The 72,089-nt window shown below is 38.3% G+C and overlaps 1 protein-coding gene across 2 annotated transcripts; it reads right to left on the bottom strand.

Annotated features, from left to right (window-relative positions):
* Window positions 1–20,927: 20,927 nt before the first annotated feature.
* PEX2 (peroxisomal biogenesis factor 2) lies at window positions 20,928–37,237 on the bottom strand. 2 transcript variants are annotated; one of them, XM_059994794.1, is made up of 4 exons: window positions 36,694–37,237; window positions 34,366–34,396; window positions 22,491–22,584; window positions 20,928–22,330 (listed from the first exon to the last, which is right to left on the bottom strand). In XM_059994794.1, the coding sequence occupies exons 3-4, from the start codon at window positions 22,564–22,566 to the stop codon at window positions 21,396–21,398; spliced, it is 1,011 nt and encodes a 336-aa protein (XP_059850777.1). In that variant the 5' UTR covers window positions 22,567–22,584; window positions 34,366–34,396; window positions 36,694–37,237; the 3' UTR covers window positions 20,928–21,395. The 2 variants fall into 2 exon arrangements, with proteins under 2 accessions (XP_059850777.1, XP_059850778.1); XM_059994795.1 differs by lacking the exon at window positions 34,366–34,396.
* Window positions 37,238–72,089: the final 34,852 nt, after the last annotated feature.

A 72,089-nucleotide genomic window follows, 5' to 3' on the forward strand; every position in this document is an offset into this window, starting at 1 on the left:
CTCCCTCAAGGGATATACATAACAATATCTTTGAGCTGTTTTGCAGATACTGAAATCCCTACCAGGTGGAGAGGTGAACTGTATGCTGCCCACAAGCCAGTAGACCACAGACCGCTTGGAACCAGAAGGTTGATGATGCCAACTCCCACTTACCTCAGCACCAAACAAATGTCCATGAGCTGATCACGCCCTCCTCTTTGAACCATTACTATAAAACTCCTCACTACCACCTCCAGGTGGGGACACAGTTTTGAGGGCATTACCTCTGTGGTACCCTTTGCCTGGCAAAGCAATAAAGCTATTCTTTTCTATTTCACCCAAAACTCTGTCTCCAAGATTCAATTCTGTACCTGTATTCTGAGGCTGAATTTTGGCATCAATATCAGTTCTACAACTGCATAGAGTCATCCCTTGGTATCCCTAGGGCATTGGTTCCAGCACTTTGATTTTGCCCTGGTGAGACCCGTCCTGGACTTCTGATCTATAGAACTGTGAGATAATAGACTTATGTATGTTGTTTAGGCCACTAAGTTTGTGATCATTTGTTACAACAGCAATTAAAAAAAAAAAAAAAAAACAAATTCAGGGGCCATTATTGAAATAGAGATTTTATAGTAATTTTCTGACAAAAAAGTGGGGATTTTAGAGAAAACATATGAAATATTTAGGAGGATATTGATAAAGACGTCTCAGGTTTCCAAAAATGCATGGATAATTTATTTTTCAAAGGTCACACTCTTTCACAAAATTACACAGGGGTGAAGGATCTCATATTACATGCTTAAATAGAAATTATGTAATAAAATATGAAATGTCAGTTTGACAATTAGTCCTAAAAATGTTTTTATAAGCTAAAATGAATAATATTTTATATCAAAAACCCACCACAAATGACTTTGTAATTAAAGAAAAACTTTTTTTTTTAATGAAATGGGGTGAATATCCATTGCAGAATATACAGTTTGTTCCCTATAATCTTAGATTCTGTAGGATTGACAAAATTAAAATGATTGACCTCTTGGCTACAATTTAAATCTAGAAAGGGTCTAGAAAAGGCTTGGTCTTCGCCCTGGAGCTTAGTCCAGCTCATATGGCAGTCTTGAAAATTGCTCAAGAAAAAGAAAGAAAAAAAACTACCTCTTTGTACCTTTTATGATTTCATAGTAAAGATAATTTTCAATCATCCTGTTTCCATTCTAGTCCTACATGCCCCACTGGTCTGGGAAAAGTTTTCCTGACAGAAGGATGAAAACAAAAGGGAATTTGCCTGCATTTTGCTGATGTGCAGGCAAGATCTTTCCCAGAATTTCCTTTTGGCAAAAGCAGATCTTTCAATTTACATAAAAGTGACTGTGTTTTTCCTTTTACTTCTACCCTTTTGATTTACATTCTTCCTTATTGACTCACTTCTTCCTGGCATGTTAAAAATCACTCCTCAAATTCTAGAATGACTAAGAGTACTTTCTGGCTCTTCTTCAGGCAATGCTTCTTCATGACCACACTCTCTAATTCCAGCCGTTTCACCCCCATGACTGGCCTGAAGAATGGGGCTCAATCTGGGGAGGTCCCTGTGCACCTCTTCTCTCTGAAAGTGGGGGAAGTAAAAACATATTTATGACACAAGACCCTGTATGGTATTTTAGTGCCTAAAATATTTTGAAATAGTATTATTTTTATATAAAAAAGCAAATGTATTAAAGTTTTGGTATACAAGATAGTAAAATGTCAATTTTTAGGAATAATGAATAGGGAAGTTTTGAGGAAGACTTAGAAACAAAATAAATTCAGTAATTTTTTTGTTTTTTAAACTGATAAAGGAAAGCAGAAATTAATAATAAAAGGATCATAGGTTTGGGAACTAGGTAGAGCTACCTTTGATGTGAACTCAAATTTTGTAACATATTAACTCTGTGACCTTGGACTTAATAATATTTAACCTTTCTGAGGTTCAGGTTTATGTCTTCTGTTGTTCCCATCTGTAAATGGGGATGGTGACACCTACCCCATTCAAGGCAGTTGTTGTAAGGATTCAAACACACTAATTCCTAACACATTGCCATCCTGTATGCTTGTTGAGGGTGGGAATAGTGTCTTCTCATTTTGTTTTTCCCATGCTAAAGACATTAGCCATCTGGTAGACACACAAAAGATGTACATTGAATGGCTGAACAAGGGCAGCAATGTGAATAATCCAGAATAACAGATCATTGGAATGAATGTATTCCTAGTGGGGAAACTTACCTGTGGCTTTCCAAGGAATGAGATTTACATGATTCATGGATAGCCAATATTTGCAATTAGACTGCATTCCATGGGAACATATAGGTTGAACAGAAAGCTACCCAAGAACTTGCTGAGCAATTAAGGGACAACTGGCCTGGGACTAAAAACCCTAACAAAAATAAATAGAAGTCAATAACAATGCCAGTCCCTTTATATGCATTCTTTTCTTTTTTTAAGCACTAGAATCAATGGATCTAGGCTGTCATCCATTTACTATCGTGCTGCATTGGGAGCTTATCTTGCACCATGGAACTCTTCTTTTGGAATATCCAAAGACAGGGAGTATATTTGGTAGGGCAGTTTGGTAGTTTGGGGATTTTGATTTTTTTTTTCTCCATGAAATCCCTGATCCCAGAGTCTGGAGAAACCTAAAAGCTAGAACTGAGCAAAGATTAATTGGAATGGTGGCTTCAATTTATTCTGTCTCGTTCCCACTGTTCTTACAACAGGTTATTAACTTATTTGGAACTCTGTAGTGAGAACATCTTTGAGCTAAAACTTGGGATCATTTTTAAGAAATAAAGATGGTAACTAAGAGTAAGAAAAATGACATTACCAGTGATCAGGAAAAGACTTATCTTGAAAATAATATTATAGATTATTACTAGCATTATTTTTAATGTACTTTTTACAGCCAATATGTCTTGCATTCAACCCAAAATGACTCATAAATATTTTAAGGCCATATGGTTTGAGAAGAGTCAATCAAATTTAAACAAAGCACTTGTTTTAAAATGGCATATTTAAATGTTCAGCTAAAAGAATGAGCTTCCTTTAGCCTTAGAATAGCATCGTGCTTTCTTTAGTGAAGCCAGTTGCACCAGGGAGTGAATATGAATCACTCTTAATTTCATTAGTCTATTTATATTACTGCCCATTATCTGAATCATCAAAATATGATGATGATCAGGCTTTTGCTTTTAAGGAGCGTGATTTTTCTTCTTCTTTGTTTTGCAATAGTTCAAAAAATTCATATTGTATCTTACTTGTGAGTGCCTACTATGAGTGGGAAAAGTAATTAAAGACTTGTGATGGCAAAAAATTTCTTAACCTGATGGCATAAACCCCATGGATTTAAGTGATTTAAAGGACTTAGCTTGTTATTTTGTAGCGGTAAATATGATGAAGAAGAGAATTGGATTTTTAACAGAAAACAAAATAAACTTGTTTATATCTAATTAAATTGATTCATTAGCTATGTTATAATAACTAACACACTAAGGAAAGCATTGTTAAATAATTAAATACAGAGGCAGTCAATGTTACAATATTGCATTGTTTTAATCAAAGTGTCAGCTCCAATAATGTAGATGGCCCTGGGTTGTGGACCTAGGACAAATAAAGCTGAAAGGATTTAAGCGGCAGAGATGTTGGAAAAGCAGAGAAGTAAATAATAAAGAGACGGTTCAGTGCTCAGGGCTGAGCTAGTGTTCTGGTACCAGGTCCAAAAATTTGGCAAGATAGGAGGAAAGGGAAGAGTGGAGGCTTATAACTTTTATTATTAAAATAAAATTTTCCTTGGAGATCAACATCCATTGGTTGAAATCTTAGTTCCACAGATTGCTTACAGCCTGACCTCAGGGTCATATCAGAGCTAGTTTTCTCATTTGCAAAAGGAGATAACACTTGCCTCTGATGGTGGTTTCATGTGTTCCCACCATTAGGTGTTATCTTTGGACTGATCTCTCTTCTCTAGGAACTTACATTTGAGTAGATGAGAGAATGTGTACTCAAGTAACGACAGTAGAGTGTGATGGATACAGTGTGTCTGCAAAGTCCTCAAGTGACAGAAAGATTGCTTGGACAGGTGAGAGCAACCTGCACAGAGAAGGAGACATTTAATGCTATATATCATTACTGATTATCCAAGGTCGGCACTTGTCTTAGTCTGCTTGGGCTGCCACAATAAAACACCATCACTGGGTGGCTTAAACAACAGAACTTTATTTTCCTACAGTTCTGGAGGCTAGAAGTTCGAGATCAGGGTGCCAGCATGGTCAGGTTCTGGTGAAAGCTTCTCTTTCTGGCAGACCCACTGCCTTCTCCCTGCGTGTTCATGTGGTCTTGGTCATGCTGAAGGAGAAAACAGTCCGCCGTCTCTTCCTCTTCTTATAAGGTCACCAGACCTATAGGATTGGGGTCCCACTCTTATGACCTCATTTAACCTTAATTTCCTCCTAAAATCTCTGTCTCCAAATACGGTCACATTGGAGGTTAGGGCATCAGCATATGAATTGGGCTGGGGGTGGGTGCAGGAGAACACAATTCAATCCACAGCAGTATGTAGTTAGAAGCAGGCGCCAAGGCTGTAAAGACTAAGGGATGATGGATACAGAATCTACACAGAGAGGCTGTGCAAAAGGAATTCACAGGCAGGTCGTCTAGTCCACTAGCAATTCTTCACCAGAGTTGAAGTTCTTCACGATAAGGTAACAGTTTTTCTCAGATTAGGACATTTTGCATATTTGCAACTTTTTAGGGCAAAAAGCAGTCTCTAATGTCAGGCTTCTGGTGCAGCTCAGTGGGAGCACATGATTGAAGAAATGATGCTGATATAGAAAGAGATGATGGAGAAAGGGGAAGAACCACTGTCCCCTCCATCTTTGATTCTTACATGGGGCCGGATACACTAACAGATGTTCAATACATGTCAGTTTAATTAACTTGGTAGGAAAATCCAAATACATAAAAACCAACTTGTGTTTTTGACCCAGTGATAACAGAAAGTGCCTTCTTTTCAGAAAAAGAAAATTGCTGCCTAATATTTCAGGAAAGGTGAGGTATTTGTTAAAATATCTGAAGTACAATGCTTTTTCTACAGAAGCTCATCCTTGCTGAACTCAGTGAAGAGTGGGTGTAAATAGAGCGGGTGTAAATGTCCTTTCCACTGTCTCTTCTGTGTGCACAGGAGGACTGCATTGTGCCCCACTCCTTCAAGTTTGATTGGGATCACGTGACCCAGGGCTGGCCCATGGGATGTGGGCAGCTGTGATGCAAGCTGCTTCCAGGCCTGGAACTTAAATATTCCTTGTGTGGCCCTCAACCTCTCTCTTCAGTGTTGGTTACACCCTGACTTGGAGACCACATGATGTACATTGTGAAGCTGTCAGATAGAGGAGGCTCAACTAACCTGAACTGGCTTTATACCAGTGAGAAGGAAATGTTTTATTGTGTTAAAGCCACTTAGATACCAAATATAGGTTAGCTTATCCTGACTAATACATTACCCTTCCCATGTGTGAGGAAATGTGTTTTCTGTTCTGCTTAGTTCTATTTTATGTTAGTTTTCAAAAACGCTGGTCCCAACGAATTAAACTGACTTAATGACCCCTACTGGGTCCTGATATGTAGTTTGAAAAACACTCTTTTAAAGAATACTAGCGTTCAGATAAGGCAATGCGATGCTCACCATTAAAACAAGTGGGTTGAATTACATTCTTAAAGACTTTGGCCCTATGGTTCAGACTGATCACAATTAGATGGTTTCATTGTCTTCTTAGGTAGGTAAAATCCTACCCCAGTCTTCTCATTGATTGCTAATGATGGGAACCAACTCTAGAGACGCACATTTTCCAAAATGAGGCAAATAATATTAAAACATCATAAATGTTAATTACACACTCCATAGAAAGGACAAAGTAAATAAGATATGAATTTTGAAATGATTTTGTGGGTTTTTTTTCTTCTTGATCTGTGATGGCTCAGACTGCCTTCTTGGGTTTCATTTTCAATCACCATCTTCAATCTAGGATTCCCAAACTTTTACTCATATCTATGGCTTCCTGGAGTAGTCTGCCTGTGGGACATCCCCAGGAGTTGCTACAAGTCCAACTGCTCTTCCTCCTGGAGGCTTAAATCCTCCGGGATAAACGTGAAGCCAGTTAGGTGTTGACTTTTTAATTTACTCCAATAATTAAGCTCTACGAAAAGTTGCCCATTCACTGGGGAACCAAATCTTTTCTCCCTGTGCTCATGGCATCCCCAACCATGAAACTGTTCCATGAAACTTTGAAACTGTTCTCCAACAGAAGAATGTTGTCAGGGTAGCACCCTCACCCCCTTTTGTTTGTTTTTGTTTCTTTGTTTAAAGTAATATGTTGGTCAAGCAAGACAGTAGTGGGCTTGGAGACAGCAGATCTCTATCACTTCTGAAAAATGTAGGAAGTCTGGATACCCTGGTGTATCCTAGGCTTAGATATGACTCAGCTCACCCTCCTATCTGTGGGTTTCAAATGATTTTAAACCCTAAGGAGATTTTTTGGTCTATCCTAGCTCTACTTGAACTGTTAGGAAAGTTTGATGACAAGGAGCCAAGTAAGATTTCTGCTCTTAAGAACCTTTATTTAATTTTTTTTTTCATTAGACCATCTTAATATTCCAACATAACAAACATATGCAGAGCAAATTTAAAACAGATTCTGACCTAACTTCTTCACAGGTTAAAATCCTCTGATGTTACTTAGTTTGGTGGGAAAATGGTTAGTAAATGTTTTTGCCAACATAGTTAAAAGCATGTGGTCACAGCCTTATGTGAAGATTCCACATTCTGTGGATTTGTAGACTACAAATAGAAATGTAAGAAAGTACATAAAAATCACGAAGTGCTAGATAACAAGCAAAGGTACAAATAATTAATACTCAACTATGATGTTGCCATTTACAACAAGACAGAGTCTACTGAGAGTAAAAGTGATACATGTATGTTGGACATTTAAAAACAGAAAGACAGAAATTATGGTAAAATTTAAAGTGCCATTCTGAGAGGACTTATTTTAGTTACCATAAATTAATCCCTACTACTAGTTCCTTTATGGATTATGAACAGTGATTATTGTTTAAGGTCACTGATAACTGGGATGAACTAGAAGTAAAGATAATTAGGTTATTATAGCCATGATGGCTGTTGACATTTGGGAAGAAGTAGAAAGCACCAGTTATAAAGCAGTGGGAACCATCTGAAGCACACAGCCATAGATGTCCATGATATTTCCATTATGGAGAGCCAATTGGGGACAGAAAGATTTCAAATATTTTGAAACCTCTGCCAAATGAATTAGATATTCTTCCATTTACATAAATAGAAAACCATCAAAAAAGGTGTTAAAGCAGTATAAGGCCCTATTAATTTGAAATTTAGATAGCAAGCCTCATGGTAAAATATTGGATGGCTGGACTAGAGGCTGTTAAGTCAGAGGTAGCAACCTAAACTTAGGCAGGAAAAGTAGAAATGGAGAGTCGTGAGAAGAAAGGATATATAAGGGAATGCAAATGTAGAAGTACCAGGACTAGGTGACCAACTGAGTGTGAAAGTGAAGGAGAAGTGGAAATTAAGAAAAGAGCCCAAGATTCCTTTCATGGTGACTGGGTAGATGGTGATACAATTAAAAGAACATAGTAAACAGATATACACTACTATATATAAAATAGGGAAACAACTAGGACCTACTGTATAGCACAGGGAACTCTACTCAATACTCTGTAATAACCTATAATGGAAAAGAATCTGAAAAAGTATGTATATATATACTTATATATAGATATATATAAAACTTTGAATCACTTTGCTGTACACATGAAACACTGTAAATCAACTATACTTCAATTAGTAAAAGAAAGAACATAGTAAAGAAGTGGGTTTGGGGATAATGATGATCAGTTCAGTTTTGAACCGGTTGAGTTAAAATTTCAGGTTAAACCAAATTCAGGTTAAACCAAAGACGATGGTCTTTGAAAACCAGGTCAAAGAATTCAACTTTGATATAGTAATTAGACAAGCTCTATTGAAGACCTAAATTGTGGAATAATAAAAATGGTATTAAAGTATACTTTATTGTATATACAGATACAAGTTTTAAGAAAAAAATAGATTAAGAAAAATCTATCTTTGAGAAGCTGCTGATGTAGGCATGGTGATAGCAATAGAAGAATTTAGGAAAGAACCACAGAGGGGAGATTTGACATCATGTCATGTAAGGAACACAGATTCCCTGACATATACAACATCGGTGCCTGAATAAGGTCACTTCTCCAGATAAAGTAAGTCCTGCAGGTGGAAAGTTTGGCAAGAGTACTTAATCGGGGTGGGAGGGTGCCTTCATGAAAATTATAAAAGACATCCTCTCCTGTGGTTGTCTACAGCCCCATGTTGGAGCTCAACACCTAGCATGGAGAGTGTGGCCTGAATTTCAGCTCCCACTCACCCTTTTGACCTAACTTCCCTTTGCAGTGTGGGTGTTGTGCCAGAGGGAGGGTAAGCCTAGATAAGAGAAAAGGAAGGGAGCCATGTTTTGTTTTTACTTTAAGTAGATAAAAGACTCTCTTGGGGAAGGAAGATTAGACTTTTTCAAAGGGCTTTACTGGGCAGAATTATGACCAGCACATAACTATTTCAAAATGGCAGGTAAATGTTTAAAGTAAATAAAACTGCTCAAAAGCATGACTGACTTTCTTGGGAGACAGTGAACTCAGTCATTGGAAGTAATAAAATGGACTCTGGATTCTTAATTGATAAATATTTTACAGAGGAATTCTTCAAGAAAATTCTTTCAAGCCTGTGATTTGATGATTACTTGAGTGTTATGACCAATAAATCTGTGACCACAGAGGCGAGCTGACTGGCTGGAATGGAGGAGACAGAACTTGGGTTGGCTCCTGTAAGAAGAATATTTTCTCAAATACAAAGATTTGGGGAAAAAAATAGAAGAGCCCCCTCCCTGCTCCCACTTACCTTTTAATATTTACATAGCTGTATAATGTTTGCTCAGTTGACTATGATTTAACAGAGCAGCTTTGTCGTAAAAGTCCTACTTGGATTGATAGATTATTCTAGTAGAAGTTGATATGGATGAAATCTTGATTTGACTTCAGCCAAATTATGTGTCTGCATCCCCCAGATTTTCTAATGTAGGTAATTGGATAGCTAGTGTTTGTTGGTTTCTGTTTCTGCATTCAATTGCTTTGAATTGGTATACTTCACATCTAGGACACCCACTTTATTTCAAAAGGGGGGTCTTCAGTAAGACCCAGCTATAAATAAGTGTACAGGTATCAAGTATCTGTATTTAACTGAAGTAAGAAAGAATAATAAATATCAAAAACCTTGTTTTCATTGAATATTAATTGACCAACTAAATTAAGGAAAAGAAACTTATTTTCAAAAAAAAAATTGTAAGCTTATAAAAATCAAGTTTTTTTTCAGACTTCAGCAGTGAAGAAAGTTGAAAGAAAATGGAGAAAGGAAAACAGCTCACTAAGAAGGAAGAAGAGGAACCTGAACCAGCAGGTTAGTTTCACAGTTCATATTGCTTCTGTCTTTTCAAAGGATAAATAGAAGGTCAGGAAGATAAAAATCCAGTTTTCTGGTTCAGGGGGTTCTTGCACATCTCGGAACATAGTCTACCTTCCAATTCACAGCTCTCATTGGAGATTAGAAACAGGTTCTAACAGATCAGTGTACCTAAGAGTTAATAGCTTTAGTAAAGTAGAACATTGGGTCTACCAATTATGTAAACCAATACCTACCTATAATGACAGCAGTGTAATCAGAATTGTCAGAAATGGAGGAAAATAAACTTTTAAAAGATCAGAGGTACTCAGCGAAACAAATAACTTATCACTTAAAAAAAATGGATTCTCATTTAATTTATGGGAAATCCGTTCATCAAGATGAAAATAATAAGCAGCAGCAGCAACCACCACCCAGTGCCTTTAAAAAAAAAAAATCAGTTGTTGTCAGCTTGATCTAACCAGCTAGCTAACTAAAATATTATTTCCATTTAAGTAGCTTTACTAAGTGACCAGAAATGTGCATCTTTATGATAAACCAACTATTATTGGATTTAGCGTACTATCATTGCTACCTAATTGAAAGTAATTTATGTCAAAGTGGAGAAGAAAATTTAAATAATATTTACTCTTATGTGGCAATATTTCATAGTCTATTGCCATTTGGCAGGAGCATAGTCTAAAACCAGGTTCAGTATTGTAAGGTACTATTGTATCGGTTATCTATTGCTGCATAACAAATTACCATTTGAAGATGGGGGCCTTGTTTCCTAGTTCCCATTGCTGCAAATGTTTGAGGTATCAAAAGGGTGCTGACTCTTTAAGTACTCATTGCATCAGACCATTGCTGTGTTCTCTGTAAAGACCAGAAGAAGGCCTCTCTCTCCACTCTGACCAGGTTTTGTCCTTCAGGCCCCAGAGCAACATTGTTTATGTCTGTGCCTGACAAGGATCTTCCAAAGGACACTTCCTTTATCTTCCATTGGCAGCCCCTCGATCACAGGATGTGTTGGTTAATTTTATTTGTCAACTTGGCTGGCACCATGGTTCCCAGATATTTGGTCAAACATTACCCTGGTGTTTCTATGAAGCCGTTTTGGATGAGATTAACATTTGAATTGGTAGACTCTTGAGTAAAGCAGACTGCCCTTCCTAATGTGGGTGGGCCTCATCCGGTCCGTTGAAGGTCTGAATAGAACTAAAAGATCAGCCTACCCAGAACAAGACAGAATTCTTCAGCCTGCTGGCCTTCAAATCAGAACAGCAGCATTGGCTATCCTGGGTCAACAGCATGCCTGGGTTTTGAATTTTCTACCCTCTATGACTGTGAAAGCCAATTCTTTATAATAAATCTCTTCATATATATATATAAATACATATTTATGTCTATATCCATATTTATGTATACACATCCTATTTGGTCTGTTTCTCTGCATAACCTTGACTAATACATGGGTCATATTTATTTAACGCGGGTGGGCAGCACACTGTGCCATTCTCTCCTTCCTGTCTTGGTACCAAAGTATAAATCCTCTCCCTCCTCTTCTTGGTCTTAGTCAATACTCCTCAAGTGACTTGATATGCACATCTCTAAAGTTTATTCCATTTTGGACTGCTTTCCTAGGATAGATTCTGAGAAGTGGAATTCTTGGGTCAAAAGCTATGAGTTATTTAAGGCTCTTCATTCATACTGGCAAATTGCTTTCCTCAAATATATCATTATTTGGGACTTCGTCAATAATGAATAGTCACATCTGTATAGCATATTGTTATTCTAATTAGCATTTCTTTGATTGCTGGCCAAGATGAACATATTTTTATGTTTTTTAGCCATTATTATTTCCTTTTATGAGAATTGTCTTTTCATGTCTTTTTATTCATTCTTTTAAGGATGAGGATCAAGGACCTTAACCCTTTATTTCATATAATTTGAAAATATTTTTCTCATTTTGTTGCTTGCCTTTACATTTTTGTGAATTTCTTTTCTTTTTGTAAAAGAAATATATATTTATTGTAGAAAATTTGGAAAATACAGAAAATCACATAGAAGGAAGTAAAAATTACTCCAATTCCCCTGGAGATAGCTATTACCAATATTTTTCTACAAATTCTTCTAGTCTTTTGTTGTGAATATAGATAAATATATATACATAAATATTTCATTTTTAGGAAAATATAATATTTCACATTTTGCATGTAAGATTTTCAGTTTTTACTCTAGAATATATAGTGAACACCTTGCCATGTTATTAAATATTCTTTTATAGCATGATTTATTTGACCTATTTCCTGTTGGAAATTTTTGGTTGTCAGCAATTTTTACCATAGGAAATAGGAATGAACGTCCTGGTAAATAAATCTCTCCAACTATCAGTAGTATTAAATAATAGAATTATAATTTCTTGTGAAAAAGGAGACATATTTTAAAAGCTTCTGATACATATAACCAATCTTTTCTCTGAAACAATTTATATTCCTATAGTAATATAAGAAAATGCTCATTTCTCTATATCCTAACAATACTTGGCATGACTATTAAAAATAGCACCACTAGAAAATGACTTTGACAATATGTAGGGTAAAATGAGCATCTCTGATATTTCACCTTTCCCTTGACATCCATTCTTCTATTCATTCCACTAATAATTAGTGAGTCCTACCACAGACCAGGCACAACGCTGACTTCTAAGAAAACAGTAATACCCACTCCTCTTCCTGAATCATTATCTTCATTTCCTGGGTCAAAAGAAATTCTTGGCATGTACTTTTCCTCTCAAGTATCTAAGTATCTCAAGGATACATTGTATCTCCCCTATTTCTCAATTATGGTGCAGTTACTCAAATAGGACATTCTGACCAGTGTCTGTTCTATTTTGGCCAGTACTCTATAGGATAGTTCCATCTGAGTAACTTTTTTTTTTTTTTTCTGATACATTCCTGATTTTTGTTGAAATCCATGTAATACAGGAGGTATGGACAAACCAGTTGAACAGTGAGCCTCTGGGAGAAATTGTGAAATAAAATTGAAAAGCAATTTCGTATTACAGAAAGAGGATAGATTTTGAGTAAGAAAGATCTTAGTTTTCACACCTGCACTGTAACTGTGGACAAATTACTTAGTTGCCTCTTTTGTGAAGTGTGGCTTGTATAATACTTTTCTCATTGAATACAAAATTCTCGAAAAGTAGCCACAGAGCAGAGCTAAGAATTTTTGGTATGTTTCAACCAAACTTTGTTGCTTGGGCTGCCTCATTTCAGTAGTCTTATCTCTAGCTTTGCTGCCCTGTGTCTTCTGAGGAATCCTTAGCCTTCCCTGCTGGCACTGGAAGGTGTGGATCTCCACTTGAGGTTATTAATGTGTGCTTTCTTCTCTAGACAATGCCTTATGTTATGAACCTACCTTCGCCCTGCTCAAGCGCAAACCCCTGCTCTGACTGGACCCTGCTTTCCCCAGTGATAGTTTTCAAGGAAACCTATGAGCTCCTTGTGGACAGAAATCATGTCCTGTGTTTTCTCTGTATTTTCATCCTCAGTGCTTACCTTGCACAATGTCTGGCACCCTGCAGGTGCTTGATGATTATCTATTCAACGACTATGCATCTGAACTTGGATGCTAAAGGCTCATGTGTTAAATCCCAGGAGTAATTTTATTTTTCTCTTTTGAATGCCTTTCGTTTGTTTCACCTGAAGATATCCTACATACTTATCAAGACTGAACCCGAATATCACCTTCCCTGGGAGGCCCTCCACAGGTCCCCGATGAAATAAATTACTCACTTCTCCATGCTCTGAAGCACTTTGTCTATTTACTCTCTTCATCTTCTCGTTTGGTAGACTCTGATCTCCTATTTATCTTTGGATTTCTAGTGCTCAGTCGACAGAAGAAAGAGTTCAATAATTGTTTGTCTGAGTTGGATGGAGAGGAAGGCTATGTTTAATTGTTCCTATGACTTCCAATTTCAGGTTGTATAAAGGAGAAGCCGATTTAAAACGTACTTGAAGGACAGTAAGTAAAAAGAGGCAATGTGCAATAATCGGGTAGCACAGGGGGTGAGGAGATAAACTAGGTTTGATTGGTGGTTCTGTAGTTTATGGGTGGATGTATAGAGACCAACCTTCCCCTTTCTCTGGCTCCCTCTGGTCTCTGCCTGGTGCCAGCAGAAAAGCCACTAGAAGTGGCGGCATATTCCATATAATTTAGCAAATTAGAAATCATGCTCTAACTTTAGAGACATCCATTGATGCTAGAATTCCAGGCACCATGGCAGACTCATGGAAGATATTTATACTTTTCAAAACACACTTGGAAGCCCCTGCATGGAACTGTCCTGCTGAGACAAGTCCATGGGCCTTCCTTATGTAACTCATTAAAGGAAATATGTGGGTAACCAGAGCTGCAGTTGGAAGGCAGAGGGGTAAATAAGGACCAGCTTCAGAATCGAATTGGTTATCTTGAAAATCTGTCACTTCACCCTTGCAATACCTCATAACTTTGTGTTATTAGTAAATTTAATTATCATGCTTTTGATTCAACTTCTCAATCCAAAGATTGAGGTGTTTTTAAAAAGACTGGACTTTAATTTCCTAAGTTTTTTAGGAGATATTTAACCCTTTCCCTGTCAGCATTTCTGAGAAATTTTCATTTATCATATATGGCCTTAGACCATCATGGAATCTGCAGGCATTTTTTTCCCTCTTAACTCCTTATTTTATACCTGAATGTCCATTTTCCATTTATCAACTTTTTGAAACACTGGACAAAACTTAACTCAAGTATTGGTGGAGACAGTTTTCCCAAGGATCTCTGTCGGGAGCTCCATTTTTCACGGAAAGCCTCTTACACTCCTCCTTCACTGTGGGGCTGAAAAGAGAAAGTAAACATTATGGAGAAAAAAGGATTTAGTCTTGGAAAAGTTTTGTTTCTCTCAGTATTTCTAGTTTGACCTTGGGAAAAAGGAGTATACGTTATTGTTTGCAGACATCAAGTAATCTGTGGGTTTTGAATTTTCTACCAGTTATCTATCCACGTGTGGAAGCAACATACGTGGGAAAGGAAAGAATAGGAGACTGATTACTTAATTTTTTTAAAAAATAAAACTGATGAGACAGACAGCAAATGATATTCAATCCTATTAAAGAGACTAAGCACAGACCTTAAAAAAAGAAAAAAAATCCTTACATTCCTTGCATTGGGATTGTGTGATATGGTTCCACAATTCAGGGAGATTGGAAATTACAGAACATCTGCAATGAAATTGGTTTTCTGTGGAAAACTGATGAATCACTTACTGCCAATGACTAGAAGAAAAAGCACTTGTTTATGCCCTTATGTAATGAATTTTTATGAGGTGAAGTTTGCTGCTTATAAAAAATACACTTTAAGCTGCTGTAGATGTAAAATAATAGAATTCAGAATTCAGAGCAATGCATTACTGCAAAGACAGTCACTAGCAGAATATTATTTGCTTACAAAACACCAAAACAGGGCTATTACTTCTATAATGGAATTAAAAAAAATCTCATCTACCCAGTTGTATTCTAGAAGAAAAAGTATTTAAAGAGACATAGCTGAAATTGACAGCTCCAAAATTGCATGTATTTTCAAAGAAATGTTATTAATTCTCTTATTGTGCTCCTGAATTCCAACTGTTTTCCCCTCAAAGCAAGAATACCACAGAACATTTTAAATTAAAAATGGCACTCCTAAGACTCACCACAAAGACAAACTGGGGGTGCTGGCCTCTCTATGGTGTTACAGAAATGCATGTAGAAATCTTCTCACAATAATACCATTAGTTGCTCTGCTCGATGTTTGTTAAGGGGTTCATGATCAAACCCCAAACTCTCCTGCCTTCTTCAAACACTTACTGAGCACTTGTATTGTGCCGGTCACTGTTTTCGGCTGCAGTGTTACAAAACAATGAGCAAGATACAGTCTCTATCCTCACTGAGCTCACAGTCTATTTTGCCATTTAAGAAACAGAGTCATCCCATTGAAACTGAGGAATATTCTGGTAGCTTTGAGAAGGGGCATTAAGAAATATTGCACACAATACTGGATGGGGGTCCTTACTCTCAAAGAATTTATTTGCCCTTTGTACTTGGTCTGGAGCTAAGCATTTTTAAAGCAAATGACCATACTTTTCATGAGTGGAAAACAATCGTGGTGTTTTATAATTTTTGCTGATTAAAAAGGCACTCTTAAAAATTGTTGGCAATTTGAGAGAACAGAGGCTGCCAGGAGAGGATGGCATTTCCTGAGTGCTTAGGGAATATGTTTACCAGGGAGCCGTCCCTGACACCTCACAGGATGGTAAAGTCTCTGGCTCCACTAATTCAGAACTGTGACTAGATGAAGACTCAGCTGAAGTTCAAGCTTGCATTATGTCTTATTGGCAACCAAACCATAAAAATACCTCAGAAATGTCAGCATTTCTGTGTCCACATCTGGAAAGAATACAAACTCCTGGGTCAGAACCTGCGTCTTGACTCTTAGTTGAGGACATATGGTCATCTTACAGGCTTAGGTGAATTGATAATATAAAGTATTTATGTCAATTGTTTTGATCTGGTGTGCTAGTTCTAGATATTTTAAAGTAACTAAACTACATTCATTTACAAATACTGTGCATGCATTTGTAAGTACCATACAAATACTTTTGGAAAAGGGAGTGGGAACTCTACCTTTTTGTTGCCTACATATTTCTAAGTGCTTGAAAAAAACGTATATGCTATATGGAGTTAGAGATTTAATATGTAATTTATAAATGCATTAAATAATTCAGACTCTTTTAAGAGTTGTGGGTGGTTGGCCATAAAAAGGGCAGACTATTTACTGTAATGCAAAAATAGCTACTCTAAGGTTTTTAGGATCTTGTATCTCCTAAATTCACATAGTTAAAGGACTAGTTTACTAGCTGTACACATGTTTACCTTTGAATTGAACTGAAACAAAACTGGCCAGGAGATTTTAAAAAAATAAGTAACTTGTTTTGGTGTAATTAAGTATTGCATGCTCACTGTAGAAAACTGGGGAATACAGAAAAAGTATAAAGAAAAAAATCAAAATTGAATTATTTATTGTAAGTATATGTGCCTGTTTATCTCATAGTTGAGATCATATTGTACTTAATAACCTACTTCTTTCTTCATTTTAATATTATATTGTAAGCACGTTATCATGTAATTAAATGTATGTATATTTTTGCATAAAATTTTTTTCTATGGTATTTAAAACATTGCGTTAATTAAATAGCTCTACCATTTTATTTATTTCCCTTTTGTTGAACATTTGTGTTGTTTCACATCTTTATTATGAATAGTGCTATACTGAACATCATTTCAATAAATCTATATCTAAAATCTTATCGTTTCCTTGAAATAGATTCTTAAGGTCAATGGATATAAACATGTCCACATGTCCACATCCATCTGATTTTAAAATCAGCTTTACTTCCATAGATTTATGTTTTATTGGTTCTGGGATTTCAGCATGAACCAAACCTGTTAATGAGAAGAAGTTACTTTACTGCTAATGAGAAGGAAAGAGAACTACCCATTCAATACTGTACTCCCTGGCCTCAGAAGTGACTTGGTTTAACCTCCTTTGACTTGTTTTAATTGCCAGAATAACAACTCAAGGCAGGATTCCATGAAGGCCCTTGTATAAAATTGTATTTACTTTTTTTTTTAATGACATTTTAAAAACCATACACTTTTTCTTGAAAACATCGAGAGAAAATAAGACCAGTTAAATATCGAGAGAAAATTACGACCTGGAAACATAAAGGCCTATTCTGTCTTGTTACATAACGTACATACTCTTTGAAGGAAAAAAAAAAAAACATACACGAGAAATACTTGCCAAATTACTTGTGGTGATGAGTACAAATGTACACTACACACTAATTTTGGCTGCAGGGAACCCTGGAACATCAGTCCTATAGACAATATGGCCTATTGGTTTGGCTAAAAAGTCTGTTTGGAATTGTTCTGTTGCTGAAAACATCTTTTCTTAATAGAGTAACACTTCACTTACTGAGCGCTGTTAGGAAAAACAGCTTCCAAAGGAATCAAGGTTTTGCCTTTGAGTGCCAGCACATTTTGAAGGCTTCCTCAAATACAGCAATGTTAATGTCACTGCCTCCTTAACCAAATGATACAGATTGTAAAGTACTTTTATTGATGATCCGAGGTCATTTTTTTAAGCCACAATTACTATTCAGTTATTCTTCAGAGTCCGTGTGTCCCTACTTTAAATGTTACCAGATTAGGGTTTTTAAATTCTTTTTTTCCATTGATACCAGGTTTTCTATTATTTCTTGTTACTATAAGCATGCTTGCTTTTTACCAGTGTTCTCTATGTCTTGTCTGTTATTTTTCATCTGTTGGTGAAAGTTCATTAGAAATCTATTCAAAATAAAGCAGCCCCTAATGGGAACTCAAAGAACTACGCCATGGGTAGAGCTTTGGTGCATGAAATCTATGAAAATCGGTTTGAATTTCTCAAGGCTTTGCTGGCCTTGGCCATTTCAGATAGTGATGCCAGTAATGTACCACAAACCTAAAAGAAATCATAAGAATCGTGGCTTGTATCTACTGATTATTTGCTGTAGCCTTTGAACTGGTTTTCTTGCTCTCATAACTCTTCACACATTATCACTGTGATCCTTTAAAAGAATGTAAGTTTGATGTCATTTCTCTGTTTAAAACCTTCCGGTGGTTTCCTCATCCTTAGAATAAATTCGGGTATCTTTTCACCCTGGCCTGCAAGGGCCGGCCCCGGATCCCCTTATCTCACTGCCTCATTTCCCACCTCTCTTGCTCGCTCTGATTTCTTGCTGTTCTTTGAACAGGTGATGGTCGCTCACCTGAGACCTTGGGCACTTGCCATTTTCTTATCCTGGCACCCCTTCTCTGCTTGGCTCTCTCCCTCTTTTCATTCAGATCTCTTCAAATTTCAGCTCCTCAGAGAGGATTTCCAGGAGCATGTAATTCAATACAGCGTCCCTTGTCACTCTCCATTCCCTTAGCCTGTTTTATTTCCTTCAGAGTACTTCTCACATCTGAAATGATCTTACAACATGTGTTTATTGTCTATCACCCCTCCAAGAATGTAAACTCCATGAAAGCCAGGGGTTTTGTTTTATTCATGAACACATCTCTGAGTACAGAAGAAGAATGCCTGTAGGGGCTCAAGAGATAATTTTTGAAAGAATGATATGTTATTTAATTCCCATTACAGTCCTAAGAGGTTGACATTACTGAATGCCCATTTCATAGGTTGAGCAAACTGAAACTCAGAGAAGTTAAATAAACCTGTCCGTACCCCACAGCCGCTAAGTACTGAAGGTGGGGGAGCTGGGAACAGGGGAGTGGGTCATGCCTTGTGTTCGCTTGGAGGGATGTATTTTAGATACGATCACTGAAGCCACTTGGATACACTAAATACACAAGTAGCAAACCTGACTTGAGAACAAGTTGCACGGGAGAGAAAAGAAAAATGTTAGTGTGGAAGTTCTTATTTTCTCAAAGGGGGACACTCAGGGATGAACGTTAATGTAGCTAAATGCGACCCAGTTGTCGTGAACTTTGGGCCCTGAGGCCGCTGGGGGGTGGGAACAGAAGCACCAGGGTTCAGGTAAGTCTCCTGGAAGCCACAGGGCAGCAGGGACTAGATAGAGTCTGAGGCTGTCACAGCAGCTTGGCCAGCAGGCCTGCGTCTCTGAGGGGAGGTGAAGCTCCCTGAGGCAGCACTAAGTGTACACCCACTGATGAGAAGGTGAATGCCAGCTGCCCTTAATGTGCTCTGTGCCAAATATCCTTAAAAGCAGGGAAAACAAAAGAAGGGAAACTATAAAGAAAAAAGACAGAGAGATGGGAGCGGTTGTGATACCCACTGGGGTAGCCACCGGCTCCTCCTTTGAGGATGGCCCTGTGGCCTCACTGTGGTGAGTCAGGTCCGCAGGCTGCCTCAGCTCTCAGTTCCTTCAGGGTCCGCCCTGGGTGCAGAGCTGCCAGGCCTGAGGTCGTGCCCTCCCCTGAGGCCACATCCACTGTCTGAGAGGTGGAGGTCAAAGGCCTGACTACTCTGGCCCCGCCTAGGACATCCTGAAAGACAAAATGCTCCAGAGATCTCCTCAGGGTTGGCCGAGGCTGGCAGGCCTGGCTTACAGTTGTTTCCTCTGCTATTCCTGCTTCTTCACCATTTCCTTTCACAGGCGTGGATCCCTAATCACTATCTTGTATTGATATTCTAACCCTTTTCGACATCTGTTTCTGCAGAACCCAACCTGTGATGTTAGGTTTCATCACTGGCTAACAAGATGTCTCTTGGTACACTGGAACCCAGAGGCAGCCTCTGGCTAGCCAATGATGAGCAGAACAGCCACAGTCTCTGACCTCATGGGGGGTTATCACTTAGTGATGGTGGCGGTGGCAGATGTTAAATGAAAAAAGAAAAAAAAAATGTACTAAGTGCCATTAGGGTCCGTAGAGAAGAAGAAAACCCTATAATATTGACAACCGTTAGTTAGCGTAGGTGTATTGTGTTTTCATGTTAAAATTATGACAATGTGGGCACCTACTCAGAATTCGCTATCAAAATAACACCATAACAAAATTGCTGGTAGAACAAAATCTTGTTAACTTTATTTCATCCTTTCAAATCTGCAGTCTCAGACGACCATTTACTGCAGTCTCTGAGACCATTTACTGCAGTCTCAGACGACCAATGTCCTTATCAAAGTAGATCACTGGTAAAATAAAGACTCCGGGATATAGAAGGCAAAGGGAGATTCTAGTTGGGATCTACTGCTTTCCCCTTTCTGGCGGCCACCATTCTCCTAAGAACACCTGTGGTGAACTGCTTCCTGTCCTCCTTTAGGTGCATGGGGTGTTCGTGAGGGTATGTCACCCACATCTGAATGATCGGGAGCAGTATTTCTCCATCCTGGTTTAGGAATGTGCACATAATCTCGGGCTGACCAATAGCTGTGAGCTCCTGGACTTCGCCAGAACTATTAGGCAAGAAGCTCTCAGGCCAGTGGGATCAGAAAGCTGGTAAAACGGAAGTCTTGAGCTTCTGGTGGCCGTCGTTTGGCCTGAGAACGAAGCTGACTGAATCCTTTAAAAGCTGGCTTCAGAGAAAAACTTAAAATTACAATTGACACATCAGATCTGAAAGTTTAAAACAACAGGTCTTACTATTGTCATTTTATGATGTTATGGTGTCATTTCTGAAAATAAATGCCCACTCATCTCAGAGTCACCACAATCTTTTATTTTTAGAGTCTAACCTCTTTCCAGGAAGTAGTAGAATGAAGGAGCATTCTTAGTGGTCATTTGATAAAAACTATCCATTATTCTTTTTTTTTTTTTTTTTTTTTGCGGTACGCGGGCCTCTCACTGTTGTGGCCTCTTCCGTTGTGGAGCACAGGCTCCGGACACGCAGGCTCAGCGGCCACAGCTCACGGGCCCAGCCGCTCCACGGCACGTGGGATCCTCCCAGACCGGGGCACGAACCCGCGTTCCCCGCATCGGCAGGCAGACTCCCAACCACTGTGCCACCAGGGAAGCCCTATCCATTATTCTTGACATTAAAAATTAAATGCAATGATTAAAAAAAAATATGTTACCATTTATATCATATGTTTAGAATCATGTGGTTTCCAGTGTGAGCAGAATTTAGTCGTGCCTGGAAAGGAACAGAGGGCAGTGGCTGAAAAGCACATGTCCTCATAAGACATACCTAAATAGCATGCTTAGGATGATTCATGCTAAGGATTTAGACAAAATACAGTTCTCCTCAGAGGAAACAATTTTAGCTTCTAAAGGGCATTCACTTCTGTCATCTCGATTCCTGATTTCAGTGGTTGCAGGCTGTGGACCTCTGTGCCGCACTTAGGACAAGCAAAGGACGCATCAAATAAGAAGCTACTCTTCACACAGTAGTAACAGAAAACATGCTCGCAGCCTATGGTGTGAGGCATGGTGGGCCACTCCCCACACAGAGAACACTGTCTGCCGCTGGTGGCCAGCGTGCTGTCACTGCTTGGAGCTCTGGTCAGAGGGATACACCATGAAGAGAGCTTGGCTTTCAACTTCTGGATACTGACAAGTGGTAAGAGGAAAATCAGAAACTCGGCAAAGCTGTGCCAGAGGAGTTCTCTATTCATATACTCAAAGCCTACTTCTCGGACATTTTGGGGCCTGCAAAACACAGAACGGATGCCCAGCAGACGCTCGGTCAAAGTTGCGAACTTGCCCCTTTGGAGGAAAATCAAGAAATTAATCAACCTGCCCAGCTTCAAAAGTCCAACCACGAGATTCACGCACTGCTTGGCTTTCCTGAAGGAGGCTACGTGACGGTTTCGAAACAAATCGTAGCATCGTTCTTCTAACCACTTCCCACCGATTGTACAGACGGCATACCACAGCTTTTGATTTTTGCTCAGTGGCTGGTATCTCAGGTTTGGGGAAAAATCGTTCTTGTACTGAATATTCAAAACTGACTGTCCCACGGTGGCATTTTTAGAGTAGATGGTGAATCTCCATAAGAAAAGCCACAAGAATGCTTTCACCTCTGGTTCAAAGCGGGCTAACAGCCCTGGCTTAAATCCATGAAAGCACTGAGTAAACTGGGACCAAACGAGTTGCTCCAGGGCCTTGTTTAGTTCAAGTGCATCCAACTGGCTTATTCTTAGCACTCTGTCTGTCCGCTTCATATTCTCATCTCTGGAAGCCATGCCTTCTCTAAAGGTCTCTAGGAAAAAGTACAATTAGAAACCATCATCAAACAGTTGCAATCTTGTACTATCTTCTCGACTTACACTTGGAAAACTGTGACACACAAATGACACAGGACACAGAGGAGATGGGCTTTCAGTAGCATCAAAGCAGCACAGTAAACAGTCACTTCTTACTTGGAACTTCTTCCTCTTTCTTCTCTCTCTCTCCTCCCTCTCTTCTTTCCTTTCTTCTCCTATCTTTTCTTTCCATTCTTTTTTTCTGGCCCTCCTAATCAAAGGAATAACAAGTTTTAGCACGTTGCATCTTTTTTCCACAAACTTTCCCCTAGGTAGTCCTCCTGGGTGAGATATTTTAAAGGGAGATGATAAAATCCTGAGGCTAACAGCGATGAGGCTGAATAATAACATGACCTATTAAATACACGAACTTAATAAATATGATGAACTATGTGGAACGTTGCAATGGATGGTAAGTCAAGACCTCAGTTTAATTTCCAGCACTTCTACTGACTCTGAAGGAATATTTTCAACAAGTCATTTAATGTGTCTCAAGAACATTTTACATTTGTAAAGGAAGTTAGGAGAAAACAAAATTAACCAGTAAGTATTTATTATTCTAGCACACACTCATAGAAAATAAATAGTAGCACAAAGCAACATGAATGCAGCAATGTCATTATTAAGGTGCACATACAGTTTTCTAAGAAAAAGAAACTATGATGTAAAAATAGACACTGAGATCATTTCATAAAAACACTAAGGAAACAAATAGGTGCTATAGGGATAAAAATCTTTTAAAATGAAATAGAAACAAGCTGATTAATGGTTAGCTGGGTATGACTGACTCATTCAAAATGCATTTATTAAATGCCTATTTTGTGCAAATCAATGAGATTAAACCACCCAGCAGCTACTGTTGTTAAGGAGTTTAGAGATTCTACATTTTACTTTAGGTATTTTACATTTTATTAATGAACTGGAAAATCCAATATATGACAAGAAATCTCTTTAAATTTAGTTTCTAAAACAGGCCCTCAACACACAGAGTTGGATCATGATCTCTGGGCCGTCAAAAGGCCTTTGCAAGGCCCGAGGCACTAAGGGAACACTGAGCTACAGATGGAGGCAGGGATCCCCGTGAAGTTCACTCTCACCAACTGTGCAGCAATTGTGACCTTGGTCAAGTCATTTCACCATGCCTCTGCTTTGGTTTCTTCACTTACAAAACTAAGGACCGGAGACAAAATGACCTCTAAAGTTCTTTCAAATTCTATTATAATTTTTTACAAAATTATACAAAAACAAACAAAAATAACTACTAAATAATAGGTGGTTTAGTGCTGTTTTCTTCTCAAACCAGATCCATGACAGGAATGCTTCTCACTGATAAATAGGGTGGGTGATCTCAACTTTTTCCCCCTTCCTGCAGCTCCCTCAAGACTTGACTTGGCAGCCTATAAGCTACAACTGTGCGGATTTTGGCTGCAAGTTCTGTGCAATCCTTGCCTCACACTAGCCAGGAGCTACAGGAAAGAAAGAAGGGGATTAGGACAGAGTGCCCTTTCTTCTCTGTTTTTCTAATCCATTCACGACTCTATCCCCTCCCAGCCTTTTCCTCATTCTGGCTGCTCTCAGCTCCCCGCTGGATGACATCTAATTGGTCTATCTTACCTTTTGCGTCCTTCAGTGCATTTCCCACACGGCAATCCTTCTAAAACACAAGCCTCCCTAAACCTACCCCCAGGCTGCTTTCCTTCCTAATGCTTCAACCTCTAGTCACAAAGTGGCCCCCTCTCTTGTTCGCTAGTGGACATTTGCTGTCTGTTCCCATCACCTGGAACAGTCTGTTCCCATTCTTTAACTGAAAAACTCACATGAGACTAAGTTTTTAAGTACTAGCTTAGGGACCACTTCTTTCTGACCCTCCAAATATGAGTTACCTGCCTCTCTAGCTGTTCCTTTAGCACCCTGTCCTTCCTCTTTCTTGGCCTTTATGTATTTACTGTTCGTAAACTACTTTTTTTTTTTTTTTTTCCTGTACGTGGGTCTCTCACTGTTGTGGCCTCTCCCGTTGTGGAGCACAGGCTCCGGATGCACAGGCTCAGTGGCCATTGGCTCACGGGCCCAGCCGCTCCGTGGCATGTGGGATCTTCCCAGACCGGGGCATGAACCTGTGTCCCCTGCATCGGCAGGCGGACTCTCAACCACTGCACCACCAGGGAAGCCCCGTAAACTACTTTTGAACTATTTCCTCCACTAGAGGATAAGCCCTGTTGCGAAGATTCAGTCTTGTCACAGCTGAATCTTAGCAACTAGCGCAGTGCCTGATACACAGACCGCCTCCTGCAAATACTAGATGAGTGGAGTAGTGAACACAAAAGTCTAGGGTGGGTGAAGGGTAGAAAATACAAATTCCCATCCAAAAACCTTTAAAACTATTTCAAGTTACCATATCCAGACTGTTGATTACTACTTCTTTCAACATGTTTCTTGTGCATCTGCTGTTTCCCAATGAATGTGTCAGAGCCAGTGATAAAATGGGAGAACAGACAGTCTCAACCCTTGCAGAGATTATAATCTAGTGAGTGGGAGGAGGGGGAAAGGAAGAGTGTGCTGCACAAAATAACACTCAGGCAATTACAATAAGGTGTGATAGGTGATGTGCAAGGGGAACTTCAGAACATTTTGCTTGCACCTAGACCTCAGAAGGCCCAAGAAGGCTTTGGGGGGAGGCAAGATCTCTGCAGCTACCTGAAGGATCAGCAGTGTCAGGCAGATACAAGAAGGTAAGAAAACCACTCCAACAGAGGGAACGCTAGATGCCAAGGACAGGAGGGGTCAGGACAAAAGATCAGGCTGGAAAGGAAAGCAAAAGACGGAAGCTAAAGGCTCTAAAAGCCGGGTTGAGAAGGCTGCATTTTATCAAGAAGGTAATGAGGGAGCCACTGAATGGCTGTAAGCAAAGAACTAATCATTGCATTTTAGACAGCTTGTTCTGGCCACATGGAGAATGGATCAGAGGCTGAAAGACTGGAGGCAGAGAGACCAATTAAGATGACTGTTAACATGATTTACTGAGAAACTAATGATGGTCTAAATTAGAAAGGTATCAATGGGGATGGAGAAAAGCAGGTACCTTTGAAAGCTTGGAGGTGGAAGAATGGACATGACTTAGTGAGAAGTAAGCCAAGAATAACTGACTTGAGTAATGAAGTGGATGGTAGTCCAATTCTCTGAAATAGGAAACACATGCAGAGATATAGATTTGAAGGGAAAGACAATAAATCTGTGTAGTTTTAGAGATCTGAGGCTCCTGTGAGACAGCTAAGTGGAAAAGCTCAGTAGGCAGTTATGGGGATATGACAGAGAAAATCTGGGTGGAGATTTTGAGTGTGAGCCCCCTCTCATGGGACCGATCTATTTTAAATTTACTTGATCTATTTAAATGCTACGATCAGGAAGGCAGTGGTCTAAAGATAGGTAGATCTTGTCCATTTACAGCACATTCGACTTTCTTTGTAACAACATCATCTTATTCTCATGGTTTCCTACTCCAGCTACTGCGGCATTTCATGGGTTACGTTCACTGCTAACACAAACCTTTGGCCTTTCAATCTTTCTCTGCTGGGGTCTTCGCATCACACTCCTGTAGTCTCTCTCTGTGCTTCTAGTCTAGCGCTCTTCAAACCTCGGCACTCAACATGCGGAGGCCTTGTTAGATTGCGTCCCTCGGTTCCAGATTTTCTGATTCAGTAGGCCTGGAGTGGGAGCCAAGAATTTGCATTTCTAGCAAGTTCCCAGGTGATGTTGCAAATTACTGGGCTAGTCCATTTCCAAGCTGAATTCATAATTTTGTGGTCATATCTATCACCCATACAGCTCAATGCTGCATGCTGGTCTTCCCACTCATTTCTGCTTGGTTTTCATTCCTAGATCTACAGAGGTTCTTACAAATCTTCACTGATTCAGGCTTTCTCTTTCTGCTATTAAGTAGTCCTTGTGAGACTGAGACCATTCACAGATTCCACAATTTCTATGAACATCAATACATCCTAGCCCTGCCAGATGCCTGGGATGCAAAGATAAAGTCTTGTCCTGGCTCTCACTTTAAAGACTCCCACCAAGGTCTGCACAAGGGAAGCAGGCAAGGTGATGGACAAGTCAGGCATTAGCGAAGGTAGATGGTATTGCAAGGTTCTCAAAGACACTCCATAAATCTTAAAACTATCTCAATAGAAAAGAATCCCAAAATTTATGTAAAAAATCATCAGTGATTTTTTTTCTCACTTTCTTCTGCAGTTTACAAATCTTCTCTAATTAACATAACATTTATGTAATTAAGAAAAGAAAAAACTAAAACACTATTTGAAAAACCTCATAAGCAAACCAAACTCTATAAAGTTACTTATTCTTATTTACCAAATCATGTCTTTTTTACCTCATTATAGCCCCTGGGATAAAGTACAAACTTCTTAGACCTAACCTAACTCAATTCTGTCTCCATCTCTGTAACCATATAACCCGTTATTCACCAAAGAACCTTTAATTGCAGACTATCCTTTGGTCCTGCCTTTGTACCTTTTCTCATGTACCTAAAACACTTACCTTCCCCAGCAACTCCTCCTACCGCCCTCAACCATCTGCCCTTCACATTCCAACCCAGTTACAACATTTTCCACGAAACCTTCATAATTACCTCCAACTCCCACTGTCAGCATTTTTAACTCTGACAACAATTGTCCGTGTCACATGCTTGAGCCCTCAACTCTTTGTACTGTGATTTCAGTAGTGTGAATACATCTTCTCTCCCTAACTTGACCATAAACTAGTTAAGGGAAAGTGCCTCATACTTGCTTCTCAAAGTGCTTGCCACCCACAAAGTGACTTTGATACCTAACTCAGTTTTCCTCATGCAAAATTCTATAAATCCTTCAGGATAGGTGGGAATACGGTATATGCAACTCTTCTACTGTAACAGTATCAACAACTCGGCGTCTTCCCCAGGTTTCGTATTCTGTGGTCAGCAAGATAGGGGAAATTCTCTTATTTGTAAAAGTACTCCTGAAAAAGCTCGGATCATACTGGACATCGATATCAAGTCCAACACTACAAGTCCCCTCCCCTCACCCCTTCCCTGCCCCCAACTTAAACTGGATGGATTGCTATCCTTCTCAGTTGAGGGTCAGATGAGAAGGATGGCTTGTGTTAGAGCACCAGTTGTGCCAATTTATGTATCTTCAGATATTAGAGTCACAATCAGTTCTTAGTAATCTTATAGAATTTACCACAAAGACAGGCACACAGTAGTTGCTTAGTAAAGATTTGCTGATCCCATATGCAGTGGAATGAGTAGTTTGGTAGTGAATCTGTACTGACTGAACATTGCTGAGAGCAGATGAACTGGAGGTTGAGGGGACCTATCTCTTCTCAGGTCCCTTACTTGTATGTAGGGAGAAACTGCTCAGAGAGAGTGGCTTCTCAGAGGAATCATCTATTTCAACTCCCTCATTTCTGGAGGAATCATACTGACGGACATTTAGTAAAGACAGGAATTTTTAATGGCTGCCAGAAAAGAAGACTTAACACACTCTCTAACCAATCCAGTATTTAACAATCCTTATTATCAAAAAAATTCTTTCTTATCCCTTCTGTTACAGTTTAACATTTTTTTTTTCTTTCCTTTTCTTCGCCCCAGGCCTGGCCTCGGGGTAGATTAAGAACAGCTGGGCTCGATCTCCTCCCTACAGAAGACTCTTTACTAGAGCAGAAGACTATTATTAACTACTCTTTGGCCTTTGCTCTTCCAGATAAATAATTTGTTTCTCTGTTTTTTTTGTTTTAGATTTTAGTTTCCAACATTTTAGTCATTTTTGTGACTTCTTTTAATTGTAAACATAGAACAGACACTGTCCATTATGCACCATAGTTTGTTAAAGTAGAATAGCCTTCCTATTGCTCTATATTCTTGTCTGGCAACTGTGACAGAGTAGAAAGACCAGATTTAAAATCAGATGGACTTGGACTCAAGTTCCAGCTTGGTCATTTAGTTGCTATGTAATCTTAAAAAAGTCATTAGCATCAGATTCTTCTAGAAGTTGGAAATGAACCACTACCTGACAATGCTGGTGAGATTAAAGCAGATAATGTTATGAAAGTGGTTTGGAAACGGGAAAGCAGTATTGTTATTGTACTATTGCTACTTTGGTTAGGGATGAGCATAAGAAGAAAAAGACTCGGTGGATTTTACCAAATCTCATCTGAAAAGACTGAAATCTTCATTATTACTCATCTAATACCTCAGTCGACCTGTGGTAAAAGAATGTTTTTTTCGCCAGGAAATACTGACTACACCATTAAAACATAATTGGGGCAGCTACACAGTGAACGTGATGGCACCTTGATGTGGGCATGTGTGGGGGCCGGACGGGAAGGGGAGAGACATGGTCCAGTGGAACTCATCACACCCTTCACTTGCATCTTATCTGAGAGGAGATGTTGGGGTGGGAATCCCGAGAGAACGGGGGTGGGTGCCAGCATGACCTGCTCTCTGGGCTGTTTCACCTGCATCCACGTGGCTGTGCCTGTTGATCCGGAAGCAGAGAAACCTCCAGAATGCACACCGATAGCACCTGACTCTACGGTGCTTCGCTGAACAGGGCCTGATACAGGCAGTCCAAGACGGGTGTCCAACCTTGGTTCCTCACCAACACACCCCATTCAGTTCCTCCCCCCCTGCCCCCCGCTGCCTTCTGGCAGGTCAGTTATTCTAGAATACTGGCTTTAGAGAAGGGCAGTGCTCAAGAGCAGAAGAAACTGATGAAATCGAAATAACTAGAAGTTCCATTCATCTGATTATAGAACTTCTTCCTTCCACTGTCATACAATAATATTTGCCCATAATGGGTATAGAGCACAGAAAAATGCCACAAGTGCCTTAAAATCACATAAAGTTATTCTCAGTCTAATGTAAGAAGTTGGTGTTTCAGTGAATTTGAATTCTCTGACAAATGGCTACTCAATTTAACCAATATTTATGGAGTGCCGACAAAATGCTGGGCATTTTCCTAGGTACCAGAGATTCGGTCCAAATAGTTAAGTCTCAGTTAACTTCTTTTTAGTCAAGCATTTCTAAAGAAATAGGATGCTATGGTAATCAAGACTAGCCATTGATCTCTGAAGCAAAGAATGGATCTCAAAATAGGAAAACACTATAAAGGGTCACAAAACTCCCCGGGGCAGAAAAGAGAAAAATTGCATATAATGTTGTGCAACATCCAGAAATATGCAAGCACTGACACTGGCCATGGTCTATCTGGGAAACACAGGGATGGGTTCCAACAGGAGCTGCGTCCTTCGTTATTTAATTCCCATCAATGTCTTTGCACTTGTTAGGAAATAAAGAAAAAAGTCGCCTGCTGTGACCAGAGCTTAAGGGCTTGGCAGGAGAGACTGGCTGAAGAGTCAACACCCTGCAAAAAGACCCTGTTTTAAGGAAATTGCATTGATTTTGTAGCCATGAGTAATCACTGAAGAGAAGAGACATAACAGGATATAAATTTTAAAAGATTAATCTGATGGTGGAGTTCAAGAAGTTGAAGAAAAGGAAAACTGCAATTCTGGAAGACCAGTTACAGGACTTCTTTTTCTTTTTTTTTCTTTTTCTTTTTGTGCGGTACACAGGCCTCTCACTGTTGTGGCCCCTCCCGTTGCGGAGCGCAGGCTCAGCGGCCCAGCGGCCATGGCTCATGGGCCCAGCCACTCCACGGCATGTGGGATCTTCCCGGACCGGGGCACGAACCCGTATTCCCTGCATCGGCAGGCAGACTCTCAACCACTGCGCCACCAAGGAAGCCCCAGTTACAGGACTTCTGCAACCTTTCAAGGGCCTTAACTAAGGTGCTTATTAATAACTTTCTGAACAAGTCATAGTAATTTAACTTGCTTCACTGACAACTATGAAAATAAAAAAGATTACAGTGTCCTCACATTTTTGAATCAAAAATCCCCAACTCTTCTGGTAAACCAATGCTTTCCTGACTGTTACACTGATCGCTAACCACACCCAACTATTGGTCAGTCTACTTCTACCTTCAAGAGTTTAAGTATTAAAAATCCCATATTATTGGTTCTTGTAGGTTAGCATCTAATTTCACAAAAGTAGGCTCAAACTTGAATAGTTAAAAAAAATACAAGCTAATCTTTTTTCAAAAAAGTTGGGATTGTTTTGAATTGAAACAAACACCATCAGATTTAATTCAAATTGATTTTTCCAGAAGGCCAAAATCAGGTGATGCTTTTTCCTACTCTGCCGTGAAATCTCATTCTTTTAATACACAATCCTGTCAACCTCTTCCTCCCCACTCCCCATTTCCCAAACTATACTAAGTTAAGATTCTAAAAAGTTAACCCAGGGGGAAACATGTACGGCCATGCAAAGAGACTTATACAATAATTAATTAGAAGCATAATTGGCACTAAATAAATTAATGTTTAGTGAAGGATGCTATGTTAAGGATATGTGAAAAAGAGGCTTAAGGCAAAAATCAAGACCAGATAAAAAGTATAGCACCTATGAGGGTTAGTGTCATTAACTTGTCACATAAATATGTTTAAGACAAAATGATCTAGCACTAAAAACTATTAAAAAGGTCTCCTGCTGGTATTTTATCACTAGACAGGTCACACTGCTTTTCTTTCACAGAGAAAAAAACAACTGAAAATTCGTTTACTAAGAGCAGCGATATATAACCTTATCCCTTAAATAACTCAGGCTTTCTTTTTAAGCTTTTCATTCCCCAAATAAAACTCTGTCATCTATATTGCATTCCAAAACCAAAACAAATGACTGTATCTCACTAAAGAGGGAAGCAGCATTTTTCAGGATGTATTCCAGAGCTTTTATTGAGTATAGTACAAATTATGAATGAATATATTTTATTTAAAAATATGCTATTGACAGAAATCTATCAATAATAATGTGGGTATTGTCAAGGGCCTGTCAATATTAATGTAATTATGATTAAGGGGATAACATGGATTTTTACCTATAATACCAAGTAACATCTCCTACATTACTGCTATCAATATACACATTATTATTGACCTGTTCCGAGATGCTCAGTACTAGATGTATTACCATTAGGCATGTTTGTCAATGCATACTGCCGACAAAAATTTTACACTTAAATTTACAGTCCTGTAAACTTTGTCAGCAGAAACATGTGATTCCCACGTAATCGCTAAGGTTTCAAACCCATCCATATGCACCCCCGCTCCCTGCCAGACTATCCTTTTCTAGATCCACAATAATCAACTAATTTTTAGTATAACAATGTTGCTACCACACTATCCTAAAGGTTCTAGTAATCAAAATGGAAGAGACCATTTTTGCCTTTTAGGTTTTAAAAAAAAAAATTTAATCAGCATTTCATATTAGGAGGTTATATGAAAAAAGTTCTATAACCCGAGATCTTAAGCTTTGAACCTATACCCTACTATTTTATTTCCTTTGTGTAGTCAGATGGATTTACTGTCCATTGTATTGAAATCAATACTAATAAATGGGACATGCATCAAAGAGAGATTTAACAGGACACTGATTCCCAGAACACATTTCAAACATGAGCAAAAGAGAAAAAGCTATGGCTGGGACCCATTAGAACACAGTGACCTCTGGCACTGTGAACAGGCCTAGAAATCAACAACTGTAAGTTCAAATCCCACTTCTGCCACAGGCTTGCTAAGTGACTTGTCACTGCTCTTTTGTTCCTCTCTTTCATCAAATATGAACTAAGTCTCAATAGTTTACAGATATCTGATGATACAAATCCCAGTTGTTCTCATTTGGATACAGACAAGACATGCAGAATTTGAAAATTCCCTTATGGACACTAGATCTCTGAATTACTCTTAACTTAAATGCAATCCTCATCAATTTCCAAATAGAATTTTTCTTTTTGGGGGTGCTAGTGGGTACGCAACAAAATGTCTTTAAAATATATCTGGAAGGATAAAGTTCCAAATAGTATACATTTCTCAAAAAGACGAACAATGATAAGTAACTTGCCCTATTAGAGGGGAAATACTCTTTTTATTTGGAGACAGTTGGGAATTCAACTCAAAGACTACAGTCTTCAAGACTATAATTAGTCGTACACAATTGAGCACCTTACCTATTTCACTTATGGTTATTTACTCAAGTATCTACAAGTAACACAAAATACTTTTTTTTAAACCTGAGAACAGAATTGCCCATTACTTCGGCCTCACTTCACAAATACATTTTTAAGAAGACAGCACGGCACTCATCATCTTTTCTTTCAGAAAGTTGATACTTCTGAGTCTTTGAGAAAGAAAGCACATTGTGGAAATAAAGAGCAGATGTCTGAGTGAACGTGGGTGAGGGGAGTTAAACTGCTTCTGATTAGTTCTGTATTCTAGCCCAGGTTTACCAACAGGCTGTGTGACTCTGGGCAAGTCATTTTACCACATTGTGCTCTTTAGCAGTTAAAAAAAAAAAAAAAAAAAAAAAAGCACTGTAAAAAGTCTACCTCTCTAGAATCCTTATAGGATTTTAGGAAACCTTGGAAGAGGAAGAGAAAAAAATAAAAGAACAGTCATTTCCAACTGCAGAAATGGTTCATGTCGAACATGAGTTTGGAAAAGGCTAGAGAAAGCAGAGAAATCAGAACGGTGGTACCCATGAGACAGACTCAATACTCGTGGAAAAAAGTAGCGAAGCCTGATGGAAGAGAAACCCAACCAATCTGTGAGTTTACAACTGCAGTAAACCTGTACCACTTACTTTCTGGTTATGAAGTGCTAATAAGCAACGACCACAGCTAAGTGTCCTTTGCAAAATTAAATATTAAATCATTTAATCCTTACAATATTATGAAAGAGGTTCTTTCAGTATTTGTGTTTTAAATCAAGGAAACTGAGGCACAGCGAGATGAGCTGGCTTGTATGAAAATCACACAGGCAGAAGTGGTGGGGCCATGCTCTGTACCATCATCCTCTATGGACAAGGTGATGATGGACCTAAAAGATGAACATAAACACTTCAGTATGGCACTGCAGGACATGCAGATGGGGCTATTTTAAGTGGCTAAGTACTAAGAGATGAAGATTGCAGGCATGAACTACAGCAAAAATTGCAATCCAAGGATGAACAAACAGCAACTACATGAAACTTACAGAGCAAATAGATCTTTAAGTACTCTATAAATCTGGAAAAAAACCTGAGGATATAATTGCCTAAGAAGAGAATTCTAACTGACTTTAAGATTATTGGAACACAGGTTTAATTGCACATTTTATGGCACTTGAGAGAATGTGAGAAGAGCCATGAAGGAACAGAGGTATTAGCAATGGAAAAGGAGGAAGTACCATGGGATACATACTATGTATGAGGCACTAGACATTTTCTTTACAGTTCTTTACCTCATTTAATCCTCATAACACAGTAAATATTAAGCCTATTTTAAGAAGTAAAAAATTAAGAGAAGACTGACAACCTGTTTAAGGTCAAGCTGGTGCTTAGTAAATCTCTGGTAAACACTAGAGAAATGGTGGAACACACAAAAGGAAGTTAGTAGTATGAGTATTTGGTAAGCCTGGATCAAATTCAATCCCACAGAGCTCAAAACAGAATTTTTCCCTCATGACCTTTCTGAACACCAGCCTGCCAGTCAAGCTCTCAGGACCGTAGACAGGAAGAAATTCAAGGAATCTGGTAAAGCTGCCCGAGTTGCCTGGGATGCACCTCATCTACTTTCCCTGTCTTTCCGTGTGGTCAGAGAACCATTCAAAGAGACTCAATATCAAATCTGAACCAAAGGAATACGGGGGTGAAAAAAGGAGGTGCAAACATTCATTTAACTATTATGAACATACACCATACACAAGGTAGAGGCAATGCCAACTCACCTGCCTGACACTGTAAAGGAATGGGTATACATAATCAAACAGAATTACTCCAGAGCTCTTGGTTTTCATGTTTTTATAATAAGAAGAAAGAAAAGAAAACTGGGATGAAACTTTATCTCACCTTATTGACAGGCAGGTAAGAAGGAAGAGTTCTGGAAAATAAAATGAAACAAGATAAAAAGCAATGTAGAAAAGGGCATTTTGATTCCAAGGTGGGAAAAGCTTGGGAAGTTAACAGCCCACAATGGGAAGTACAGAGGGTGCTAGACATCCTCTTCCCTGCTTCCACGTCCACATCCAGAAATCACAGCGATGGCACTTGCAGTGCCAGGATTACAGATGCGGGGCAAGTGCGGGCAGTTTGGGGCTTTCCTCCTGAGGTTTCTTCCACCTTCCAAAGGAACTGAGGAGGAACATGGAATGTTTAGAAACTGCTGTCATTTCACAGCGAAGAGAAAAAAGGGAAAGTCCAATTTGCTTCTAGGTTGTCCAACCCAGATAATCAAGGGAGGGAAAAAAAAAAAAAAAAGAGGCAGTGATTCAGAGCAGAACTTTCGTCCAGAAATAAAGATTGTGCATACTGCATACCTTTTCCTGTGCTAGAGGAACCGGAGCATGGTGGAGTGCAAGAGGCAAAGAAACTTAAAATATACTTGATGCTGTGAGGAAAACATGGGGCCAGGCCTTGGAAATTTACTAGTAACGTGAGGTTAGGTAACACTGCTAACATCTTTATGGTTCAGCTACCAAAAATGGAAAATGGAAAACATCTGCCTTCCCTATTGCAAAGACTACTATGAGCTTCAAATATAAGCAAAAATTTTATGGCTAAAATTTTAAAAAGTAGGGGGAAAAGAGAAAAGGAAGTACGACTCTGATCAAAAAGAAAGAAACTTAAAATTTGTATCTATTAAATAAGGTTGAATATAGACACGTTTGTGGCTTTTGGTAATGAATTAACTGTGAACATATACACTTTATTGTTTAAAAAACTGTAATAATCAAAGGAATGCACCTTGAATACAAATGAAAAATTAACCAAAGAAACAAAATTTTAATGCTAGAAGGAAACAGATCATCTAGTCTAAAATATGAATTTAATCTTCCTAACGGGATCCCAGTTTTTCAAGCAGAACAGAAAAAATAGCTGTTCTTGTAAAATACTGCTGAGGGTCTGCTTGTTTCATCTCTCCTCTGCATGGCTCCAGTAAATTTCTACAGAAGTCCTCCTATGGAACAGTTTTAAAATCACAGATTGAGGTGCTACTCCTAATTTCTAAAAATGAGGAGAATAAGGCTAAGAGGTAGACCTGGTCAGGAGTTGAACTCAATTCTCTTGATTTAGTCTAGCATGTTCTCTACTATGTCCTGTTACTTCTATTTTCTTTCCTTTTTTTTTTTCCTAAGGAAAAAAATAAGGGGTTCTCCTTTTAACTTGTAAATAATTCCTAATTCCACTCTCTCTTTTCTTCCAAATCTCTTTATGGCCCAAAACCATTCAACTCTAATCTTTCTGGATACAAGTAATGGATAATATGGGCAAGATCAGGAAGAAGATAAAGTGAAAAAGAAAAAGGAAGCGTCAGCCATCCCAAGATTATTCTGTTCAGGATTAACTAAAGGTAACTCATCATGGGAAGGTATTTAGACGACAAACTGTGGTGTGGATGGAACCTCAGCCTCCCTGTAATTGCTTGAAACTGTCCAGGTATATAGTGTTCCAGGGACATCATAGAATACAGACGTGTTGTGAACGGTCAACAACTTGGTCTGATTCTGTGAACAGCCCTTTCACTAAATGTAGTATTTTTGGAAAATGGGACCTAAAGAAATAAGTAAACAAACAATGAGTTTTAATTAAAGGCCTCAGAAGAACAATGATTTTTACATTCTATCTCTTACCAGAAATCAATGTTAAACATAACACGCTCATCGCAAGCAATTTTCTAAGAAAATTCTCAATAACTTTTTCTCCCCAAGAAAATTAAAACTGCTTTTGAGTTCATAGTCTTTCAGAAATGTTGGAAACTTAAGCATACTCAACTTTTTTGGTACCAAACATAACATTTTACATGAACCATCAGATATTAAAGTTTTGACCCTGAATAATTCTTAAGCCGTTCGTAACAGTTAAATCTCACCACCGCCAAGTGCGGGGAAAAGATTTCCAAGTGCGTGTCTAGAAAGTCACTTCGCAGAATGCAAAGGAGCTCAAGTCTAGCTGTGTTTCTTTTTTTCTTTTTAATGGTGCGATCCTAAGACTATTTTTAGGAGTTTACGTTTGTCTCACTGCCTTTCCCCAAATCAGATTGTGACTGCCTCTTCCAGGAAGACAATACAACAGGGAAACAAGTAAAAGGCGACAATTACAAGGTCGTGAAACTCCACGCCCTCCCAGCTGTAAGCAAGACCTCAGGTCCGCACTCCGGCTCTCTCGGGCGACACTGACCTTAGGAGTCTGCGAAACGCCCCGCTCCAAGTAACTGTTCCTGAAACATTCTTTGGGAAGCTTGGCTTTTCCTAGCAGAACCTGGGCTCTCCAAGCTTCCGGAACTCGCGGGTTTACGTAGTGACGCAGCACCCGGAAGTGCCTGAAAAAAAGGGGAAACTAAACCAACGAGAACCACGCTTTAGCGCGCCGCGGAACAGCGAATGTCCATGTGCCGAAGGCCGAAGGGCCGAAGAGCCGAAGAGCCGAAGGGCCGAAGAGGACATCCGCGCGCGGTGATTGGTCGGCTGGCAGTGGAGGAAATCCGTATCTTATTGGCAGGAGAGTGGCGAACGCGGGGGGGCCGCGCGTGGAGAGGCCTCGGTGTCAGGGGTCGCTGGGAAGCAGGGGCTCTCGAAAGCAAGGCTTTCCCTGCCCTCGGGCGCCGGCAGCTGGCCTCCGGACAAGCGCTGCCGAGTGGCGGCGGGGCGCCTCCGCGTCTCGGGGGCTCTTCGCTTGCCCCGGGTGGAGGGCCTACCGCGGGATAGCTCCATTGGGAAGGGAGACTCCGGCTAGCGCGGCAGCGTCCGAGCTGGGGCAGTTTTGCGGCGCGGCGCTGCCTTAGGGGTAGGGGTGGGGGTGGGGGGCGGGGCTTGTTGGCCTCTGCAGGCTCAGGGAGGCAGGTGGCCCCGTCTAGTCGGCCATCCACCCTGCAAAACCGCGGCTCGGGAGGCCCAACCGGGCGAGCTGGACGCGCTCGCAGCACTGGGGGCCGTGAGCTCCCGGCCGCAGGGTCGGTGTGAATCACCCCAGAGCTCTTAGAAACACCGACAGCCAGGTTGCCCAGTTCTGGGGAAGTGAGGGGGGATTTCTAGGACTGGGGCCCGACGGAAGGTATTTTTTGAGCGTTCACCAGGCAATTATGTGTAGTCGGCGTTGAGAATCGCCACTGCCTACTCATGGATGGCACTGTCGGGCTGGTTTGAGTGAAGTCAGGTGCGTAAAGTTTCCTGCACACAGTAGGTCTTAAAAACGTTTGAGCTCGTCTCCCCTGGCCCCGCCTTCTCGCCAGGAGCAATCAGTCCTACAATAGCTGTATTGATAGACATTGGAGAGCTCATCCTGTAGAAGCAGTGATGCAAGAAAGCTTCGGGTTTTTTTTTTTTTTTAATTATCCCGTGGAACACTTGTTATTCAGAATTTAAAACATTATAGATAAGATAAAAGAACATTTCTCAGTGAAGTCTAATACTGTTCAAATTCATTTTTACCTGAAAGATACACAGTTAACACCACAGATAGCTGGAATTTTCTTGTCTTCCATACATTAAGGAGTTCTCAGGTCAGGCCTAGGAGGATGATGGTGATGGTTTCTCCAAATAATGAAATTCCCACTATGGGAACCAAGAGTACAAGTGATATAGAGTAGGAGCTCCAAGCTGAAAGGGTGTGTTGTTCCCTTAGGTACAGAAGGAGAGGTTTCTGCAGAGCTTGAGTCGGCCAGCTAGTAGCCACTAGCCACCTGAAGTGTGGGTAGGCCAGATTGAGATCTGCTCTAAGTGTAAAATGCACACTGGATTACTAAAATAAGGTATGAAAAGCAAAGAATGGGAACTGTTCATTTGTTATATTGGTTACATATCAACATGAGAATGTTTTGGAAATTTTAAAATTACATATGTGACTCCCGTTACACTTATATTGGATAGGGCTGTTCTAGCTCTTTGAAGAAGACCAAGTCTTTCATGTAGCAGTTGTGAAGGAAGGCAACCATATTGTACTTCTCAGGTGGACCTACATCTGTACTGTGCTTCACTTAATTTTTATGAAAGGGAGAAAAAGGGACCAAAAAAAAGACTAACATAGGGGACATTTTTAGAAAGCAGTTTCTAATTCATGGAGCCTTATGTATGTCACGTGAACGTCACGATATCCATTGATAATAAAAACGATACCAAGCTGTTGAGAAATTTGAATTATGTTTAAGGAATCTGATTAAGAGGGCAAAACGTGTAGAACATTTAAAATTTCTATTGAAAATGTTTCACATAGGTTCTGGGTTTTGCCATTTAATCTCTAGATATAGTGAACGTTTTTAGTTTTCCAATGAGCTAGTAAGCTGAGGTTTCAGGGAAACTTTGTTTCCAGTTTTGTATATTTGCTTTAAAAATATTTTTTTTTCATTCATTTATTTAATAAAAGCCTGCCGGGGGCCAGGGGTATTGCTAAGCAGTGTTGATGTAAAGGTTAGCACTCAGACACGGCCCTTACTCTCTTGGAGCTATAGTGGTTATCAATTCAGAGACAGTGAAAAAGTACATAATAACCAAGGCATAGTGTATTTTGCCATTGAGTAAGTGCTTTACCTCTGTAAATTCAACACATTGTTTTAAACCCAGAATTTATATATTCCTGCTGACATTTTAATGAAGAGTCTTATTAGGACTTGACTATGGGCTTAAAGTATATTAGTAAAAAAATCAAAGTATACTTAATTCATCTGTTAATTATGAGAACTCAAGAAAAAATAAATTAGACTATTCACCTTTAAAAAGAAAGAAAAGATGAAAAAATTACAATAGCATCTTGTTTATGATACCTTCTTTTAGCCTTTCAGCAACTTTTAGGTTCTAAGGAATTTAATAATAGAAATGGAAAGGCAACATTGATTTATGCCCCAACATAGTTTAAAATTGCTGACTTTAAAAACTTAAATTTATTTTAGCATATTACAGAGTTCTTAAATCAATATATTTGAGTCTTTTAGGAAAAAGGTAAACATAAATCTTATGTTAGTTTACTACTGCTGCTGTAACAAATTACCACAAAGTTAGTGGCTCAAAACAACACCAGTACGTTATCTTACATTTCTGTAGTTGGAAGTCCAGCTCGGGTCTCCCTGGGCTAAAATCAAGGTGTCCCCGGGTCTGTGTTCCTTTCTAGAGGGTCTAGGGAAGGATCAGGTTTTTTGTTTAATTCAGATTGTTGACCAGATTCAGTTCCTTGCTATGGTAGTATTGAAGTCCCTGGTTCCTTGCCAGCTGTCGGCTGAGAGATGTTCTCAGCTTCTAGAAGCCACTCACATTCCTTAGGTTGTGGCCCTCTTCAAAGCCAACAATGGTAGGTTGAGATCCTCTCATCCTTCTGATTTCTCTTACCTTTTCATCTGTTGTTTCATCTCTCTAATTTCAGTTTTTTAAGACTCTGGTTAAGTTGAGCCTACCTAGATAATCCAGGATAATCTCTCCACGTCAAGGTCCGTAAACTTAATCACATCCTTCAAGTCCCTTTTGCCGTAGTGAAGTAACATATTCATGGGTTCCAGGGATTAGTGCGTGGACATTTTTGGGGGAGGTTATTCTACCTACCACAGATCATACTTGGGTCCATGCAGTATATCCATCATTTCTTATCAGTACTCTCAGTACTTTAGGATGGAATAATAATGTTTATAATAACAGGTAAATTTTATCATATGTATAATATGTTCCAGGCACTATTCTAACCCCTTTTTCTGCATTTACTCTTAGTCCTTAGAAATGCCCTAGGAGACAAGTACTGTTTTTATCCCCACTTACAGAGAGGGAAACAGGTACAGAGTGGGGAAGTAACTTCTCACAGCTATTAAGTGGTAGAATGAGGATTTGAATCTACATGGTCTGATTCCAGGGCCTCTGCACGCTCTGAACCACAACATTGTAGAAATTTGTGAACGTCTGGATTTACTAAACATGCTTTAGTGATATAGTGACTATGAGTTTAGGCTCTGGCATCACAATGTGTGGATTTATATTCTACCTTTTACCAGTTACTGGACAACCTGGACAAGTTACCTAACCTCCCTGGTTAGGTAACTGAATTATTAACTGAATTCATGACAACACTTGAGGATTCAATGAGGCACTATATGTGAAGTACTAGAAAAGGGCCTCCATGTGAGCTGTTGCTAGCTATAATTATTGGTGACAATTCAACTTTTAAAAACAGTTTATCGTGAAAAAGGAATGTTTCCTTTTGTAAATTCAGTCTCTTTATGAAATAAAAACTGAAAGTTAAATTTTTCCTTTTTATAAAATTTTATTTATTTATTTTATTTATTTTATTTTTGGCTGTGTTGGGTCTTCGCTGCTGCACGTGAGCTTTTCTCTAGTTGCGGCGAGTGGGGGCTACTCTTTGTTGCGGTGCGTGGACTTCTTATTGCAGTGGCTTCTGTTGTGGAGCATGGGCTCTAGGTGCGTGGGCTTCAGTAGTTGTGGCACGTGGGCTCAGTAGTTGTGGCTCGTGGGCTCTAGAGCGCAGGCTCAGTAGTTGTGGCACATGGGCTTAGTTGCTCTGTGGCATGTGGGATCTTCCGGGACAAAGGCTCAAACCCGTGTCCCCTGCACTGGCAGGGAGATTCTTAACCACTGTGCCACCAGGGAAGCCCTAAATTTTCCCTTTTAAAACACCACAATGCTGTCTCCTTTCCCAGCTTCTAATTTCTCTCCACTGCAGCCTCTCCTCTGTCTTTCTGGTGGTGTTACTTTCTAGTGCTACCTGATCGAACACTTTAAATACTTTGTCCAGACTCTAGTTGCCCCAGGGTAACATCCAAGTTCCTTAGAAAGGCACCAGGACACAAGCTCCAAATACCCTCTGCTGCCATTCCTCTGCCTAGTATTTACACATCCACCATTTCTAACTTCTCACTGTTCTCTTTTGCTATTATTATTCTTGGAGGGAAACATGGCAGATGCTGGGTCTCTGGCCATAACGCCTTCTAATACTACTCCAAACCTTACCCTCTTCTAATAATCTTTGCTGCCATTGCCTTAATTCAAACCCTCATGTTCTCTGCATTTTATTTCCTAACAAATTTGTGGCCTCCTTATCACCCTTCAAGCTTACTCTCCTCCCTGTTCACCAGAATAATCTTTCTAAAGTACAAAACTTCACACATTGTTACTCTTCTTCAAACCCTTCATTGTCTCCCCCTGACACCAGTTCCTGCAAATATTATTCCTTTCCTTATGTCTCTTAACACCAGTTAGGTGCTTCCACTGTTGCATTCAAGGTATGCTTATTTAAGCACTCGTCTTTCCTTCTAAATCATGAACTCATTGATAGGGAATAAGAGATGCTTTTGCTTGCATGAATTTATTATACTATCTCATCATTGCCTATTTACATCTATTTACACCACTGAGCTGTGGCTGTGGACGCTTTAAGGGGAAGCTTGTTGTTTTATTTCTCTTTTCTTCTGTGCCCAAGAAATAGGAGGTGCTTAGTAATTGTTGAATGAATGAATAGGGAAAAATAACCCCAAATACATACAATGGAAAAAACGCTGCTTAAATCCCCAAATGTATCCAAAGCAATTTATTGGGAATATATAAGGTTCTGATTTTAGAAGAAGCATAACTGGTAGTTAAGAGCATGGACTCTGGAGACAGAGTGTTTGGCTTTGAATTTTGGCTCTGCCACTTACTACCTGTGCACTCTGAACCTTGAGTCTGTTCTTTGTCTTTAAAACAGGGATGATAATAGTAACTATCACTTAGGGTTAATAAAGCCAAGTGAGCTTGTGTTTATGAAGTGTCTATAGTAGTGTCTAACACATAGCAAATATTCTATAAGTGTTGGTTAAGTTAAAACACAATAGTTTATGTTCTTATTACTTTTGATAATAGCTAATGTCCTTATAATACAGTGATAAAAACAATAAATAGCCCAGTGTTTTGTAATTGTTATATCTAACTAGCGATTTTTTAGCTTTCAATGATGTTTAATATCTTGTTATAGAATGATATATTCATTAAACATTTAGAGAGTATTTGTGTATGATCCCTCTCCTGAGTAACTGACATATTTTCTCTATGTATTATTTTTCTGTTACCTGCTAAATGTAACATATTACTACAAACATATGGCTTGAAACAACATGAATGTATCATCTCACGGTTCTATTGATCAGTAGTCCATCATTGATTTGACCAAGGTAAGGTTAAGTTGTCAGCAGAGCTGTATTCCTTTCAGGAGACACTAGGGAAGAATCCATTTTCTTGTCTTTTCTAGATTCTAAGAGGTGTCCACACTCTCTGGCTCATGGACACCTTTCTCCATCTTCAAAGCCAGCAATGTTGTAGCTCTCTAACTAATCTGCAGTGATATCTCTTTCTCTGACTACAGACAGGGAAGGTTCTCTGATTTTAAGTATTCTTGTGATAAAATTAGATCCACCTCCATAATCTAGGACAATCTCCCATCTCAAGATCCTTAATTACATCTTTGAAGTCCCTTTTGCCATGTAACTTATTCACAGGTTCTGGGGGTTCGGGTAAGGGCATCTTTGTGGGACCATTATTCTGCCTACCACACTCTTGTACTGTGAATGAATCCCTGGGACTACCCTGGTGGTGCAGTGATTGGGAATCCACCTGCCAATGCAGGGGACATGGGTTCGATCCCTGGTCCAGGAAGAGCAACTAAGCCTATGTGCCACAACTACTGAGCCTGCACTCTAGAGTCCACGAGCCACAACTACTGAAGCCTGTGTGCCCTAGAGCTGCAACTACTGAGCCCACATGCTGCAACTACTGAAGCCCACATGCTCTAGGGCCCACATGCCGCAACTACTGAGCCCGTGTGCTGCAGCTACTGAAGCCCACGCGCCTAGAGCCCGTGCTCCTCAACAAAAGAAGCCACTGCAATGAGAAGCCTGCACACTGCAACAAAGAGTAGCCCTCGCTCACCGCAACTAGAGAAAAACCGCATACAGCAACGAAGGCCCAATGCAGCCAAAAAAAAAAAAAAAAAAAAATCCCTGATGAATGAGAGGTACGTGGGCTATACTTTCTGAAAATGGAGACAATATTAACTAAATTGTGAACAGTTTTGTCAGTATCATTTATCATCTATTCTTCCAGTGGTTGGTAAGAGCCATGTCTTCTTCACAGGGTGCTAAGGTACTGCAGGGGTCACTGAGCAATGTCCTTGTTTTCAAGAACTTTTACTCTAGTGAGGAAGGGAGAATCAAGTTGAATAGCTGCTATGGGCTAAGCACTCTACAATGGATTTCAGATACATTAGCCCCATTTAATTCCCACAATAACTTTATAAGGAGTGGTAGGCAGCCTAGAGAGGCCCTCAGTGACCCCCACCACATAGTATTCATGCCCTTGTATAATCTTGTCCCTTTGAGTGTGGGCTGGATCTGGTGACACTCCCAAGGAATGCAGTAGGACACTAGTGATAGGATATCATCTCGGAATTAGGTTATAGAAGACCTGTGACTTCCCTCTTGCTCACGCTATCTCTGTTTCACTTTTTCTAGCTTGTTTTGATGAATAAAATTGTGATATGTTATATTGCCCTGTACAGAGGCCAAGGAACTGAGGGCAGCTTCCAGCCAACAGCCAGAAAGGAACCAAGACCCTCAGTCCAGTAGCTTGTTAGGAACTGAGTCCTACCAAGGACCAGAACATGAACTTAGAAGTGGACCCTTCTCTAGTTGAGCCTTGAGATGCCTTCAGCCCCAGTGAACACCTTGACTGCAGCCTTCTGAGAGATCCTGAGCCAGAGGACACTGTTAAACCTCACCCAGATTCCTGATCCATAGAATTATGAGGTAATAAATATTTTTTAAAGCCATTAAGTTTGGGGGTAATTTATTATGCAGCAATAGATAGCTAATACTGTTTTCAGTACAGATGACGAACAAAAAAAACACTTGGAATGTTAAGGCAAGTTTGTAGTTCTCTCACTTATTAGTGAAAGCTCTTTCCACTGCAAACAATGATAATATAATAAGAATACTGGTAGTAGCTTAATTTACTGAGCACTTACTAGGCTATGAGGTACCTTTCAAATTATTTTACATATACATTATCTTAGATTATTACAACAACTCTATAAGATAGGTATTATAATTATCTCCATTTTATAAGTAATAGAATTGGAGCTAAGAGAGGTTAAATAAAGGACATGCCCAAGATCTCCAGTTGACTAACAACATACTGGCAAGATTTGAACCCAGTTTGTGTGACTCTAGAGTTTTTCCTCTTAACAACTATAGTAAATTGTTCCCTAAGGATCCATGTTATAAGGCAAAGGTGATGGGTGCAACTGGAAGAAAGGGTAGGGCTCCAAGAGTTCACAGCTAGATGAAATTAATCCTGATCTGGGGTACTAGGAAATGCCAGGGTGCCAGGAAGGCATCCGATCTGACTCTCGGAGGCTGGGTAGGATTTAGGTGCATGGCTCTTAGAGGAAGGAATCTGAGCAAAAGAGGTGGAAAAGCATGAGACACAGATGAGAAAACACTACGTCACACCGTCTAGAGCTGGGCAGGATGAGGAATAGTGGGAGATAAAATTAGAAAGGTAATTTGGAGCCTGGTTATAGTTATGTAAAAAGATTATGAATATTTTTTAAGAAAAAAATCGATTCTTGAGTGTTTTGATAGTAGTTTCAATCACCTGCCTCTTAGTTTAAACTATAGAATGGAACTGTTAGAGAGGTAATATTCCAGTGAATCTGAAACAGAATCTGATTGTATGGATTGTGTGGAAGTACAAAATTTAGTTCCAGTGAAGTGCAAAAGAAAAATAGAACTACACGGAGAACACTTTGTGTGGTTAAATTTCTTAACACATTCAAAGACGTGTTCAGTTTATATTTAGGTTCGGTAAAACTGCAAGAGTATCAAAATTTGTAGGCCTTTTTATTTCCTTGTAAAAACAATACTATTAGTGGTTATACTCAAAGCACATTAAGTATTTCACTAAAAATAGAGCCTATAGAAATAAAGAACAAAAAAACATTATGATTGTGTTTTCAGTTACCTGGGAGTGGACCTTAAAAACAGTACTATGGAAGGGAGTCATATGAAGCAGGGCTTAAAATATTATCCTCTATTTTTCTCAAAACATCATTCAAGTGCACTAGATGGAAATTTAATTTTGTAAGATGTCTGTACTGTTCAAATTTGTTTATGGTGTGAGCTTTCAATTTAGACAATTTATCATTACTTGGAGAGGAACTTTTTCTCTTAAGCCAGACTGAATTTCCTTTCCAGGGAATAGATGAATCCAGGAAAAATGTTTCCACAGCTCATACCTAGCCAAAAACAATGGCCATGGAGGAATGGAGAGCTCATTGAATAATGACAAAAGGAAAATATGTAATCCCCTTTCCTGTAGCCTTTCTCGTGTCCTTGACATGTCTCAAAACTCTCCAGTCCATAGATTCAAGCAGTGTACATTTTGATTCTCAAATGTAGGGGTTGAACTTCTGTTTCACAACAGTATTAAGCAAGCAATTACAAATATGAAATACCTACCGAGGCCTGACTCTGGTTTGCCTGACAGTTGTGTGACCTTTGGAAGGTCTCTTAACTGTCATGAGCCTCGGTTTCTTATTCTCTCATCTGTTTGACATGTCCTCAAAGATTCCTTGATTCCTTTTGGTTTTAATGGATTTGGATTCTGAAGGCCAAGTTTTCATGACTGCAGTTTCAACTCAATGCTATACTTAAACACTTGGGTCTCCATATGTATTTTTCAAGCCACCTTTTCTATGTCTGCAGGTTTTCTGCAGTAACATAATTACATCCATAAGGGAGGCTAAATTTGGCTCTTCTTCTGGTTGATTCTGGTCTCATAATTTAGGAGCTGATACTCCCTCCACCTCTAGGGCAGATAGATTCTATACCAGTGCTAGAGGAATAAGCTTGAAGTCATTTCCTTGTAAAATCTCTCTCCTTTCTGCATGTATTTAAGTATTTGTGCTGTATATCTTACTGCCATAACAGAGGTAGTCAGTGAGGAAAAGAGAAAAAATATATGGCAGTAATTTACCCTGGCACCTTTAACCTTATCATCCTCAGCGTCCATCCCGAGCCCACAACTCTCAACTTAGAGCACTGCTGTCAGTCTTAGAGGCAGGAAATTTCTTCAGAAAGGAGCCTCTGAAACCATGACAAGCTGTTCCGAACAAGAGCTATTTACTCATTACATCAGAAGTTCGGGACTGGTCTGCAGTCAGTATTCTCGTATCCCTCAGAAGTGTAGGGAGTAGAGTAAAGGTGTATATAGGTGCACTGGAATTTCACATAATTTCTCAACAGCCTGGAAAGCATCCAGAAGTCCCCATTCTTCCTGAGTTTCCTGATTAGTGCGTTGCTCCTGCTGCGACTCATTTTAGAAGGATCTAGTAAGAAACATTGCTGCTGATTATCTCTGGGTCATGGAAATTCCCTGAAAGTTGGATAAAGGTGATGCTGTAAACTTACAAGACCTGAGCTTAGCATTAAGGAGACTTGATCACTTATGTCCACCATATACAGAGTTGAGTGCTCCTAGACAAATGGCAGAATTCTTGAGGGCCTCAGTAGGTCATGTGACTTTGAAGAGTATGGCTTAGATAAATTTTGAGAACTCTTTTAGTTCTAAATTTCTACAGTTCTATGAGTAAATTGCCACATGCCTGTAGATACTTTGGATTAGACCCAAACACCAGGGCAAATGAATATCAAAGGTTAGTGCTGCTTAGCTGGGCTTCAACATTATCCAGAATTGTAGAGGCTTCGGTTTACCCACTTTGATTCCAAGAACTTCTGAAGAGAAAAGTAGCCCAGGATGAATGTAAGGCTTGCTCTTGCTATACCATCTCTAAGTGCTTTGTTTTATAATAGTCAACTTAGATTTAATAATTTCAAGGTGTTCTTTTCAGCCATCATAACAGAAAGACAATATAAAATCTATGATTTCTATATTTACTCCTTTCAAATTCCATCATTTTAAAAGTATGCTTATCGTTAGTAAAATCCTACTAAGTTTCACTAATCCAATGACAATGACACGAGATTTTTACTGCATATGTGATGGTATATTACATATATTACACTTCGGAAGGATACAAACACTTATGAGAAAGCACTTGCCCTTAGGCATCTTGAGTACTAGGAGAGGAGAAAAACCATAAAGAAGCAAAAATATGAACAGGAGTGAAAGAGTCAAAAACCCCAGGAAATTTTGCGGAATAGAATTAACTAAAAAGGAAAAATGTATGCTTTGGTTTTCTAATAAAATAATTTTGTGAATACTTTGTTAAAGATTATTATACTTAGAAGCAGGTTGAAATCTTTCTTTTCCCAACATGCAAAGCTTTCTTTAAAGATAAACGTTGCAGTGGTATTTTTAATAATTGAGGTTGGGTACTTATTTCCTTCTTACAGTCATGTGCTTCCAAAGGGATTTGGAACACAGAAGCATTTCATAGCTGTTTAGAGAAATGAGAACTTAGGTCTTTTTAATTACAAGCATTACTTCCCAGTTCTATCTAAGTTCAGACTCTATCCTCTGTAGTATTGAAACTTCCAAGTTGTGTTACACCAGTATAATGTATGATCTGTGTGCCTGGATCTTCCAAACATTGCTGAGTCTCTAGGATACATTAAGGCAAATTTGTTTCAGCTAGCTTTGTCCTGAGTAATTTTTTTCTGTGTGGCTTGTGAATTACCAAATAAACATGTAATTTAGGAAATACAATTTTATAACATCCTCCTCATTCCCAAGTAATTGTAGCTCAAACACAATATAGCAATAATGTACCTATTATTGCTGTCTGGCTATCTATCAGCTGATTACCTGAAGCAGTGTCTGAGCATGTTAATCATAAGCTTAAGATGACCAGAAAGTGCTCATTTGGGGGGTAATCATGATGGATCCTTGCTCACTTATCAAAATCTTATACTATATCCAAGTATCTTTAAGTAGTGTTTGGTGAAGGCAAATATTTCTGTGTTGTCATACAGAATTTTTTAAAATAATGCTAATCTTTAATAAAGTGTAGGTGGCTTTTATTTCAGATTAAGGGTAGACTATTTCCCTCTATTTGATGAAATAATATTAATGGCTAATATTTATATAGTACCAACTATTTGCCAGACACTATTCTAAGTGTTTTACAGGTATTGGTTCACTTCATGTCCACAACAACACCATGTAGTAGGCATTATGATGATCACAATCGCATTTTACAGATGAAGAAGATGAGGCATAGAGTGATTAAGTAAATAGTCCCAGATCATAAAGGTGACAGTTCAGAATTTGCACTTAGGCACGCTGACTCCCGACTCTGGTATCGGTGCTCTTAATTACTGTGATATGCTTTCTCTCCACAAATCAGCCTGCACCTCAGCTCCCCTGAATTTTGAGGCCTGGAGCCACAGTCTGGGACTTGAGCAACTGTAGCCAAATTCTGCGCTTCACTTAATCACTCAACAATAAATGAGTGAGATGGGAAGAACTAGGTTGTGGCCAGCGCTGGCTACATAATTTGCAGAACTCAGTCCAAAATGAAAACGTGGGGCCTTTTGTTCAAAAAGTAGGATTAATGATAGTAAAATATAAAGCCTTTTCCCTTCCTTTATGGTCACCCTCTTATCACGAAATTTTTCATTAGCCATTGAATGTCGTTCTAAGTAAAGAAAAATTAAAAATTGAAATTATTAGCATGAATTTTGCCACTCATCTTTGTATTGTGCGATGTCTATTTTCAGTGCAAATAGAAGAGCTTTTAACTTTTATGTGGAATCACCAAAGTTGCACGATGCTTTTTTTGTAACTTGTACCTGAATATCTTTTTTTTTTTTTTCTTACCAGAACAGTGGAAACTGTGCATAAAACTAACTCAGTTGTTTTTATTTTACTTCTTGACATGTACTTTTTACCAACACTTTCTCCTTCTGGCTTACTGATGAGTAAGCAAGGACTGAAAAGAAAAGGGAATGTGAGTTGTCCTGTTTTTTTCCATTCTTTCTATCTCATAATTTTCAATGTAAAGTAGTTCATTAATAACCGGAACTAGTGTAAGAAAGGATATGATAAAGTTCCTTTGTTGTTCATGTTTCTTGTAACACCATTGTTTTTCTGTCTTTTGGAAGCAGTTCTGGTTCAAACAGGAAGCATAGCCTCGTGGGGTTCAGTTGTAGAAGCAACACACTTACTGTGTACTTGATTTGCATCGCTCTTAACTTTCACTTATTCTGGGTCTCCTGGAGTCCAGTACACATGGACACACAAAGCAGTACATGTGAATTGGGAGGTAAGGAACAGTGCAGGCTGACATGCATTTGCTTATATCTCCTCTGCTCATGTGTGTGTTCCATTGTCCAATCCCATCGAACTTCACTTAAAAAAAAAAAACAACACAAGTTCAAATATGAGATTATGGAGAATTTCATGATGGCAATAGCAGAGTCCTTTTGAAGGCAGGGCCCTGCACAGGTCACATGGCTGTGAAGTAAGCCAACTTTGGGCCATTAGATGAGATGGAAGCTGGATTGGACTGAAACCACTTTTCCAAGTCAACCCCAAACATCCCAAATATCATATTAAAGATATAAGGGGTTTGGCCTGGGAGAGTTAGGTGTGGTCACAGGTGATCAAAACAGGCCACCATGCCTACACATAGAGGATAAGAGTGCTAGGAACATCTTTTGTTCTAATATTTGGTCTTTGACCTCAGTTCCTGACACAGGGCTCCTGAAACTCTTGGAATTTCCTGGGTGGTAGGAGTATCTTTTGTTCTAATGAGCCTCCTGGATGGGGACTGGTCACCAGAGAAGCCAAGCCATGAGTAAATTTGGAATTTTCAGCCCCACTCCCATTCTCTAGAGAGGAGAGAGGGTCTGGAAATGGAGTTAATAATTGTTCATGCCTATATGAGGAAACCTCCATAAAACCCCAATAGTATGGGGTTTAGGGAGCTTCCAGGTGCGTAAACACATCTACATATTGGGAGAGTGAGTCATGCCAACTCCATGGATACAGAAGCTCCTGTGCTCAGGACCTTCCCAGACCTCGCTCTGGATATCTTTTCATCTGGTTGTTCATCTGTATCCTTTATCATATCCTTTAACACACTGATAAACATAAGTAAGTGTTTCTGAGTTCAGTGAGCTGTTCAAGGAAGAAAAAAAACAAAACAAAAAACAGGCTACTGTGCCTACAAAGACAGTGGAGTTGGCTGGCTACTGCTATTGGGTTGGCCAAAAAGTTCGTTTGGGTTTTTCCATAACATCTTATGGAAAAGCCCAAACGAACTTTTTGGCCAACCCAATATATTGAAATGAGGCCCTGCTGAAGAATGATGAAAGATGGCCTGCCATTAACAAGTGGATAACTGCTGAGTGTAAAAACTAGAGAGCCTGGGTGGTTTTAGCATATTTAAAGGGCAGGTATAGTCAAATGGCAGAGAGTAGAATTAATTGGGAGAGTTGCTGAGATGTTTGAACCCTCATCCAAGGCAGATCTGTTATGTGAAGGTCAGAGTCCTAGTAGGAAAAACTAGGAGTTCAGAGAAGTGGGAGAGGGCTCTCTGGGTGTTCCTGAGGATATTGACTCTACAACCCTTCTGAACCCTCTAGATGTGTAGAGGTGGCCTCCCTTCCCTTCTGTAGAAAGAGCTGGCACTTCAGCTGTGCTAGAAGATGCTGCAGAAGCCTCTCCCCACAGGGCAACTGGTGCCTTGGTCAGATTCAGCCCTCACTGCCTCTCTTGGCTGCCAGACCAATAACTACAGATTGTATTTTTAAGAGTGCTTGGTCAATGGACCAGAATGAAAACCTGAATAAGCAAGAATTTATTAACTTGGGGGCACTTTCTTGGGAAATAAGGATTAACACCCTAGCAAAGACTCTAGACATGGGGCATGTGTGCTACTGTGGTGACTTTTAGAGACCTAGAAAAACAATGGGCAACTCTCAGTAAGTTAGAAATGCCTGAGTTGGCCTGGAAGATGGTGGATGAAGGGAAAAAGTATGCTTGAGAGAAGTGGGCACGTTGGAGTGGATATATTATGAAAAACCACAAAACCCACCATGAGATTATGTCCCATGAGAGAGCCAAGAGACGACATGAAAGCCACCAGGAATGTGCTGGAGAGCAATGTAGACTGGCGACGATGACCATAATCAGCCTCCATTTCAAGGTAGTAGGAGAATGAATATGGTTGGTTGGGCACCTGGGTTCTAGCCCTCATTCTAAAATAATTGGGTGATTCAGGAAATATATGAAAGAATATCTAGGCAAATCACTTCAAAAATGTCATTTCTGAGAAGAGAAGTCTTTATGGCTTCCTCAGTCCATCAAAGTCTATGCCTTACTGCCCTCAGCTCTTCACACATTTTTTTTTTCAAATTGACTTATTTTCCCCAAATGTCTGAAGAGGTAGATAATATTATTCACTTTTTAGAGATTAGGAAACAGAAGCTAAGAGAGTCTAGATGACTTACCATGTTTTAAAGTTGACAAGAGAGAGAATAACTTAGTATTGCAAACTATGAAGCCAAGTGGCCTATGTTTGAATCATGGCCCTGTAATTTACTAACTCTATGACCTTGGGCAGTGACCTAAGTCTTGAGACTCAGTTACTTTAACTGCAAAATGTGGTTAAGGCTAACATTTGAATTATGGATTATTTGGAACCTTACCTGTGATAATCCAGGTAAAATGCATTAATACTCCTCTGCATGTAGCATGTATTTAGTAAGTATTAACTCATAATAAAATACATTTCTTTTGCTGTTAGTGGTGGACTTGTCACTTACATCTCAGACATATATCATTTGCCTGTCTGGTCTTTCAGACCTCGTTTTTATTTTGGAATTCTAGTTCACTGGAAGATATGACAAACTATAACTGTTTGTTTTTATTTTTAAGGAACAAATTAGTATACAAGTATGAGGAATTTTATCACTTTCTATCCATTTCCAATATCAAAATTGACAAATCGATGCAGCCCAAGTTTGAAAATGTGCAGAAAGGAAGATTACCACTAGATCACTTCATTTATTTTCTCTTTCAAAAATATATTTTTTAAAACAGCAGGATAAAAAAGGAAAATCATGTTCGAGAAAGGGCTGTTACCCTACTACATTTACTCAGTGATTGATTGCATTTTCTCCCAGGACTTGAAGAATAGAAGAGAACATGAGGGTTGATTGCATCAAAAGTGTGACACGAAGAAAGGAATCAAGAAATCACATATATGTCTGCACAGAAGTCAACTAATAAATCAAAAGCATGTTCTTAGCTAAGTCAGATGTTTCTTTGAAACAGCATATGGTGCAATTCTAACATACTCTATATTCAGCTACCTAATAGGCTATTGCTTTCAACTAGTGAAAAATCTAGCAGCACAAATGTTTGTAAGGCTGGTAAAACATTTTAACTTTATTTTATGCCCTGATTAGCTTTTTTTTATTTTTGTATTTTATTTTATTTATTTATACAGCAGGTTCTTATCTGATTAGCTATTACTGGCCTGATGATTACGTTATAAAACCTAAAATCATAAATGGAGAAAATAACCTGTTGGCAAGAGTGAACCCTAATTGTTACAACATCCTATATTATGTGTTCATAGTTTCTTTTTAGCAGTTATTTTGATATAAAATTTAACAAGTTTTCTTTCATCCCATATTAAGTCTGTATTTTTTTAAAAATTGTGGATTTAAATTTCTGCATCACTTTTAGAATTGCGAGTCATAAAATTAACATATGTCATAATCATTTTAACCAAATCAAATCCTCATGAGAGTATCATGTCCTAATCAGGAAAGAGTAAAGATTATAACCTTTAAAAATGTTAAGATGACTGTATCTTACTACAAAAAAGTAAGTCAATCCCATTATAATTGAAGAAAACTAGTTCACATGGATTTTTAAACTTTCAATACTAAAAAGTCCCTGACTGTGTGAAGGTTGCTGTGGGTGTATATAACTTTGTAGCAAAGGAGAAACTTGTTAGACTATAATTAATTGACAAGTGTAGGAGGAATTTGTCTCAGTCGATCATTATTCTATTTTTCACAATTATATTTAATTGCCATTGTATTGTAATGTCAATGTTAGTCAATGTCAAATCTGAAAGCTATATTCTATCCCCATCCATCCCTTGACCAAAAAATGCAACCACGCATGTTTGTTGGTTACCGATACCAAGGAAAGCCAGTCTTCCACAGGAAATTATCAAGCACTGTATTTTATCATACTTAAAAGGAAAGGAGGGCCAGAGGATATTAGTGAAAAATTGGGGAATAGAAAACTGAAAAAGAAGTCACTGGTTTAATTTTCTAACCAGTAATCAGCAAGTTATTCTGAATGAAAACCAAAGTCTCTCATTTCCAGTGACCACACTCGGCAGCATCCAGGGAGTTCATGAGAAGGAATAGTGGACTCCTTCATACATGTGGAGATACTTAAGTGCTCGGAGAGGGCCCTGGAGCTACTTTGCCAGGATTCTGAAATCCAGGTTCTCTTGCTTATTTATTCCTTTCATTAAGTCTACTCATTATTTTCCAAGGCCACTAATTCTGTATGTAGTGTCTGTTCACAGCACTTAATATTTCATAAGAGCCTGGTGCTATCAGTAACAGCCAAACAAATAATGGAAAAGCTATGCTACAAAGCCAAGTGGTCAAATGTGAGGGAAATAGCTATATGGTGCAGAAGTACAGTGGCTGTTTCAGTTGTGTGATTTTTTCCCCATCTGGCTCCCAAGTAAAATAATTGAAGAAAATAAAAAAGGAAATGGCACTAGTGAAATGTTCTCTCCCTGATAGACACTTGGCACACACACTGTCTTCATCATTTTTCCACTGGTCCAGGCCCAAGACCAATTCTGTTCATAGCTGAGAAATATTAACGAGCCTTGAGACAGTAACTTGCTGACTCAGTGTCAAGCCATCCCATATGGAAGACCTTGCCCCTTGCTTGTGCCCCAGTTGCAATAAGGGGTGTTGTCAAGCCTTTGAACAAAAATGTGACCTTTCCCTGTCTCCTTCCTGCTTAATTTCTCTATGACTTGTTCTTCTCCCTGAATCTTGCCCAATTCTACCTAATACCAGACTTCTGGATGCCTTTGCATCCTTTCCCATTTGCTTACTTATTCAGACTTCTTATTGCCTGCATGTGCTTCCCACTAATAATTATGTCCCACCTTTAGCTGCTGGGATCTTCCTGCCTTGAATTGCCTGATTGCTTAGATTTCTCTATTTGCCATAATTCCCTAACATGCCAAGTGTGGAATCAGAATTATTCCCTTTTCATACTTTGGGATCTATCTTTAGTTGCCTCCTCTTTTCATTCAGGTTTTTTCAGCCTGGTTTTACTGTCTGATGTTCCCTGTGTGCTCTGGTTCTTTGATTATGGGAAAGAGGAAGAAAAATGTGGGCAGAGGGCCTGGAAACATGGCAGCAGTGAGAAATCTGAACTTCAGAGTTGTCTCTGCTTTGGAGCTGTCCTGGATAGATTCTTCCATCCTTTGTTGCTTTCTAACTGTAAGGAGAAGGGATTTGTGAAGTCTTGATTAATTTGAAGCTAGTGTGTGTGACAGCTCACAGATAGTGATTTTGACAGCTATTTTGAGTCTATCCACATGTCAGTAGCTGTAATTGCAAGCTTCTTTTCTTGTTAATTCCTGGAGTTGCCTCTCTCCTTCCCCTGCTGTGAAATTTTGTCCCTTTCCAAAACAGAACACATTTTTTTTTTTTCCTGATGCGGAGAGCACACTCATTAATTTCTCACTTAGTGATGATTCATTAATCATGGAAGGGCATGTGAGCTGCAGTTAAAGCAACTCCTTTAATTTAATTTAACAAACATTTATTGAGAGTTTAATGCGCAGAGCGAAGCGCTAAGCACAAGACCCAAAGAGACCCAGTTTGGATGATATGTAAATTATTTTTTTCATCAGGATAAGTGTTTAATAAACTTTTCTGAATCAAATCTAATTGGTATGGACTTTATTGTGGTTTTATGTTTAGATAAAAGTTTTAACATAAACTTTAGTTATAAACATAAAGAAATGTACTTGGATTGTTTCTATAGAGAATCAATACGTTTTATTTAGATAACTTACCTACAGTTCATATTTTCATGAAAACAGTGCCAAGTCAAAAATTAAACCCTGCAAAATACCACAGCTTACACTTTCCTTTTGTACACCCTTTCTTCTCTGTTGATACCATTATGTAGGAGTAATACAGAGATAGAATCGGGAAATGGTTAGAAAAGGAGAGATCTTTGAGCAAAATTAGGGTGTTTTGGGAAATAGTCATTTTAACTTAATTATATCTTATATAATTTAATTATATTGTAGAATCAGGAATGATTGACAGATAAGACCTAAGGTCAAGTTCATTTCCATCATTTTACAGGTAAGGAGTCTCAGACCAAGGGAGAAGACATGATTTGCCCAAGATTGCCCAACTAGTTGGAATTAGAAACCAGCTCTTTGGATCCAAGTCTGGAGTATTAGTGATGACTCTCTGAATGGTGAGAACCAAAAAACAATTCTAACTGACTTGGAAAGTTGTTGGTCATGCCTTTGAGAAGTGAATGGATTGCACTTATGGCTTGATCTAAGGGTCCCAACTGTCTTAGTTTCATTCAATTCTCTTTCCACTTTCTCCATCTCCAGAATCAGCTTCCATCTTTGGTGGCCTCAGTTCCTCCTAGCGGTGACAGGCTTTATCCATGCTGCTGGTAAAGATGTTCTTAAGTAGCCACAGAATCACGAGTTCCTTGCTTACTGACTTAATGGAAAACATGAAATGAAACTCATTCCTATCATTTGAACATCAGTCAGGATGCTGATTGCCTCTGCTTGGATCACATGGGCACCACCATGAAAGTCACCAATGCCCAAAACGTGAGGGATCATGATTGGCCAGACATGGCTCACATGTCCACTCTCTTTGTCCAGAGAAACCCATCTGCTACTAAGGGCAATGTTGGGAGAATGTACTGGACAGACAAAAATGATGGCTTCATAGCTCACTGCATTAGAAAAAAATCTTAGAAGATTTAAAATGACAAGTAAATAAAAGAAAACAGATATTGTTGAAACCTAATTTTATACTTTTGGAATATTGAAAAAAAGTTGGAGATATTGATTAAGCTATTGTTTGCTCTATTAGGTCTTATTGCAAATAATGAATAATTGTTATCAGCATAGTTCACTCTCCTTTTTCCATAAGCCTCCCTCATGCCCACCATGATCCAAACCTATCCACTAATAATTAGCAAACCTCACCTTTACATTCTCTCTTTATCCCTCTTATTTTCAACTGTAAAACTCCAGGTAAGCATCAGAGAAAATTCTTATTAAAAAAACATTTAGGGGTTCTTATTGTTCATATTCTTTCAATTCTTTGATATTGCTTATGTTTATTACATTATACTAATGAGTTAATGAAGAATGAGTAATTTGCTTAGAACATTGCTACACACAGAGAAAGTGCTATAAGTTTTTTTTTTTAGACAAATTAAAGCTTTTTGAAAGTTTATCCTTCTGAATATAATTATTTCTGTGCCTGTGCATTATCAAATTCAGTCCTTGTAGTTCAGTGTGTTCAGACTCATACAACACACATATTCATTGAACACTTAGGAAGTTCTTTCTAGAATGAGTTAGCCAATAAATGAGTATATATAAACATAAACCCATACACACATTCATAAACAAATACCTGACTTTGGGGCAAAGGGAGTTAACAACACTCAATCACTTCTAGACTTTACTGTTAATCTGTAATTCTGTCTCTGTGAGGTAGATGTTATTCGTATCTAAATGATTAAGTAATTAGCCCACTATTATATTAAGAGTAGCAGATTTGTCAGCTCGTATGGGGTTTAGTTCCAGCTCTGCTTCTTACTAGTTTACTTACCTTTGCTAAGTCTTAGTTTCCTCATCAGAAAGATGATAATAATAGGATCTAAACGTGCTTGGCAAATAACAAACAATTGGGTTTGTCTGATTCAAGTTTTTCTGAGGAAACGTTATTTACGTTAGTAAATAATTTCTGTGTTAAAAATCAAAAGAAACATAGATAAACTATGGCTTCCCAGTTCCCTTTTACCTCGGTTCCTCCCATTAAGTTGGGTGTTCTAAACTAGATCTTAGACTTTCATTCAATTCCTTGAGCTCCTTATTTCCAGTTACTTTCACTCCTGCTTCTTCGTGGTCATCCCACGCCACAGAAATTCTCTGAGCCTGGAAGAATTTTGAATTCCTCTACCTCTGAAAGACTACCTAATAATATCTCATTCTCACCACCGTCTCTCAGTTTACTAACTCACTCATTGAAAACTCCGGGCCTAGAAATCTCTTCACTCTCCCTATTAGTTTCCTTCTCTACCACCTATGCTTTAGGCTTATTTTCTCTGAGAGTAGACACCGTCAATATCCCCAATTCTCTTCTCCTATTATCTGTTACTCTCTGTGCGCCGTGACCTTCAATCTCTCTCCGTCTCCCCAAACTCTATGCTCCAGCAGAACTGAAAGTACTGGAAGTTCCTTGAATGTGCCCTGCTGTTATGGGTTTTTGTTCCTTTGCTTGTGCCACTCTCTACTTGAAATACCTGTCATACAAAGATACATTTAATTTTAAAGTCTTTCTGGGAAAAATCTCTATGAAGACTTTCATGATCACCCGTCTAGGTTAAATCTATTACTCACCCATTTGGTGCCCCACAGTGTTCTGTATCCATTACAGCAAAGCACATGTTCTATTCATTTCCACTTATTTGATTTTTATATCCACCTTCCATGACTGCTTAATTTCTGTATGCTCAGCATCAGTGTAGTGCCTCACATGTAGTAGGCTATTAATAAGCATTTATTGGATGAATTTATTAAATGACTTAAGCAAGGGGAAATACTGTCTCCCTGGAAAAATTAAAGTTTTTATTTTTCCAATACCAAGGCACATACAACTCTACCCACCTTTCTCTGCAGCTACTTGGAAGTACAGGGTCAAGCGTGAGAAATTATCAGCTTTGTTAACCTTCATTTTTGGAGGATTTGAATTCTTTCTTTTACTTTATGTAGAGTTTCACATTCATAACTTTAGATTATGTGATCTAAAAAAGTAAGGTGTGTGTGTATGTGTGTGTGTGTAGAAAGATAAGTAAGTATTGATAATTTCAACAAGTACTATTTCAGAAAATAACAATATCTTTCTTGACACGTTTTGATACTTATAGATGTACCAGATTATCAGTTTTTCAACATGTTGTAAAATAAGTAAGTTGAACATTTCACATGAAGAAAATTTTCACATGAAGAAAATTGTATTCCAGCACTGAGGGTAAATCTCTCCCTTTTTGAAATTTATAATTATAGTCAGTGCATAGAAAGGTGAATATCTTGAATAAATCTAACATTTAAATCTGTAAATTTTAAATAATTTTCTTGACACAAACATTTTCTATGGCTCCTGAAAATACTTAGTCAAACATTTAGAACAAATACATAAATGGTATTGTGCTAAACACTGAAGTCTAAGGTCTGTGGTCTAGATTTTTGAGAAACTTAGGGAAAAACATTGAGATATACAAATTCATTATCATATAGAAGAAGAATAACTAGAAAAATACAAGCCAAACCACTTACGTAAGTCCTCAAGTTTGGTAAATTGATTTTCACACCAAAGACTTAGCTAATTATGTCAAATATTGGAATGTGTTTCAAAGTTTTATAAACAATAATGAAACAGATAAATGGTATAATCTATTGTAATAAAGATATGTATCGTTGTGGTAGAATTTGCAATCAGTATCTTTAATAACATGTGCACATGTTAACTTGGGGGAACTCTTGGAATGAGTGAATTCATGGTTTATTATACAATTGATTTATCAAACAGAACATAATTCATACTTATTGTTATGTTTTGTATAATTATCAGAGATCTGCTGGTATATGTTTAGTAACTATTCTTTGGGGGGAAAAAAAGTCCTGATTTGCAATGTTTGCCTATTGCCATGGTGTAAATTCTCCTACCACAGGCAATTTAAAGCTACCAACGTGAGGTTACCTAACACAGTTAGGAAGAAAAGCACACATTTGGCTCTTGTGAACTCTACAAGCCAGCTCTATCTAGCACACCACTGCCAAACTCTTATGCTTCTGTAGATTTTCAGTAGAAGCTCACTGTTTTGATGCAGCTACATCTTTAATTAAATGATAAAAGAAGCCATACATGTGAGGCAGATTACTTCGAAGAGCTGTACTCAAGGATTCCTTTTATTTCTCTGAATTCCCTCAAACAATTAAAGGCAACGGAGTTCAAGTTGTGCTTTTATTTATTTCTAATTAAGCCTGGGATGATAATTTTCTAAGAATTGTATTGAAATTTTCAAATCCAGGAAAGCTTTACCCATCCATTCTGTTATCTGGGCTGCTTGAACATTGCTCTTAAATTGGGGCCCATAGGTCTCAGAAAATGAGAAAGTATCAGCTTCCCAGCAGGTTCTGTTTGAATGTACATCTATAATTGATGAGATGTATTCACATATTAGCGTTTGCTTTTTTTTCTTCAGCTTTTGAAACTTTTCCAGATGCCATTATGGGTTAGTTCCTAAAGATTAGGTCTCTTAATAGATGCACAAAGGCTTTGCTTAGAAAGGATATGACATTTCTTCATCTGTAAGTTGGAGACAGCACTATATTATGGAGGAAAACAACTTAGATTTTTATGGTCACTGTCTATTGTATAGAAAATACCCCTGCTTAAATAAGCAATATTTTAGGTAATATAAGTAAAACTCGTGCAAGGTCACTAGTTACTGAAACTAAAGCTTGTTTGAATGTTTGTTTTTAATATTCAGATGGTTGCAGCTTTATCTTTTACATATATTTAGTGTCTTTGGGATTTTTTAGAGTGATGTACAAGCAAAGGTATGAGCATGAAAAATGTTTGAATCAAATAAAACCAAATGTCTTTCTGAGCATTGAAGTTTATACATTTTTATTGTATTTTTTAAAATTAATTAATTAATTTATTTTTGGCTGCATTGGGTCTTCGTTGCTGCGCGTGGGCTTTCTCCAGTTGCTGTGAGCAGGGGCTACTCATTGCGGTGGCTTCTCTTGTTGCAGAGCACGGGCTCTAGGCACGCAGGCTCAGTAGTTGTGGCTTGCTGGCTCTAGAGTGCAGGCTCAGTAGTTGTGGCTCATGGGCTTAGTTGCTCCGCAGCATGTGGTATCTTCCCAGGCCAGGGCTTGAACCTGTGCCCCCTGCATTGGCAGGCGGATTCCCAACCACTGCACCACCAGGGAAGTCCCTTTATTGTACTTTTATGAGTTTTCTAGAGGGGATTGTCTTCCAGAACACCCTAGTTTCATCAATCCTGAAAATATTTCTGCAATAATAACCTTACTCTTCAGGTTTCTTTAGACCTGTTTCCCGAATTGTGTACCAGAGCACACAAGTACCTTGATGGTCCTTGAAAGAAAAGGGGAGATTATACAGCCAAGTATGAAACTGGTTATATACACTGGCCCCTATTAAAGAGTCAAGATGCACATAAGAATATTAAAGACTCTGAGAAGTCCTGCAGAAAAAGAAATTGTTAATATTTGCTTTAAAGCTTCTCCCAGTAATATTGACCCAGGACCATCTTTTTATGTTATCCTATTAACATCCATAAAGCATACTTTTAGGAATATCTTCTTTACAAAATCTTATAGAAAAAATATTGAACTTATCCTTTTCTTGTCAATATTATATGACACACAGCTAACTTAAAATTCAGAAACAAGTTTCTAAGTTTTCTAAAAATTGAAAATAACAAAAATTGACTCAAGAGATATAGATATACTAAACAAAACAGTGATCATGGAAGGAACTCATTACATTGTTAAATTAGGGTCTTGGCTATAAAAATACCAAAGAATTTCATGGATGAATGTTTTCAAACCTTCTAAGAACAGGTAATTCCTACGCAATTTAAATTGTTTCAGGCATAGAAAATAAAGCATTCCAATTCGTAAAAGAAAACCCAAACTACTATGACACTGACTCCAAAATCTGACAAAGACACCACAGAAAAGAAAATGATAAATCATCTCACTTATGAATATTAATGAAAGACAGTAAATAAAATCCAGAGAACAAAATGCAGCACTACATTAAAAGAATAATATGTCATGATCAAGTGGGGTTTATTTCAGGAATGCAAGACTGTTTAGCAATATGAAATCTCCTAGTACAATTGACTACAGGTCAAAGAAGAAAAACCCTTCATAAAATAGGAAGAGAAGAATACTTGTTTAAATAAAATGATAAGCATATCTCAAACCAGTTTCTAGCATTGTTCTTAGTGATGAAACACGTGCAAGCACACCCCCTGAAGTCAGAAATAAGTCAGGTGTGTGTTGTTTTCCTATTATTATTTACTATTTTTCTGGAAATATTATAGACAGTGAAATTAGACAAAGGGGTGAAATAATGATGATAAACATCGGAAAAGAAGGGGCAAGATTATCACTATTTAAAGATAATATGATTATATATTTGAAAAACTCAGAGAATCAATAAGAAAAAGTACTATTAGAAAGAATAGAGGAATCCAATAATGTGGTCACAAAATATATACAATGGCTTTGATAAAAAAATAAATGGGAAAATGATATAGGGAAAATATTCCAATTATAATTCCAACAATAAAAAAGTAGTAACAAGCCAAATACCTCAGAATAAGTGTAACAAGAAATATATAGTTGCTAAATGAAGAATGAGATTTGAATAAATGGATACATACACCTTTTTTTCTGGATAACAATATGCAATATTAAAACTATGAAAAAAATCTAATTCACATATATAGCCATTGTAATTCTAATTAAAATCCCAGCAGAGTAACTCTGAAATTCACCTAGAATAATAAATATGTAAGAATAGGCAATATATTTCAGTATTTTTCAAGTTTCTACCATGAATAATATGATGTAAAATAACATTAGCCAAGTAACAGAATATTCCTAAGATCTCACTGGCTTAATATAATAGAAATGTATATGTCGTTTAAGTCACAGTTGGTGAGGGTTTGCCTTGCTAGAGGTGCCTCTTTGTGATTGTTCAAGGATCCAGGCTTTTGTTATCTTGTGGCTCCACCTTTGTTTAAGTCCTCCGAGTTCTACCCGTTAGAGTTGCTTCTTAATGTCTTTGCCCATAAACACATATCACTCCCAGGCCAGATCTTAGACACACAGTCTTAACCTTTTGTGGAGCTAGGAAATTAGATCTAGCTGTGTATACTGGAAGATAATAAAACGTATTTTGACAAAACAGAGCAATCTGGCAACACTTTTATAATCAGAAACCAAAAAGCAGATTCTAAAATACATAATATGCATCAACTGTATCTGTCTTAAATATCAACAATCCAATTAACTAAGGGTATCAGTTCTTTTTAAAATACAGACTTCCCCTCTTAGGTTGAATAATACTATCTTACAAAGAGAAACCAATTGTTTGTAGCCTTATGGTGTGTAGAAACATGCCTTAGCATTTGTGCACAACTGGGCTAATTGGAGGAGCTAAGTGGGTAGATTTTCTAGTAGTTCTCAGTGCTTTCAAACTTCGCTGAAATTTGTGTGGCCTTGGTGCTTTCTCCTACATCTGGAACATAGAATGAACAAAGCACATGGAACTCAATCTGGCAAATGTGTTGTACTGATGACATCTTGAGAACATGGGTGTCTTTCAACAATTATTACAGTCTGTGAACACAGATTTTATGTTGTATGAGCTATGAGCTTGGGAAATTATACGAGGATGTTTCCTAAACATATATTCTAAGTGTAGCCACTTCATAGTATTTTTGTGAGAATCAATTGCAATCATGTGTGCAAAATTACTGTTTTGCATAAGAAATGTACAATTTGGCAGATCTTTTAGATCTTTATTCTTTCCTCAAGTATAAATTGAGCACTTAGAGCACCAGACACTGTTCAAGGCACTGGGCATGGTGCCGTGCATGAAAAGGGACACACTTCCTGCTTTCAAAGAGCTTCCGGTTGGGGGTGCATGGCATACAGGGGACATAAGTGAATATATAAACAAGTAGCAAAGATAATTTGATAAATATTATGAGTGACATTAAACAGCCTAATGCTCTAGAGACTGGAGGGGAGCAGGGGCTGACTATAGAGCTAGGTAGGCGTGGTATGTTCCAGAAGGCAGAGCTTGTGATGACACCTGTATCATGAGAGGTGCAAGTTTAACAAAAACTCTCAATAAATATTTGCTGAATGAATGAGTTTACTTATTTATTTTTGATTCACCTTTAAATTCATTTTACATTATGAAGTAAAAGGTAAAAGGTTTTCAACAGCTGAAATAACTGTAAATAAGCATACAAATGATTTTCCTGATCTAAATGAAGTTATATGTTTGCACATCAGGCAGAATGACAGCTCAATCTGTCAGCTTTTTAAATGAACTAGAACTTTTAAAAAGAAATATAATTTTGTAATGAATGCAGCACTTAAAATTAGCCACAAATGTAAATGTTATGGCTTCTACTTCTGGCTACTCTCCCTGGGTCTCTGCTTTTGTGCTCACCCTCCTTTACAACACTGTTAGTGCCATCATTCTTGGTGACTTTATCCATGTAGCTCCTCCATCCTAGCAATTAAACAACTATACCTGTTTTCTCATCTATAAATTTGGACTCATAATTCCTTCCTAGTCACTCAGAGGACTGATGTAAGAATCAGTTGTCATGATTTATGTGAAAATACTAAGTTATATAGCATTATTTTATATTTTTCTAGGCTTGTAGACCATTCTAATGCACCAATGCTGTAATTTATTAAATGAGTATGTTGCTGACTTTCTCCACAATTTCCTTCATAGGAAAAGAAAAACGTACTTCTGGTTAATTAAATGCATATCTAAACTTTAAATAAAAACCATTTCCTACGCTGGGCTTCAAGATGGCGGAGTAGTAAGACGTGGAGATCACCTTCCTCCCCACAAATACGTCAGAAATACATCTACATGTGGAACAACTCCTACAGAACACCTACTGAATGCTGGCAGAAGACCTCAGACGTCCCAAAAAATATATACTTTTTTTTTTCCTTTTTCTCTTTTTGTGAGTGAGTATGTGTATGCTTCTTTGTGTGGTTTTGTCTGTATAGCTTTGCTTTTACTCTTTGTCCTAGGGTTCTGTCTGTCCCTTTTTTTTTGTTTTTGTTTTTTTTTTAGTATAGTTTTTAATGCTTGTTAGCATTGGTGGATTTCTTTTTTGATTTGGTTGCTCTCTTAATTTCCTTTTTTTCTTTTTAATTTTTTTTATTTTTTAATATTTTTTATTTTAATAACTATTTTATTTTCTTTCTCTCTTTCTTTCTCTCTCTCTTTCCTTCCTTCCTTCCCTTCCTTCCTTCCTTTCTTTCTTTCTTTCTTTCTTTCTTTCTTTCTCTCTCTCTTTCTTTCTTTCTTTCTTTCTCCCTTTTCTTCTGAGCCGTGTGGCTGACAGGGTCATGGTGCTCCATCCAGGTGTCAGGCCACTGCTTTGGAGGTGGGAGAGCTGAGTTCAGGACATTGGTCCACCAGAGACCTCCCAGCTCCACATAATATCAAACAGCGAACGCTCTCCCAGAGATCTCCATCTCAATGCTAAGACTCAGCTCCACTCAATGACCAGCAAGCTACAGTGCTGGAAACCCTATGCCAAACAAATAGCAAGATAGCAACACAAACCCACCCATTAGCAGAGTGGCTGCCTAAAATCATAAGGTCACAGACACCACAAAACAACCACCAGATGTGGTCCTGTCCACCAGAAAAATAAGATCGAGCTTCATGCACCAGAACACAGGCACTAGTCCCCTCCAACAGGAAGCCTACACAACGTGCTGAACCAACCTTAGCCATTGGGGGTAGACACCAAAAACAATGGGAACTACAAACCTGCAGCCTGCGAAAAGGAGACCCCAAACACAGTAAGTGAAGCAAAATCAGAAGACAGAGAAACACACAGCACATGAAGGAGCAAGGTAAAAACCCACCATACCAAACAAATGAAGAGGAAATAGGCAGTCTACCTGAAAAAGAATTCAGAATAATGATAGTAAAGATGATCCAAAATCTTGGAAATAGAATGGAGAAAATACAAGAAACCTTTAACAAGGACCTAGAAGAACTAAAGAGCAAACAAACAATGATGAACAACACAATAAATGAATTTTAAAATTCTCCGAAAGGAATCAGTAGTAGAATAACTGAGGCAGAAGAACGGATAAGTGACCTGGAAGATAAAATAGTGGAAATAACTACAGCAGAGCAAAATAAAGAAAAAAGAATGAAAAGAATCGAGGGCAGTCTTAGAGACCTCTGGGACAACATTAAATGCACTAACATTCAAATTATAGGGATCCTAGAAGAAGAAGAGAAAAAGAAAGAGACTGAGAAAATATCTGAAGAGATTATAGTTGAAAACTTCCCTAATATAGGAAAGGAAATAGTCAATCAACTCCAGGAAGTGCAGAGAGTCCCAAACAGGATAAATCCAAAGAGAAATATGCCAAAACACATATTAATCAAATATCAAAAATTAAATACAAAGAAAAAATAGTAAAAGCAGCACGGGAAAAACAACAAATAACATACAAGGGAATTCCCGTAAGGTTAACAGCTGATCTTTTAGCAGAAACTCTGCAAGCCAGAAGAGAGTGGCAGGACATATCTAAAGTGATGAAAGGGAAAACCTACAACCAAGATTACCTTACCTGGCAAGGATGTCATTCAGATTCGATGGAGAAATTAAAACCTTTATAGACAAGCAAAAGCTAGGAGAATTCAGCACCACCAAACCAGCTTTACAACAAATGCTAAAGGAACTTCTCTAGGGAGGAAACACAAGAGAAGGGAAAGAACTACAATAACAAACCCAAAACAATTAAGAAAATGGTAATAGGAACTTACATATTGATAATTACCTTATATGTAAATGGATTTAAATGCTCCAACCAAAAGACATAGACTGGCTGAATGGATACAAAAATAAGACCCATATGTATGCTGTCTACAAGAGACCCACTTCAGACCTAGGGACACATACAGACTGAAAGTGAGTGGATGGAAAAACATATTCCATGCAAATGGAAATCAAAAGAAAGCTGGCTTAGCAATTCTTATATCAGACAAAATAGACGTTAAAATAAAGACTATTACAAGAGACAAAGAAAGACCCTACATAATAATCAAGGGATCCATCCAAGAAAAAGATATAACAATAATAAATATTTATGCACCTAACATAGAAGCACCTCAGTACATAAGGCAAATGCTAACAGCCATAAAAGGGGAAATCAACAATAACACAATAATAGTAGGGGACTTTAACACCCCACTTTCACCAAGGGACAGATCATCCAAAATGAAAATTAATAGGAGACATGAGCTTTAAATGACACATTAAACAAGATGTATTGAATTGATATTTATAGGACATTCAATCCAAAAACAACAGAATATACTATCCTCTCAAGTGCTCATGGAACATTCTCCAGGATAGATCATATCTTGGGTCACAAATAAGCCTTATAAATTTAAGAAAATTGAAATTGTATCAAGTATCTTTTCCAACCACAATGCTATGAGACTAGATTAATTAATTCCAGGAAAAATTCTGTAAAAAATACAAGCACATGGAGGCTAAACAATGCAATAATTAATAACCAAGAGATCACTGAAGAAATCAAAGAGGAAATAAAAAAATCCCTAGAAACAAATGACAATGAAAACATGACAACCCAAAACCTATGGGATGCAAGAAAAGCAGTTCTAAGAGGGAAGTTTATAGCAATACAATCCTACCTCAGTTAACAAGAAACATCTCAAATAAACAACCTACCCTTACACCTAAAACAATTAGAGAAAGGAGAACAAAAATACCCCAAAGTTATCAGAAGGAAAGAATCATAAAGATCCGACCAGAAGTAAATGGAAAAGAAATGAAGGAAACAATAGCAAAATCAATAAAACTAAAAGCTGCTTCTTTGAGAAGATAAACAAAATTGATAAACCATTAAACAGACTCATCAAGAAAAAAAGGGAGTAGACTCAAATCAATAGAATTGAAATGATAAAGGATAAGTAACAACTGACACTGCAGAAATACAAAGGATAATGAGAGATTACTACAAGCAACTATATGCCAATAAAATGGACATCCTGGAAGAAATGGACAAATTCCTTGAAAAGCACAGCCTTCCAAGACTGAACCAGGAAGAAATAGGATATGTAAACAGACCAATCATAAGCACTGAAATTGAGACTGTGATTAAAAATCTTCCAACAACAATAGTCCAGAACGAGATGGCTTCACAGGCGAATTCTATCAAATATTTAGAGAAGAACTAACACCTATCCTTCTCAAACTCTTCCAAAATTTAGCAGAGGGAGGAACACTCAGAAACTCATTCTATGAGACCACCATCACCCTGATACCACAACAGAAAAGGATGTCACAAAGAAAGAAAACTACAGGCCAATATCACTGATGAACATAGATGCAAAAATCCTCAAAAAAATACTTGCAAACAGAATCCAACAGCACATTAAAAGGATCATACACCATGATCAAGTGTGGTTTATCCTAGGAATTCAAAGATTCTTCAACATATGCAAATCAATCAATGTGATACACCATGTTAACAAACTGGCAGATTAAAACCATATGATCATCTCAAAAGATGCAGAAAAACCTTTTGACAAAATAAATACCCATTTATGATAAAAACGCTCCAGAAAGTAGGCATAGAGAGAATTTACCTCAACATAATAAAGGCCATATATGACAAACCGACATCCAGCATCATTCTCAATGGTGAAAAACCGAAACCGTTTCCACTAAGATCAGGAACAAGACAAGGTTATCCACTCTCACCACTATTATTCAACATAGTTTTGGAAGTCTTAACCATAGCAATCAGAGAAGAAAAAGAAATAAAAAGAATCCAAATCAGAAAAGAAGAAGTAAAGCCGTCACTGTTTGCAGATGACAAGATACTATACGTAGAGAATCCTAAAGATGCTCAGAAAACTACTAGAGCTAATCAACGAATTTGGTAAAGTAGCAGGATACAAAATTAATGCACAGAAATCTCTTGCATTCCTATACACTAATGATGAAAACTCTGAAAGAGAAATTAAGGCAGCACTCCCATTTACCACTGCAACTAAAAGAATAAAATACCTAGGAATAAATCTACCTAAAGAGACAATAGACATGTATGCAGAAAACTGTAAGACACTGATAAAAGAAATTAAGGATGATACAAACAGATGGACAGATATACCATGTTCTTGGATTGGAAGAATCAGCATTGTGAAAATGACTATACTACTCAAAACAGTCTACAGAGTCAGTGCAATCCCTATCAAACTACCAATGGCATCTTTCACAGAACTAGAACACAAAATTTCACAATTTGTATGGAAACACAAAGGACCCTGAAAAGCCAAAGCAATCTTGAGAAAGAAAAACCAAGCTGAAGGAATCAGGCTCCTTGACTTCAGACTATACTACAAAGCTACAGTAATCAAGACAGTATGATACTGTCACAAGAACTGAAATATAGATCAACGGAACAGGATGGAAAGCCCAGAGATAAACCCACACACATATGGTCACCTTATATTTGATAAAGGAGGCAAGAATATACAATGGAGAAAAGACAGCCTCTTCAATAAGTGGTGCTGGGAAAACTAGACAGCTACATGTAAAAGAACGAAATTAGAACACTCCCTAACACCTACACAAAAATAAGCTCAAAGTGGATAAAAGACCTGTATGTAAGGCCAGACACTATAAAACTCTTAGAGGAAAACATAGGCGGAACACTCTATGACATAAATCACAGCAAGATCATTTTTGACCTACCTCCTAGAGAAATGGAAATGAAAACAAAATAAACAAATGGGACCTAATGAAAGTTAAAAAAGTTTTGCACGGTGAAGGAAACCATAAACAGACAAAAAGGCAACCCTCAGAACGGGAGAAAATATTTGCAAATGAAGCAACTGACAAAGGACTAACTTCCAAAATGTACAGGCAACTCATGCAGCTCAATATCAAAAAACAAACAACCAAATCCAACAATGGGCAGAAGACTTAAATAGACATTTTTCTAAAGAAGATATACAGCTTGCCAACAAACACATCAAAGAATGCTCAACATCACTAATCATTAGAGAAATGCAAATCAAAACTACAATGATGTATCACCTCACACCAGTCAGAATGGCCATCATCAAAAAAATCTATAAACAATAAATGCTGGAGAGAGTGTGGAGTAAAGGGATCCCTCTTGCACTGTTGTTGGGAATATAAATTGATACAGCCCCTATGGAGAACAGTATGGAGGTTCCTTAAAAATCTAAAAATAGAACAACCATATGACCCTGCAATCCCACTACTGGGCATTTACCCTGAGAAATCCATCATTGAAAAAGAGTCATGTACCATAATGTTCATTGCAGCTCTATTTACAATAGCCAGGACATGGAAGCAACCTAAGTGTCCATCGACACATGAATGGATAAAGAAGATGTGGCACATATATACAATGGAATATTACTCAGCCATAAAAAAGAAAGGAAACTGAGTTATTTGTAATGAGGTGGATGGACCTACAGTCTGTGATACAGAGTGAAGTAAGTCAGAAAGAGAAAAACAATTATCATATGCTAACCCATATATATGGAATCAAAAAAAATGGCTATGAAGAACTTAGGGGCAGGACAGGAATAAAGATGCAGACGTAGAGAATGGACTTGAGGACATGGGGAGGGGGAAGGGTAAGCTGGGATGAAGTGAGAGAGTGGCATGGACATATATACACTATCAAATGTAAAATTGATAGCTAGTGGGAAGAAGCTGAATGGCACAGGGAGATCAGCTTGGTTCTTTTTGACCACCTAGGGGTGTGGGTTAGGGAGGGTGGGAGGGAGACACAAGAGGGAAGAGATATGGGTATATATGTATATGTATAGCTGATTCACTTTGTTATAAAGCAGAAACTAGCACACCATTTTAAAGCAATTATACTCCAATAAAGATGTTAAAAAAATTTCATAGCACTGCTTTAAAACATAGTGTGTGAGTGAATACGAATGATGATTCTCGGATTTTTGTCCCCTCAGCTGCTTGTCATCTTTGTGTTTTCATGGAAGTGTTTTTGGAAATTTTGTTGATTATCATCCACTTCATGAATATGAATTCTTGGGGTTGAAAAGATCACAAAGCAAATAAAAACAAATAGAAAAAAAAACCAACAACAGAGCCTATCTTTGTGTTATGTATTCTCTGATAGGAGTGGATAAGCTGATCAAAGAGCGCCCTGAAATACTGTTCCATAAATAGCTTACAAATAGCTTGATTTTAGAGATAGAGCATTCTAGAAGCTGAGTGATAAGGATCTTGTCTATCTTCAATATGCCTTTTAAATGTTATAGGTTTAGAGTTTAATATACTGTACAGGGCAATTTAGTCAGGTAACGTGAAGTTACTTTTGGTAAAGTGTTTTTGGCAGAGTTAATGGCAACTTTGTTAGGAAAAACTAGGTAATTTCTCAATTCCACTCTCAATTATTCCAGAAATAGCTGTGATTTTCCACCAAAAGCTTTTTAAAGAACCATTGGTGAAAGATTCTAGCACGGATGGAGAACTCTTACTCAAAATTAAGCCCTATATCAAATATTAATATAGATATTTTTTAACCAAGGCTCCTTATTTCCTAGGAAATGGGGCTGTGCTCATTTCCATTCTTTCCAAGTGGGTGTCAATTTTGGACCTGTAAGCATAAATTGAGGCCAATTCCTGGATGTGCTGTCGGTAAAGTACCTATGTGTCAACAACCCTCTGGAATAGTGTGGTTCAATTTCCCCCAGAAGAAGCATTCTTTTTAGGGAGAAAATTTATGTTGATGATTTTCAAATTATTGGAACTCCTCAGGCAATTTTCCAGCTGGCCAACCCCTATATACTGACTTGAGAAGAAGTGCCAATTTTGGATTTTTGGCAGTTGCTAGCATGACCTGGTCAACTTCAAGAGGCAGCTCAGGGAGAGATTTCAGCATCACATTTTAACACAATTACTAGTTTGCTTCTGGATGGAATCCAGCACTTTATTTTTTAATATATGAAGTTCAATATCTGTTTAAAATCACTTTCTCTTTATGTTCTATTTGTGAGAAACTGAAGAGTCTCTAAGTTAGGAAAAATCTAAAACAAAATATTCTTTCATTTATGTATTTTAAAACTAATTTCTCTGATACTTCCATTCATTATATGATCATTTTGTATTTTTAGTGAAATTATTTATTTGTAGATGCAGAGTAATAATAATGATTATCTTTAAACTCTTGAGCAGTCTATAAATACTATTACAAAGGAATGAGACTGTGTGCTTCTGAAAGAGAACTGTGTTTCCTCTACATTATAGCACTACAGGGCACCACAGTGCCTAGCTTTGAAACACACACACACACACACACACACACACACACACACACACACACACGCACGTACACAAAGAGGACCAAATTTTCACAATACATATCCAACCTCT

The sequence above is a fragment of the Delphinus delphis genome, chromosome 17 (assembly GCF_949987515.2).
Source record: "Delphinus delphis chromosome 17, mDelDel1.2, whole genome shotgun sequence".
NCBI classification, from domain to species: Eukaryota; Metazoa; Chordata; class Mammalia; order Artiodactyla; family Delphinidae; genus Delphinus; species Delphinus delphis.

Excerpts from the sequence above, each read along its gene's own strand:
- PEX2 (XM_059994795.1), bottom strand. The coding sequence starts at position 22,566 with ATGGAAAGAAAAGATAGGAGAAGAAAGGAAAGAAGAGAGGGAGGAGAG. Across the intron at positions 22,331-22,490 it reads GAAAGAGGAAGAAGTTCCAA|AGACCTTTAGAGAAGGCATG; the intron begins GTAAGAAGTGAC and ends ACTTTTTCCTAG.